The sequence below is a fragment of the Salvia hispanica genome, chromosome 6 (assembly GCF_023119035.1).
Source record: "Salvia hispanica cultivar TCC Black 2014 chromosome 6, UniMelb_Shisp_WGS_1.0, whole genome shotgun sequence".
NCBI lineage: Eukaryota > Viridiplantae > Streptophyta > Magnoliopsida > Lamiales > Lamiaceae > Salvia > Salvia hispanica.
The window spans coordinates 24,222,315-24,273,093 of record NC_062970.1 but is presented as its reverse complement, the minus strand read 5'-3'; the positions used below and the strand labels follow the sequence as shown (position 1 = coordinate 24,273,093).

Here is a 50,779-nt window from a genome sequence, read left to right as displayed (position 1 = left end):
GATTTGCCATTTTCAACATGGTATCAGAGCTTCAATGAATGTTTTGATACAACAAGGTTTTACCATAATATGCAGCAACAGCTCCAATTGGTTTGCAAATACTCAAGATGGATTTTCTCTTGACTTGAAGTCTCTGATTTCCTTGTTCGTTGCTTTGGCAAGATAGTTGCATTATAGATATTCTATGCTTCGACGTGGTGTTGTTCGCATTGATGTTTTGCGTATTGGTGTTGTGATTGTTTTTAGTCTCGATGCTCAAGATGAATTGCCTGCTAAGGGGGAGTTGAATCAAATTTATTTTTTCAACTAAGCTAAGGATGTGTATGCATCTGCCATTCTGTGGTGTATCTGCTTCAAGAAGTATTGGTATGTTTGCTTCAAGGGTTGCATTTGTAGCTGTTGCACAGCAAAGAACTTGGCTATGAGTTCCACCAAAGTGATGGTTTGTACTTGATCAAGATGGATGCTCAGTTCCAGCAGAAGATGCTTAGTTAGAATCTATTAGAATAAATCTTAGTTGCTTTAGTTCTCTTCTTAGTTTGATGCTTCATTTCCAAGATGGTAGCATTTGTTTTGCTTCCATCTTGAGGGGGAGTGTTGAAATTAGAAAAATCAAATAGATTTTTAGTTAGCATTTCATTAGTTAGTTAACTTTTTACTTAGCCTATATATAAGGCTCTTAATTGCAATTTGATGTAACTTTGGAAAAATGTAGTCATTAATGAAATTTCCACTTTCTTTCTCTCTTCCCATCGTCGACGGTTCCTCCGAATTTTCATAGCAGTTTCTTCTTCCTCCTTCAATGGAGTTTTCTCTTCAATTGGATTTGCCATTTTCTACAAGGTAAGTCCTCGCCCCGTCGCGAACCGCGGTCTTTCCCGGACGGAAAAGCGCGTAGTCGAGATCCACGTTGGCCGGTTCCCCCGCACATGCGAAGTAAGGGTACACATTCACAAGCATAGGGTACTTCTTCGACTGCAGGAATTTCGCGATCTGAGTCATTACCGGTTTCGCGGCGGCGGAGAAATTGCCGGCGGAGGGGGGGTAGGAGGTGGAGAGAGGCTGCATCGAGATCGTGGTGGAGACCGCGATGTTTACATTGGCGGCGGCGAGATTCTCCATCGCGGCGGGGATGTATTGCGCGAGATCGTCGGGGTAGACCTCGTTGCCGGCGGCGATGCAGGTGAATTTGACGGAGGATTGGTGGGGGAGGATGTTGGCCGCTACCCAGGCGGCGGCGGCAGATTTGTTGGAGGCGAGGGGTTGAAGGTCCCCGTTGAGGGTTCCGACGATCACTGAGATGCCGGAGCCGTGTAAGGCGGTGAGGACGGCGTTGTTGGGTTGGAAAACCCTAATTTTGGTGATTCCAATTTGTCGAAGGCGCGCTATGGCAGCAGGAGGCGGCGGAAGGTTGTTACCAAGGAGGCCGTAGTTGACACCAACGGCAGCCTCGCCTCCTATCGTTACAATTAATTGAATTTGGAAAAAATAAATACTTCGTCCATCCGATAATAAATGTTACTGTAGTACATTCTTTTGTCACACATTTTACTATTTTTTGTCTTAAACCTAATATACTTATAAAAAAATAGATTTATATTTCTCTAAATTATTTTACTCTTATATTATTATTATAAAATTAAAATATAATAGTGAGACTTATGTTTTATTAAATTTTTCTCACTTATATTCCTTCACATTTTTAAAAGTCTTGACGACTCGGAGTAGAACACATAATGTCGGAAGAATGAAGTAATAAATTAAAGAGCGAATTATAAAAAAGCTATGAACATTTGCATCTTTAAAAATTCTATCAAAATAACCATGACTTTTAAATTTGTTAGCTATTTTCCCATACGCTTTAATTTGAGTAGAAACATATACTTCCTTCATCCCACTAAAGATGACCCACTTTCTGTTTTGATTTGTCCCAACCAAGATGACTCATTACTAAAAGTGGAAACATCTTTTATCTCTATTTTTACCTTCTCTTTTACTTCACTCTCTCTACTCAATACATAAAATAAAGTTGCATAAAATCCCATGCCGCCCAAGGAATGGGTCATCTTCCTTGGGACGGAGGGAGTATCACGCAATGGTCAAAATTATGGTTTATATTTTTGTTCTAATCTTCATTAATTTTGTACACACTTAGTAATTACTCAGTCACGTCACTTATTTTAGAGGTGTACAACAATATATATACACATAAACAATTTGAATATTTGTTGTTGAATAATTGCAACTAATGTTAAATTTTAATTATACCCTAAAACATATGAAAATGATCAAACTTAATGAATTTTGAGAGTATTTTACTAAATTAAATGACACTGGATAGGAGTGGTTGCTTTCTCACCTGGATGATTATGCAGCATGACAGTGAAGAAAAGTGCCAAAGAAGAATAGAAAAGTAAACCCATCGTAAACCCATCGCAAACCCATCGTAATACGTTTGCTAGATAGGGATTTCAAAGGATGGGTAGTAGTGCTTGTTGTATGATGTATTTTCTCAATTTTATAGTGGAATATCATGATGATATTTTATCATGGATTGTAGCCTATTTGCTGAAGTAATTTTTTTTTGTTTGATGTATTTTCTCAATTTCATATTTTCATGATTAAAATTTATTATGGGATAGTAACCTATTTATTTTAGGGTGGGTTTAATTAAATTATGGAGTACTTCAGATTGGCATGCTTTATCCAGTTAAAGGGTTGTTTTTGTTTCTTATGGATTACAATATTGATTAGGAGTATTATGGATAGACTGTACAAATATAATTAGTCCAACTCTATAAATATACTACAGACTGTACAAATATAATTAGTCCAACTCTATAAATATACTACACCACGTTTTTGTGGGGACAACCGGACAAAATTATTCAGACAGTAGAATTGAAGAGACGTGTCTAGAATTCAATTAGAAATTATTATGGGATGATACTATAATTATGTTTGAGAACTCATTGAATTAATATGACTGGAATTGAATTAAAAATAATTGAACAATCAAATTGTAAATGTATTATTGAATTCAAGATATGACACTGGAATAGAATTAATTGATAACATTGTAAATATTTTATAGAACCATGAAATATAACTTCAATGGATTAAAAATAAGAGAAAAATGATAAAATTATAAATATCTTATAAAAGTTCTGAGATACTACTATGTTGGAATTGAATTAAAAATTACCGAGAACGGATGAAATCATAAATATGTTTGGTATTGAGGTCATGACTTAATTGAGGTCTGAAAAGACGATGAAGGGATGACAAGGAGCCAAATCGAAGTTGGGATATGATTCAAACAGTAATCAGCCTATCAAGATTGTTGGGTTTTTTTTTGAATAATTATGTGGTACAAAGATACAATAACCGAACATAATAAAATCCAATGAAGAATGAAGATAAAAGTACAATAAACTGAATTGAAATAACAAAAATAATAATCGAAACTATAACCGTAAAGATGTAAGTCGAGTCGAGTAGTCCTCTTTCCGCAAGACGAGATACGCCCCGGTAGTGCTCTCGGATTGGCGTGTCGTCCCCAAAGATAAAACGGCTTCGTCTTGTTCGTTGTAGCACCACAAACATAACAAGCTCCGACGAACTGGATGATGGCGAGGGCAGAGCTTCGACGGAAGACTATGCACAAAGAGTGAGAGAGCTATGCAATTGATATGCAATATGGTTGTGTCTAGTGTTGTGTAGAGAATGCAATGGATGCATGTCTATTTATAGGCCAAGTCCACTCATGGGCATTGATGGAGTCAACGGCCATTATGTGTGCCATGATGGCTTTGACTGTAACCGCCGGGGGTTACTAGCCGTTACGGGAGCTAGAGGAGACTGATGCATCTGGACACGCTACACGACGAGGTTCATCGTGAACCTTTTGGTCACACGATATGTCGGGGTCCATCGGGGACCTTTTGTCACCCGCTATGCGTTGCGGTCCGTCGTGGACCGCTTAGGACCCGCTATATGTCGGGGTCCACCGTGGACCTTTTAGCACCCGTTGTGCACTTGGGTCCACTATAATTATTACACGTAATAATTCATCTTATTAAATTAATGTTTAATAAGGTTCTCTCCACCAATATGAGATAATTAACCCTTTTAATTAATCCCTTAGTTTTATCTCATAGCTCCTTTATAGCTCACCACTGTGACAAACTTTAATTCATAATTTCTCATTCACCGGGAATCGGTTTAGAGAAAATGAATATACCACGGACATCTATTCCAAAAGTAGATCGTCGCTATTGCATTTAATTTTACAAAATTAAATGTCTCGTCACATTTATATTGGTCAAAGTCCATTGACCAAACACGATTCCAACAAAGATAATTTTCAATGTTCATCTATGACCACCATTATCTTCAATTTCGAAGAGCTTCGCGTAGGTATCTTGCACACCTCAATCAGAGCCCGGTTGAGAGAGTTGTGACAATTTTATGAAGAGTACGCAGAGCAATGCCGAACCATCCACTCGCTGGCAGAACTAACTCCAGATCGGTCCCAGCAACCAGTTGGCAAGTTCAGACACGATTTTGAAGTTTTTTCATTTTTTTAATTATTTGTAGCCTCTAGTATAAATACCTGGCTAGGGTTTGTGATGAGGTAGTTTTTTTCATTGTTTTTATTTACGACTCATTTTATGCACGTGTCTTCTTCTTTGAAGATTTATCCCCTCATGGTTGCATTCAATCTTTTGGTAGACTAAAATAAATGTTGAGGTATATTTCGCTTGTTTTTTTGCTACTAGTATAGTGGAGTCATTTAGGTTTGGTGAAAGTAACCTTTAAATTGTCTGTATTGTTTTGAAGAAGGTTCAAGTCCGAAACTATTAATCTAATTGACAAAAATCTTCTTCTCTATCTCTTTATCACAATTTTAATTGCTTCATTTCTTGTTAGTTATTGTTGAAATTATTGAATATTTGCAGCAATATTTATAGACTTGTGGGTGTTTTCCTTCATATGGTACTCCCCCCGTCCCAAGAAAGTTGAGTCGTATTCCTTTTTAGTCCATCCCAACAAAGTTGAGTTATTTCCTTTTTTAACAAAAAGACAAAACACTAATCACTCGTACTTTATTCCATCATTTACTTTATTCTCTCTTTACTTTCCTAATTTTTTCATATCTCCTACTTATTTAAAATAAATTCTTAACCTCCATGCCCAAGAGTTTTGTATCAACTTTTTGGGACGGAGGGAGTAGTATTTTTGGTTTAGAAAAGTAAGTCTCGGAGAAGCATGCTTTCATCGCCCGCTTTCAGCGGGTCACTGACTTCATCTTAGCAGATTGCTGAGAGTGTTCTGGAATCCTCAGACGGTCTCGGAGAAGAATAGGGATCGCTGAATTTCTCGTTGGTTGCTGACTCATGCTCGGCGGTCGATGGTCAAAAATTCGCTACAAGCACAATTTTCGAGATGGACTGGCGGACCGCTAGTCTGGTCCATGTTCTCCAGAATCGTTTTTGACATTTTTCTACTCTATTCTATGTCTATTTTGCACATTTCTCACAAAACATGTCAACACACCAAAATGCATAAAAAAATGCAATTAGAGGTTATAAATCCTTCTCTGGAGAGCCTTGGATATGGATAGAGCTGCCCTTTACCGAACCGACGGTTAAAATCGAAACCGTAATCGCCGGTTATGGTTATGAACCGAAACCGCGAGAAATTCAGAACTAAAACCGTGAATTTTAGAATCGCAGTTCGGTTCAGGTTCCAAATTTTTCGAACTGAAACCGTGACCGAACCGCTGGTTTCGGGCGGTTCTGAACTGCCAGTTAACCGTGGTTCATGGTTCTGAACTGCCAATTAACCATGGTTCACGGTTCCGAACCGCCAATGCAATGATAAATTTAAACATAGTTAATCCTTATATTACAACTATACTCCATTATGGTAATAACTTTATAATAACTTTTACGTATGGAGTCTATGGAGTATGGATCATTATTAATAAATATTTATCAACATTGTTTAATAAAACTTAGAAGAATTGATTACTTTAAATAAAGCATAATACTCTAATTAACATTGATTAATGAATCGGTGGTCTTCAAAATTGATTAGTTGAGTCTTCAAAATTAATTGGTTGGCGGTAGGTGATGGTTGCACTATTCAAAATTGATTGCACAAAACACCATTTCTTTTATTTGTATTTATTTATTTATTTTTAAATGATTTTAACTTCAAATTTGATCTCATTTCCCTATTTTTATCTATAAATACTCTCTTCTATCCTCACTTACACACACCCAATTCTTGAGTTAACAAGAATTTCTCTCTTCAATCTCTCAATTCTATCTCTTTGCCTCATATTTCTCATTTGTATATGTAAATTGTAAATTTGATATCATTTTCACCTTACCCATCTTAATTCAATTTAAACTATCCATTTTCTTGTTCCAATTTATTTTATAATTTCAAATTACATGGCAAAAAAAAATTGAGGAAAAAAACCGCAAAACCGAACCGGAACCACTACGAATCGTCCGAAAATCGGCGATTGGGAACCGAAACCTAAACTGTGAAACAGCCTCACGGTTCGGTTCCGGTTCCATATTTTCCAAAACCGTCGGTTCATGAACCGTGGGCAGGTCTAGATATGGAGAGCCTTTAATTGGTTTCTGGCCGTATTTTCGCCACGACCACACATCGGAAGATAGATTCTCGGCTGCCACGTGGCAAACCTTCTTGCTATAGCAGTTTCTGTAAAATACTCCCTTCGTCCCATAAAAATATGTGTACTTTCCATTTTCGTCGTCCCACAAAAATATATGCATTCCATTTTTGGAAAGTTATATCAATTTAATAATATAGGTCTCATTATTCACTAACACTACTTTAACTATCATTCTCATCCCCTCTCTTACTTTACCATACCATTCTCTTCGTCTCTCTTACTTTACCTATTTTGTCTTAATTCTCGTGTCATACTCATTGCCTATATTTTTATGGGACGGAAGGAGTATGCAGTAAGAAAACTGCAAAAAAATTGAAAAAAAAAAATCCAATCTTGTAATACAAATCCAGACTAAAATACCTTCTTTTGGACCTTGGGGTGGGAGTGTGAGATGCAGTAATTTTTGGGCCATTTGAAACAGAGAAAGGCTGTTGCGTTTGCGGCGATGGCGGATCTTGCGATACTAGACGGGTGGTCGAAATTGGCAAAGAAAAAGGGATTTCGGATTTGGGGAAAAAGGGTTTGTAGAGATTTTCTCGTACGACGTCGTTTCGTCTGGGCTCGAGCAGATCTTGGAAGGAAGAGACCGAGAAGTTGCAAGTGCCTTCTTATGAGTATGGAGAGATTCAAAGGATCCGGTGTTGTTCGCTGCTGCGGCGGGGGAGGGGGCGGTGAGGGCGGCGTAGCCTCTTACGATGGCGTGGAGATCTTATAAGGGTTTAACCCCTTATCAAGTAGGAAGATAGGAGAAAGTCGTGAGGGAACCGAGCTTCGTCGATCAATCTAGAAACTAGAGTTTGCAGAAAGAAAATAAACGATAAAATAAGTAGAGCAAAATATGTTATTTCATTGATTGATTCTCAAATATAACAATAGGCCTATTTATAATACTAAAACTAAATTAATGAATAAGAAAACTAATATATGAAAAATATATGCAATCTCTAATTTATCTAACTAAATAAGCAACTAAATAATAATCGTATCAACTCCCCATGGTTAAAATCCCCCTAGTCCTTAAGGTGGAAACCAAGAAATAAGGAGGCGTTCCAACTCGGAAACTTTGCTATCCAGAAACACTTCAAGAAGCTCTTGATGCGCATGTGTCTCCATCCCATGGCTTGAAAGTTGCCAATACAATTTCCCGACACATGCCAGCGCAATTACCAATCTCAGTTTACTAAAATTCATGTCGGCACCACTTATCATTGCCACTACCGTAGGACCCGTGAGACCATAGTACTTGCAATAGGCCTCAGCTCCAGCTAGGGAAAGTTTTAAAATACTCCTTATCTCTTCATACATATCCTCTCTTGGTGCACAAATAGCACTACGGCTAACAAGATCCATCCCATTATATTGCAGATGCAGTGTAACAATGAGCACTCCCACCAATTTAAAAATATTGTCAAAGAATTTTGAGTCTCTCCAACTTTGGAGTAGTAATCTTGCAAATCTGGGAACAGCACAAGCTGCTACATAAACATCAGCCCTATGGAGTTGTTGTTTAGTACCCTTGGGCATGGCAAGCTCATGCACATGTACACTTCCCCATCAGCAACTTAATCATAAGGGATTTGTCTGCATCCCCACCTCAAATGGAACCTGCCATTATTTTCCAAGATATAGTTTTTGATTTGACCACTCAAATAAACATCTGGAAAACCGATAAGCACGCGAAGTATGGAGACCTCAATTTGAGTAGCACAAGGGGAAAACTTAGTGAGCATACAACGTGCACTAATAGTATCACAGTCGATGAATCCCTGGGCATAAGCAACATGATCCTGCATAGCTTCCTCTAGATCGACCAGAGCCTTTACAACTCGACTAAGGGTGAGAGCCAATGCATTACCTGCTTTATCGAAAGGCTCCAGTTGCATTGTTATCAAGAATGTGCTCATCCCAAGTGGTTCTCCAATTGGAAAGCTGAAATCAAGTTCGCCAATTGTGTTGACAAAAGTGTGAGTATGATTCTTCACAAACAAAGTAGAACCGCACCGACACATCGAATATCCTTTAAGAGTTCTGACATATGTCTCAATTCTTCCGCGAAATCGTTTGCAGCTGCTACAGCTATATTTGCATGACTCCCAATCTGCCTCATCAGTCTTATAGCTCCATTTAACAAAAAAATCTTCACATGTTTTGTTCTTACAAAGTACTAGAACAGGAGGTGATGTCTTCTGAAAACATCTGAGAAGGTAAATGCTCGTTGCCTCTTGTTTGACACATTCAACTTCTTGAATCCCATTCAAATTTGCCGCACCATTTCGTCCTACATTTACCATGACAGGTTTTAAAATTGCACTTCTTGCAAAATTCTGAATCTCTTTGCACAAGGTGGTGTAAAACAAAAAACTCCGTCTGTGGCCCTTGAAGTGATAAAAAAACGTCTCTAAAACCATCTTCAATAACCAGATCCTCCAAAACGGCCAGGTCGAAAGCATTGCCCACAGAAACCACCTTTGCTAGCTGCGTGACTTCATCCAACACATGGAAATTCATACTTGGGAAAGGAAAGTCGAGAAACATCTAACTCTGGCGTGACAACCCCTGCTTTCAATCCAACATTAGTCACCTTTGACTTAGCAACGCTGTCTTTCTTCTCCTCGGAGATACATTTACATCTCATATCTAACTCCAATAACCTACCACCGTCATCCATAGCAGACTGTAAATAATGAACCCTATGAACCTCAAATTGGAGGTTGAATGGATCATTACGTGTGACTCTTGCGAGAGTGAATGGTGATATACGTCTATCCCAATCGTGCGTGTAATTATTCTGCACTAACACATGGGGATTGTCAACGCGTCCATGAATGCCTAAACGCGGCGTGTCATCACGCGGAGGGATGAACCGAGCATCAGCGTCCCGCACTGTTGAACGACGACTAATAATTGCAACATCACCACCCTTGGGGTTGACAAAATCACTAGGAACATCTTCACAATTATTTGTCTTGTCCGTGACGAAGTTCGTCTCAGCTGCTGCAACATTCTCACTAACCTTGCTCTGGTTGCCAATAGTGTCGGCATATTTCCACATCTTATCAGACCCATTCCTCGCAAAACCACTATCCCCCTCTTTCACAGTTAACTCAATGGAAGCCTCAACATTACTCAAGGTAAAGGAACCCTCAACTCTAGAATGAATAGCCTCTTTCACCTGTTCAATCACATCCGAGAATTCTTGATCTAATTGCATATCATTGGCTATGTACGAAACCTCCTCACCGTTTAACAATACATCTTCCTCCGCATTTTGATCTCGATTAAGTAATCGCTCAAATACAATATCATCTTAATGAATTTGAGGAGATTGAACTGATTCATCAATATCATCAATGAATAACTTGACTGAGCCATACCTGATATCGGGACTGCACGGTGGAGAGATCGCAGCTGATGGCGTTGTCGCCGAGCGGGAGCTCGGTGGATGCCAGTATGAGGGAAAGCGTTGCGGTGGCTGCTGCTGGTCGAGCACGGGCTCATGGAGTCATGGTATTGGTGCTGCTGCCAGTAAGCTTCCGCTGGTTGCACTGGCTGTTGGTATTGAAAGAGTTGATGGTACTCCTGCCCGTAGGTATGGTGCTGGTGCGGATCCATAGGTTGTTTGTTCGCAGCAATTGACAGCCTGATGGTGGTGATCCGTCGGATTCCAGCAGGAGAGAAAGGGTTTCCGCGGTGGTGACAGCCAGCCGGTTGGTGGTGGTGGTCGGTAGACGTGCTGATTTTGCTACCATGGTGATGCATATGTATGCGGCGAGCGCGCCTGCGTATATGGATCGGTGTAGGGCTGGGATAGTTGTTGGATGTAGTGGTCGGTGTAGGGTGGATATAGCGGCTGATTGTAGGTGTAGGTGTAGGTGTGTTTTTGCCAGTCCAGTTGTTCGGACGCCACGAGATTATGTGGGGGTGTGGGGGCTCTGGATCAGGCTGCGGGGGTGGTTGTATCTCTCCAATGCAGCGGTCGAACGTTTGGAAAGCCGAATCCCAGCGACTAGGCGGTTGCGGCTGTTCATATGGTGAGCACTCATGCCACTCCATGGAATCGGGTTGTCGCGACGCTTGGATTTCAGCAAGCCAGAGGGCGGACGCATCTAATCGTGATTCCAATTTCGTCATTGCCACTAAAATCTGTTCAAGCAGAAACGAGGGGACATCTGATCGTGACATGATGGCGGTAAATCGGAGGATGAGAACCGAATGCAAACACCAATTGTTAAGGGTTTAACCCCTTGTGAAGTAGGAAGATAGGAGAAAGTCGCGAGGAAATCGAGCCTCGCCGATTAATCTATAAAAACTAGAGGTTGCAGAAAAAAAATACTCCCTCCGTCCGCCATTAGGAGCCACATTCAATGGCGGCACGAGTTTTAAGAAATGTTAAGAAAAGTCGGTAGAAAAAAGTTAGTAGAATAAGGGTCTCATTTGTATATATTAGTTTTAAATGAAATGTGAGTAGAATGAGTTAGGCGGAGGTGAGACCCTAGCATCATTTATGGTAAAAGTATACTGGGACTCCTATTCGCGGACGGACTAAAATGGAAAAACGAAACTCCTATTCGCGGACGGAGGGAGTAAATGATAAAATAAGTAGAGCAGAATATGTTATTTCATTGATTGATTCTCAAAGATAACAATAGCCCTATTTATAATACTCCCTCCGTTCCATAGTAATGGAGGCATTTCTTTTCAGTACAGATATTAAGAAAAATTGTGTTAGATGAGTTAAGTAAACGGATAATAAAGTGGAAAAATGAAAAAAAGTAGAGAGATGAAGGAGAGAAAAAAGTAAGAGAGAGTAAAGTAGGTGTGGAAAATGTGTTAACTTTTACCAAAAAGAGAAATGACTCTATTACTATGGAACAGATAAATAAATAAGCAACTAAATAATAATCGTATCAAGATCCCATTCATCCTCCATTTCTTTGCTTCTGATTTAGAGCATCTCCAATGGTCGGCTAGCGACCGGCTAGCCGATTCGTCGCGCTGGCAGATCGGCTAGCCGAACCATTGGAGTCGGCGAGCGGACCGGCGTGGGCTGGCCGATCGGCTAGCCGCCATTGTGGCGGCCAGCGATCGGCCGGCGCCGATTTTTTGTTTTGTTTTTTTTAAAAAAAAAAAAACCTATATAAACGCGATTTTCGTTTCATCTTCATTTGCACCACTTGTTTTAACGAGTTTTCTCTCTCTCTAACTTTGTGTACAAGAGCATCATCGAGCGATGGATCACAACAACGAGTCCGAGTCCAGCGACGAGTGGATCTCGAGACTCCCACGGTACTGTGGGATGCGGATGAGACGAGATGGGCCCGGGGTTTAACATCCCTTGGAATCAGATGATGGGGATGATGGCCGGTGCGCAGGGGAGGGGAGATGCAGGGGGGGAACCCGGGGGGTATGCCGGGGGTTATGCCGTGGGGGATGCGGGGCAGGGGGCAGGTACGAGCGGCGGGCGGTCGCGCCGGTGGGGGGTATGCCCCGGATGCGGCAGCAAATGATCTTTGCGACGAGATGATGGGGATGATGTGGCGGGGGGGGATGCAGGGGTCACCGGGAGGGGACACGGTATATCGTCCCTCGCTTGATTTTTTGACGGCTTCGTCTCACACGTCGACCCCAGTGGAGACGCAGTTCACTGGCGATGACCTTCTGTCATTGCATGATATGGGGATCGATCTCGGGGATCCGGATACTCCCGTTCCAGCGAGGCGGGCCGCGCCGAAGAAGAAGACGAGGGGAAGGCCAAGGCGGTCGGCGAGTCATCGCAGCCCGCTGTTGACGACACCCCCGGCCGGAGGAAGTGGACGGAGGATGAGTACGCCGGGGTGGCCAGGGGGTGGTTGGAGGTGTGCGACGATCCGCTGGTTGCGAACAACCAGCGGGTCGTCAACATGTGGGCGAAGATCAGAGCTGCCTATAGGAGGCACCGCCCGCACGGGAAGGACTTCAGCGGGGAGGAGGTCCGGAAGGGGTGGGAGCGCATCAGGGCCGCGGTGGGCCGATTTGCGAATTTGTACGCCAACGCCCTCCGTCGGCTCAGTAGTGGGCAGAATGAGGACGACGCCCGGAGGATAGCCGAGAGTCAGTTCCCCTTGGCGGGGAAGTATAAGGAGTTCACCTTCTGGGAGTGCTTCTTGTTGCTAAAGGACTCCGAGAAGTTTCGGGCGGGGTGCGACGCTGGGTGGCCGAAGAAGCAGAGGCTCAACTATACCGGCGACTACAGCGGCAGCAGCGGCGGATCCCACGACCTCCCCCCGGATGCCGAGGAGTTTCCATCCCCTCCTTCATTTGCTGGTCGCCCCCGCCCGGTTGGACAGAAGCGGGCGCAACGGGCTGCGAGGGGCGGATCCCCCTATCGCCCCGCGAGGTCCAGTCCTCCGCCCTCCCACCCGCCCCACTCGAGTACACTCTCCATTCACGTAACCATACGCGGGATCAGATGTACAAGGTCTTCCAAGATTGGAGGACCGCCACTGACCCCACGGAGAAGATGTTTCTTCACTCGATGCTCGAGAGCATGCGGGTTGATTTGGAAATCGCGAGGGCACGACTAGCGGGTTCCGACGTGGGCTCAGATACCACGGGTGGCGGCAGCGGCAGTGGCGGCGGCGACGACGAGGACGGCGGTGAGGACGGCGGTGACGGCGACGACGATGAGGAGTAGAGAGTGGCGGGGCTCGTGTGTGGAAGTCTTTTTTTAAAAAAAAAAATCATGTACTTTTTTTTTTAGATCTTTGTACTTTTTTTTAATGGAATGTATAAATTTTCCCGTATATGTCTCGTAAATTTAATTCCGTATTTTAATCGTAATTTTAATTCCATAAATGTAGTATATTTTGAATTATTTTTATTGCGGCTGGCCTAAATCTGATGTGACAGGTAGATTTTTTAGTGTTGGCTGACGTGGCAGGGGAGAGAATGACTAGCCTATTGCTGGCCTATGTACCATTGGAGATGCTCTTATGATTGAGGGACAAAAGGAGGCGCTGACGTTTTAGAGAGAGAGAGGGGCGGTGGGTGAACTGATTGACCTGTGTCCTCTAGTGCATTGCAAGATGTGTTTATATGAAACTAATTAAGTCCTAAATAGTTACTTATGTAATTATCGAGATGATAAAATTACTATTACTATGTTCTGTCATTAGCTAGGAATTTTTTTCAGGTTGTGGCCATGTTAAAACTCTTCATTTCCAAACTGCATATTTGATTAACTTAGCGTACTTGTGTCTAAAACTGTGCAATGTCTATGAAGGAATAAATGCTGTTGCCACGCCTGATTCAGCTGCGTGTTGGATGAGATCCGACCCTATCTTATAGCGGATGGGGGCAATGTTGCATCGCATGAAATTGATGGAAATTACAAGGAGCATGTGGATCGTGTCTAAGTTCCGTTGGGCGTGTCTTATCGGAAAACTCCCTGAAGTTATACCAGATGAAGAAACAGGGCTAGAGCTGAATGAAGAGAACATAGAGAAGGTAGTATTGTTTTTAACATTTATTATACTTTTATCATTGAAAGTGATTGAATATTTGTATTTATGGCTTACGTAAGGAAATTCATGAAACATAAATAACAATAGTACAACATTTGATGAAAATGTGAAAGCATGAAATACAAGTAGTAGTATATGTTGAAAATGTAGAAGAAATTTGGATGAAGAAACCTCCATCAATGGACGATGAAGAAATTGTAAAATTGGGGAAAACTGTCGATAGAGAGAGTGAAGAAGGAAACGGGAAAATTTCACTATGGAGTACATTTTTATTAATTGGTGATTACAAAATACAATGAGATGCCTTATATAGGCTGAAAACTAAATGCTAAACAAACTAATTAATCCTAACTAACTCTACTAATCAACCTAACTAATTACATTTTATTTTCTATTTCAACAGTATATTAAGTAGAAGAAGATGGAGATGAATCAGGCAGTCCCATTTTTGGCATAGGTGGAAGCACAGCAGAAGACACAACCGGCGGCGTTCACGCAGCCGCAGCAGAAAAACATCTACATGTGAATAACATTACCCACAGGACCATGCTCCTTAAACACAGGCACAGGCACAGACACAGACACAGTGGAGGAATTCCCACCATTTTCAATTTGGTCACCATTCCAATCAGGAAAATTAGTATTACTGAGGCAGCACCATACTGCAAACCCCATTACAAATGCAAACAATATCCCTACCATTTTGCTAGACATATTTGCTACTAGTACTATTTTTCTTTCTCTACAAATTACAATAAATCATGCACTTTATATAGACTTTCTAATAAGCACAAACAAATGCATATCTGTCGTCATCTTATTTATTGCACATTTCTTGGGAGATAGTTTCAGCAATAAGATGCTGCGGTAACCGCCCGGCAGTAATTTTAATACTATGAGATACTTTCATTATAATACACCTTGAATCATTTTTAATTGCTCCTATTTTAAGGGAAAAAGAATGTCTAATTAGTATGGAAAATGACATAATTTGTTGCCGGCTATAATTGGTTGGAATCAAAAGTGCATGCTACCCAACACATCCTAGATTTAATTTTGCTTCTAATATCAATAAAACAGAAATGCTCTCTCATTTTTGCTATTCGATTTTTGTAGCAGACAATAATTTAATATTCTTATGTTAAGGCACGATCGATTACTCATGTGATAACGAGTGACCGATGAGAAATCATAATTAGGATTTTTATAAACTAGCTTACAGCTTACTTCAGAAAGGCAAATAATATTTCCAGTTTTTCTAGTCAGATTTGTTGTAGGAGTAACTTGTAATTCTAGAAATTGATGCAGTTTCCATGCGTTTCTAATTTTTTTCAATAATGATTTGAAACATGTTTTTTGATAGGGATATTCTCTAAAACAATAAACTTTGCCTAAAATTTGGTATTTCTCATGAACTTTAAAATTAGTCTATAATATCACAAACTTTGCACTTTGTTTGGTATTGACTCAAATAAGATATTTTCATCAAAATCTTATTTTACGTGGGCAACAGTGACACGTTTTATGCTATTTTAAACCTTTTTAAGTTCAGAACAAATAGGATAAAAAGTAATGTTGAAAACTACATTAATTTAATTGTGTCAAGTATGATAAAAAAAAACCTCGTAAATTAGTCAAATATAGTGATAGACATGCCGTGGGATATACCAAACAAAGTGCAAATTTTGTGATATTATAGGCCAATTTAAAGTTCATGGAAAATACCAAAATTTAGGCAAAGTTAATAGTTTTAGGGACCAATATCACTTTCTGATTTGTTGCATTTTTATTTTATAATAGAGTTACACGTAGTTATAAAAGTCTGCAAGAGAATAGAATACTATGATTCGCTATAATAGATGTCACACGTTCCTTTTTTGTTTGTCCCACAAAAGATGTCACATTTCCTTTTTTAAAAAAGGTTCATCTCACATTAATATAAATATACTCCCCCCGTCCCACAAAAGATGTCACACTTGTGGGACGGCACAAGATTTTAGGAAGTTTTATTTTGTGTGTTAGGTGGAGAGAGAAAATATAATATTTATATTGTTGTGAGAGAGAACTTTTTCTAAAAATGGAAATGTGACATCTTTAATGGGACAAACTAAAAAGAAAAGTGATACATCTTTTATGGGACGGAGGGAGTACTATTTTCTCTCACCACATAACACACAAAACAACATCTCATAAAATCTTGTGTCATTACTTAAATGTGTCATCTATTATGGGACGGAGGGAGTACTATGATTTGCTACCCAACACCAGCCTACACCTACTTCTGAATTCCCTATTTTGAAATACACCTCCACATTCCCATTCCCTGTGCATGTGCACACGTATCAATTATGTGTAACTACTCAATCACCATTTTCCTTTTAGCTTTCTCTCTCTAATTTTCCATGTTCATTATCTTCTTAAAGCATTCACTATGGTTGGCTGATGGAGAGGCCTTCCCGATCGGCCCCCATCGGCCAACCATTGCAACGGAGGGGCCGATGATCACCTTCCCCCTATATGGTCGATGTATCGGCTCTAGCCGAAGAGAAGGGACTTTTGATCGGCCCTCCATTGTGGAGAAAGGGCCGATCATTGGCCCTCTCATATATTTTTTTTTTGTTTTTTTCGAAAATTATTTTAATTTCTCTATATATACATCCACTTCCCATCATTTTCATTCATCCCTCCACTTCCCATCATCCATCTTCTCATTATACACTTCCTCTCTCACAAAATGGATTCCGACAACTCTCCGCAATTATCCGGCGATGGAAGGCCATAATCAGGCGGACCCCAAATTCCGCTCGACACCCAAACTACACCCACTCAGCAAAATCCCTACTTCAACCAACCTCCACCCAATCAGCAAAATCCCTACTTCAACCAAGTTCCTGGTGGAAACCTATTCGCCGGAGGATTCACTCCTTTCGTAGGCAATGCTGGGGCCCCTTACTTTATCGGGAACCAACACCCCAACTTCCCTTAATTCTCCAGCAACACCCTGCGGTCTACCGACCAGAAATGATGACCTCTACATCCGATACTCACGGATCCACAATTATTCCAGTCACATATCCGAGCTTCAGCATGGAAGAGTCGGCGCCTGGTCCGAAGGGTAGGAGGTCGCGAACACAATATTCAGCAGCTGAGACGCTTGCTCTGGCGAGGTGTTGGGTAGATATCGGCGAGGATCCGGTTGTAGGTAACAATCAACGGAAGATTAGTTTGTGGACCCACATACGCAAAAATACAATCAGGCTGGAGTGAAGCCTGATGGGGCACCAACTCACAAGGCGCCAGAGCTTCGCAAGCATTTTGAGCCAGTGGCGTATACAGGTTACCTACTTCGACAATAAATAATTAGTACTATATGACATGAAAAAAAAACTAATGCCTAAAGTAGTATATTTTGTAACGGTGTTTAGTTTTAAACACCGAAAATCTTATTTATTATTCATAGAGTAATTAAACTCCAACTAGCTAGGTTCCGAATAATAAAACCTTATTTCAAGCTTCTCTTGAGGATGTTATCAAACGAGACTCACCTCGCGCACGATTCAACATAATAGCAATCTTAGCACCGCTAGATATTAATCACCACTACCCAATATACCAGGCTTATTGGGTTGCGAAAAACCCGAACCATTTGGTAAGTCAAAGTAGTGCATGATCAATACCGTATGCTCAATGCTAACGTACATTGATTAAGAAATAACAATTTACAAGACCTCGTCTTTCAGTAGATAGCATAAAGACTATCTCGCTGTTAGATCCATTCAGTGCTATACCACACCAATGTCATCTTATTTCAGTAAGGCTTAGAAATAATCGGACTGACATTGCAACCTTTCATGATAGGTAGTCTAAGCCTATCTAGGTTGTGAAATTCTTCTTTTTCTTTGTTCAGAACTGACCGTGTTACCTTAAAGTGAACGACGCCCACAACCGGTCTACTAAAACAAAGACTTAGACTTTGTTAAGTTACTTATACATTTAAACATGTAATAAACATCCATTAGATGTAAAACATAACAACATTATGACAAAAATAACCTGTTTATTCCTTTGGAAAATAAAATAAGAGTTTTAACAGTATTCAATCACTCGAAAGGTGATTTCTAGTATACAAACTCTAACACAACGGTCCGGCGCCACCAAGTCAGTTGAGGTAGTTGAACCCACTGCTCGCCGCCCAACTGGAGTGAAAGCGGCGAAGGCAGCGGCGAAGGGCAAGGGGAAGGCGAATTCACAGAGGAACGCCTCTCAGTCGACCGATGGGGACGCGGAGGGTGATGTAAGAATTGTCGGCTACGCTCAGCTGCATAAGTTCAACAAGCTGTATCGAGATGAGCCGGATGATCCTGTCAAGACGGACATCTGGAAAACTATTAGCAGGATAAAGAAACAGTTGGGTCTGCATTCCGACGACGACGCTTGAGTCTTATTGGTGTTTTTTTTTATTATACTCTTCCTTTTTTATTATGTAGTACTATGTTTGAGAGTTAAATTTTCAGTATATGAACAATTACTAAATATATTCTTACATTTTTTACATTCATTTTTCTATTTTCTATTACATGTATTCTTATTTATTTCACTTTTTATTTTACATTTTATTTTGCTACAACCTAGAATTCAATTCAAATCTTTCTTTTCTTCAATAATTTATATTTATTTTTTAAACTCTCTTATTAAACAAGGTTTTTTCTTTTTTTTTTACATTTGCGTTGTATCTATCAATAATCACCTTAACACATGATTGTACTTAAAAAATAACTCAAATAAGATTTACAACATCATTCCAACCATATGCTGACATGTAGCACTTGTAAGCAACAAAACAACGTTATTAAGTAACAAAATTAGTGGATGACATTGATAGATTTTCGTGAATTGCATAAAAGACTATTAGTGCAAAATAAACTGCATTTAATACAACATAAATAGTCGTTTATGCAATTCGTAGAAATTCGTCAATGTCATTCATTAATTTTGTTGCTTAATAACGTTATTTTGTTGCTTATAAGTGCCACATGGCAACATATGGTTGAAAGGATGTTGTGATTCTAAGGGTAAAAAAACACTAGTGACATCTTTCCAACTTTTATAATTCATCTTCTAATTTGCCGGCGCTATCCACAATGGGGCGGAGGATGCGACGCCCTAAGCCCCGCCCTATGCACCCCCACATCAGCATTTTATCCTCCGCCCCTTCCACCTGCAATGGGGTGGACTATAGCCCGCCCTAAACATTTTTAAACACTACAAAAATTGGAAAAAACCACTTCATTTCAGTGAAAGTTCAAATTACAGTACGAAATAAAAAAACTACAAATTCTCAATGGTCGTGGCACTTCCAAACTTCTTCAATCATGTTGTTCATAAGCATCGCATGGTCATGTTGGCTGCGCATTGAGGTCTCTCTAGCTAGAACCTCACCGAAGTCCATCGGCAATCCCTAAGCGACAGTCGCGGTCGCCGTGCTGGAGCTAGATCCACCTTCATCATCTCCCCAATCGGTGACATGTCCAGCTTCTTGTTCGACTATCATGTTATGCAAGATGATGCACGCATACATGACATCAGCGATGACTTCCTTGAACCACAAACGTGCCGGACCTTTCACTATTTCCTACCGCGATTGGAGCACACCAAAAGCCCGCTCCACATCCTTCCGCGCAGCTTCCTGCTTTGCTGCAAATAACACTCTCTTGTCACCCATTGGGTAGCTGATCGTCTTCACAAACGCGCAGCCTCCTGCTTTGCTGCAAATAACACTCTCTTGTCACCCATTGGGTAGCTGATCGTCTTCACAAAAACAGGCCACCGTGGGTATATGCCATCGGCCAAGTAGTACCCCATATGATATTGGCGTCCGTTGGCAGTGACCTCGATGGTCGGACTAAAGGAACTGACAGCGGAAGCGCGTTCGGATTTCATAATTTAATAATTAATCGAACAAATAAATCACATAATAATCAGATCTATTTAGCAGATTATTTAGACAAAAATCTATTCGCGTAATTCTCACATGTATCATGCTCATAACTTGAATTAATCATGCTTTAAATATATTGTAACCTAAAACATGCTTTTCTACGGAGCAGAAATAATACCTTATTAATTCTCCAAAGAATTGACGATGGCTAGCGACTTCTCCACGTGACGCTTTGAATACTAGACCACGGATCTTCTCTCTGGTTCCCGAACTGTACTCCAATATCAGTGTGGGCTGATCTCACCGGAATACTAGCATATAAATAAAGAAGACAGAAATTCTACTCCACGGAGGAGAGGAAAAATTCTCCCAACTCCTATAAGGGGGTGAAGAAAATTTTGAAAAATAATAATGTGTTGTGTTATTTTCTGTCTCCTTTATTCTCCTATTTATATTAAGTTCCTTTTGGGCCCAGACAGGGATCTATGGAAGGTTTTGGATATGGGCTCATCCAATTTACTTTTACTAATTAAATTGAACCCACAATTTAATATAAGCTTTAATTGGAATATTACGAACAACCACTACAGAAGTAATATTGAACTCTCCCCGTCCAAATCCGAAATTATAAGTAATCCGGGTTTTCGTTTTAACTTTCATTTCCCGAGCTTAAGATAAAAATGTTCATTGATTAATTAATGTCTGCTATGGACTTAATTAATTGATTTCTTATTAATTCCAAGAGTGGATTTACCATGAAACGCTTATTTATTATTCATAGAGTGATCAAACTCCAACTAGCTAGCTTTCGAATAATAAAACCTTGTTTTGCGCTCCTCTTGAGGACATTATCAAACAAGACTCACCTCGTGCACGATTCAACATAATAGAAATCCTAGCACCGCTAGATATTAATCACCACCACCCAATATATTAGGATTATTGGGTTGCGAAAACCCGTACCATTTGATAAGTCAAAGTAGTGCATAATCAATACCCTATGCTCAATGCTAACGTATGTAGATTAAAAAATAGTTATTTATCAAGACCTAGTCTTTTAGTAGATAGCATAAAGACACGTCTTACTATTAGATCCGTTCAGTGCTTTACCACACCAATGTCATCTTATTCAGTAAGGCTTAGAAATATGCAGACTGACATTGCGACCTTTCACGATGAACAGTCTAATTCCATCTAGGTCGTGAAATTCTTCTTTTTATTTGTTTAGGACTGACCGTGTTACCTTAAAGTGGACGTCGCCCACAACCGGACTGCGACCCCTGCATTATTCGGTGAAGAGGGTGGACGAGTTGAGGACGTTGATGTCGTTGTTCGACTCGGCTACACCGAAGTATGCATGCCAGATCCAGAGCTGATGGTCAGCGACAGCTTCGAGGATCATCGTCGGATGGCTGCCCTTATAGCCACTAGTAAATTGGCCTCTCCACGCCGTCGGGCAATTCTTCCACGCCCAGTGCATACAATAGATGCTCCCTAGCATTCCAGGGAAGACGTGCACTGAAGGGACTGGCAGCGGAAGCGTGCGTGAAATTTCAATTCGCGCAATTATCACATGTATCATGCTCATAACTCAAATAAATCATGCTTTAAATTAATTAAAACCTAAAACATGATTTTCTACGGTTTAGCTATTTTACCTTGATGATTCTCCAAAGAATCGAAGATAGCTAGCGCCTTCTCCACGTGAATATCTTTAGTACTAAACCACGGATCTTCTGTCTGGTTCCCGAACTGTAAACTGATATCAGGGTGGGCTGATCTCACCAGTATACTAGGACTTAAATAAAGAAGACGGAAAACCTTTCCCACGAATGAGAGAAAATCGTCCCTCTTGTAGAGAGAGGGGGACGAAAATTTTGAGGAAAAATAAGTGTAACAATTGATTTTTATGTTTATTCTCCGTTTTATATTAAGTCACATATTAGGCCCAGACAAGGATCTATGGAAGGTTTTGGATATGGGCTCCTCCAATTAGCTTTTTACTAATTAAATTGAACCCCAATTTAATATAAGCTTTTAATTGGAATATTACAAGCAACCACTACAGACGTAATATTGCACTCCCCATCCAAACCCAAAATTATAAGTAATCCGGGTTTCCATTGCTTGATACTTATTTCCCGCGCTTAAGATAGAAACATCCATTAATTAGTTAATGTATGATATGGACCAATTAATTAATATCTTATTAATTCCAAGAGTGGAGTTAGCAAGAAATTCTTATTTATTATTCATAGAGTAATCAAACTCCAACTAGCTAGGTTCCGAATAATAAAATCTTATTTCAAGCTCCTCTTGAGAATGTTATCAAACGAGACTCACCTCGCGCACGATTTACACATAATAGCAATCCTAGCACCGCTATATATTAATCATCACTACCCAATATACCAGGCTTATTGGTTTGCGAAAAACCCGCACCATTTGGTAAGTCAAAGTAGTGCATAATCAATATCGTATGCTCAATGCTAACGTACATTGATTAAGAAATAATAATTTACAAGACCTCGTCTTTTAGTAGATAGCATAAAGACATGTCTCGCTGTTAGATCGAATTCAGTGTTATACCACACTAACGTCATCTATTTCAGTAAGGCTTAGAAATATGACATTGCAACCTTTCACGATAGGTAGTCTAAGCCTATCTAGGTTGTGAAATTCTTCATTTTCTTTGTTCAGAACTGACCGTGTTACCTTAAAGTGAACGTCGCCCACAACCGGTCTACTAAAACAAAGACTTAGACTTTGTTAAGTTACTTATACATTTAAACATGTAATAAACATCCATTAAATGTAAAACATAACAACATTATGACAAAAATAATATGTTTTATTCCTTGGAAAATAAAATAAGAGTTTTAACAGTATTCAATCACTCGAAAGGTGATTTCTAGTATACAAACTCTAACATGCACCGTCTCGTGAATCCTCATCAGGCCTAGCAATCCTCAACAGTCGGCCTTCGCAAATATGTGTCGCCAAAAGCCTCCACAGCTCCCCTACTAAAATTTTTTAGGCAATCGCAGCCAGTTGTATCCCCGACATGAAGGTACTCGTCGAACATATCCGCCGTGGTGCCGTAGGCCAACTGTCGGATCGCAACCGTGCACTTCCGCAACGGCGTAAGTCTAGGTCTGTCAATGCCGTCTTCCCAATACTGGAAGTATTCATCACGTCCCTTCAACGTCTGGACAATGCGGAGAAAAAGATCTCGCTGCATTCTAAAACGGCGGTGAAAATCCATCGGGCCCCACCGTGGTTGTGTTGGTTTTGCAGCGAAAATCTATTTAGTTTGATTGATGAATTCAAGTAATTAAATTCGAACTCCTTCTTCAATCGACCTCTACCACCGATCTTCTGATCTGTTTCCTTTAACTCGGAATTGACCTTTGTGTGGGCAAAGCTTGTCAAATCCTCAAAAGCCGGAGAAAAATTAAAGAAGAACCCTAAATACCGATTCTTCACTCTTGATTGCAGAGAACGAGAAAAATAATATCGGTAGAATTAATTCTGTCTTCTTTTCTTCTCCCTTTTATATTAAGTTAATTATTTTGGGCCAGACCAGGGATCTATGGAGGATTGGATTGGCTACAGTTCAGGCTTTTACTAATTAAATTAAAACTAATTTAATTCAAGCCCAAACTTAAATATTATTATCATCCACTATAGATATAATATTGACTGCCCGTCCAAACCGAAATTACGAGTATTCCGGGACTTCCTCTTTAATTAAATCATATCCCGTGTTAAAGATATAAATATCCATTAATTAATATCAAGTCTGCTATCTGACTTTTATTAATTAATTTCTTTTTCCAAGAGTGGTCTAGTTTAGAAACATTATTTATTATTCATGGAATAAATTCCAACTGGCCAGTTTTCTGAATAATAAAACCTTTTTCTAAACACCTCTTGAGGATATTATCAGACTGACCTCTCCCAGCACACGATTCATTGCAATAACAATACTAGCACCACTTGGACATTAATGATCACTACCCAATCTATCAGGATTCTTGGGCAACGAAATACCCTCACCATTTGATAAGTCAAAGTAGTTTTCAATTAATATCGCATGATCAATGTTATGTCAACAATGATTAAGAAATGACAATCACCGAGACCTCGTCTTTCAGTAAATAGCCAAGAAAGACTTATCTCACTGTTTGATCCTCAGTGTTATACCACACCGACGTCGTTCATTTCCTTAGGAAAGGAAACTTTCGGACTGACGTCGCAACCTTTCACGATAGGTACTCAAAGCCTATCTAGGTTGTGAAACAGTTTTCCTTCTGCAAGAACCAACAAGTTACCTACTGTGAACGCCGCTCGCAACTTGTCTACTATGCAGAAGACTTTGACTCATTTTGCTTAAACTATGTATTTAAATGGAAAATATATTTCAACATCTCATAAATACATAAGCAACCCATAAGCAAAACAAATTGTAACAAAATATTCTTTCTCATTAAATGGTAAAAATGGATAGAAGAGTTATTACATATACAAGCATTCGAAAGATGCTTTCAGTATACCAAACTCTAACAGGTTGCTCGGCAAAATAGTCTGCGAACAGACGTTGGTGAGCTACGTCGTGCTCGCAGGGGATAAATTTCCGACGTCGAATCAACCGAGGGATCCGCGTCGCCGCTCTCTCGGCCGCTGCACGCTCGCACTCCATTTCTGCCAAGCATTCCGCCCAAGTAATGCCTTCTGATGTACTCCATTCGTCGTCGTCGGGATTGATAAGTTCATGTTATAGTCGGTTTAATTAGTTTGTTGAGGTGCTTCCACTGCCAGTTCCTTCAATTGGTATCAGAGCCAGTCTTTGGCTCTGATTATTTGGATTTAAATTTCACGAAATTCATGTATGCATGTGTTATTTGATTACGAAGCATGTTCTTGTATTTTATTGTTTATATTTATGCATGATGAACTCAAGAACATTCGAATCAATAGAACTTGAATTTTCTAACGCACAATATGCGATCGGAAGAGGGATGTCGAATTGAGTGGGAGCTTGAGAGGAGATCAACCGGCGATGCGCAGACGAGCGTGGGCTCGTGCACGCCGCCGGTGAAGATCGCCGGTCCCGGAGCGGCCTCGCGAAACACGCTGATTAGTGGGAGCGAACGACGCAATCCAACGGCGACATGAATACGAGCATGGGCTCGTCCATGCCGCGGCAGAGACCGCGACAGGTTCTTGCTCAGCCACGCCGGTCGCCGACGCTGGTGTAAGGTAGCGGAGCTCGCTGCTAGTCCGAGAGCAGCGGTTGTCTTCTCCGCCGAAGACAACCCTGACCCTAACCCTAAAAACAAAACCCTAGTCGAACCCTCAGCCGCGCCACGCCGGACCGGAGCCGCACCGCCATGCGCGGGTGCTGCTAGTTCACGGCAGGTTGACGTCGGGAGGGAGATCAGCCGGAGAACGCGGCAACAGCCGCCGACTGGTTGGTCTCGGCGGAAGGGGATCGCGGCGTTTCCATGTCGAAAAGTGAAAAGGAAGCGGCGCGCCTTCGGGCATGGGCTGCCGGCGTTGTTGGACGGGAACTCGCCGTTTCGGCGAGCGTATCGCCGGTGAATCTTCGTCGAGTTGATCCGTGCTAACCTCAAACAACGAGATATCGACGAAAGATTATTTTAATGATTATTTATTTCCTAAATTAAAAGATATCATTAAAAATAATATTATTTAATGAAATAAAATATTTTGGGACGATTTCCCTAGATTTTAGGAATATTTTGATTATTTTCTATATCTATGGAATATTTAATATCCTAGATGATATAGATAAGAATAATTTAATAATTTCCTAAATATTATATATATCTAGAATCCTAATTAGGATAGATATGTAGGATTACATTAAATAATATAATTATTTTCTTCCTAATCTTGAACAAGGATATTATATGAATTTAATTTTTCATGTCTAATTAAGATTTAAATAATGTACTTTATTTTAGATATATCTTAAAGTATGACATGTATAAGAACTAAATTCTAGATTAATTAATTCCTAAACTAAGATACTAAAAATAATAAAAGCTTTAATTATCCAGTCAATTAAATACCAACAGAATTTAATTAGTCTTAATCTGCCTTAAGGCTAAAGGATAATTAATGTAAAACCATAACCCAAATATCTAAGCGATAATTATGAACTTAAAGTTTATATATGGTCTCCATCGGTTGGACTGCCAAATTTTGTGAAGTTAGTTTCTAATATTATTGCCACCCACTTTGTGGAGACAATAATCCTACGAAATAGTAAGTTCATAAGGGCGGACTTCTCATACAATAAATAGAATGAACTAGAAAGTGGTTCCCAATATTATCGCCACCCACCTTGTGGGGACGATAATCCTAAGGAACTACGAGTTTCAGGGTTCAATCAGAATTTATGAGATAGCTTGATTTTGTTATCAGCACATAAACATTGTCATGGGAGTGTGTTGTAGAAATAAAATTCTGTAATGCTAAATCTCATGGTCGTGCTTAGGCAACATTAGGCGGCCATGCCATGTTTTGTGGTCTCTGGACTATTCGTCGATGTTGTGACCAGTAATATTGTCAAAATTTTAATGCGTATTAACCTCATTTGGAGGGTACAATTTCTTAATTTTGCTGTTGTAAGATTTTGAAAAGTTTTATAGTTAATCTACTCAATTTCCTTACATAAGTTTATGACAAATAGTAAATTTTTCTGTTTGCAGTGCAATAAAATCCATCAAGATGTCTTTTAATCCTCTTTCTGCAATTCTCAAAGAAAACGAACTCGAGGGCCAAAATTACATAGAATGGAAATAAAATTTGGATATCGTTCTCACAGTAGAAGAATACAAATTTGTGCTCACTATTCCACAGCCTCCAGTTCCCGCTGCTAACGCATCGGTGGGAGTACAGAATGCGCATAAACGGTGGCATAAGGCGAATGAGATGGCTAAGTGCTATATGTTGGCATCTATGTCTTCAGTACTCAAGCATTAGCATTCTTCCATGGCGATTGCCGCTGATATTATGCAAAATCTTGCGAATCTTTTTGGTACTCAGAATCGAACGGCTAAGTCTCAAGCCTTTCGGAGTATCATGACGATGACTATGAAGGAAGGCACATCCGTGAGGAAACATGTCCTCAAGATGATGAGTCACCTCAACCAGATTGAGGTTTTGGGAGGGGCGATCGATCCCGAGTCCCAGATTACTATAATCCTTCAGAGCCTTCCCCCTAGCTTCCAGCACTTCAAGCTCAATTTCGAGATGAACAAGCGGGATTACACTTTGGCTGAGCTGCTGACTGAACTTCAGTCGACAGAGGACCTTATGGCTCAAGCTAAGGTAGCTATGCTGAGTTTGGCGCCTAATTCCTCTGGCTCCAAGCCTCGCGTAGGAAAGAAAAAGGCACCGAACCCAGTGGCAACTAAGAATGCTAAGGGAAAGAAGAAGAAGAAGGCCGATAAGAAGCCTACTGGAAAATGCTTCAAGTGTGGAGAGAAAGGTCATTGAAAGCCAGATTGTCCTAAAAAGGGCAAGGCTACAGGTATGCACCATGCTCTAGTAGTTGAGTCATGTTTAGCTTCGACATCTACTCATACGTGGGTTATTGATACTGCAGCAACTGATCATATATGTTTTGATCCTGACTTAATGCAGGTGACAAGATGGTAACATGATCGTGAGATCGAAGTCCAGCTGGGCGACGCCACTAAAGTGGCGGCCGTTGCAGTGGGAGACGTTTATTTGCATTTTTCTAGTGATAGATTTTTTATTTTAAAGAATGTTTTGTTGATACCTTCTTTTAGAAGAAATTTAATTTCAGTTTCTAAATTGTCTTTTGATGGATATTCGATTTCTTTTAATGACAATTGCGTTATTAAGAAAGATGGTTTTTATATTTGTCGTGGTATCATGGAATACAATCTGTACACAATCACTTCTACACAGTTTAATCAACATAAATCAGAACTCAATGCTACATCGAAAGATTCTAAGAAAAGAAAAGAACCTTCAATTTCAATGAACGAAACGTACTTGTGGCACCTTAGACTTGGTCATGCCAACGAGGGAAAGATTCATGCGATGGTTGATCAAGATCTTATTAAAGATCTTGAGAAGGAACCGTTTTCAAAGTGTGAATCCTGTTTGGAAGGCAAGATGACCAAGAGACCATTTAGGTCAAAGGGTAATAGGGCCAAGGAAGTACTTGAGCTCGTTCATACTGATGTGTGTGGACCAATGTCAACCGAGGCAAGGGGCGGTTTTCGATATTTCATCGCCTTCATTGATGACTTCTCGAAAATTGGATATGTCTATTTGATGCGCTACAAGTCTGAAACTTTTGACAAGTTCAAGGAGATTAAGGCTCAAGTAGAGACGCGTCATAGTAAGAGTATCAAATGCTTGCGATCTGATCGCGAAGGCGAGTACCTAAGTGCCGAGTTTTTGGACTACTTATCAGCGTCGGGAATTCAATCCCAACTGACTGCGCCGGGCACACCCCAGCAGAATGGCGTAGCTGAAAGAAGGAATAGGACTTTGTTAAACATGGTCCAATCGATGATGAGTTATGCACGGTTACCAACTTCGTTTTGGGGGCATGCCTTGTTATCAGCAAGCTATATATTAGACAACTTACCTTCTAAATCAGTTCCTACTACCCCATATGAGTTGTGGACTGGGCGAAAGCCCAATCTAGAACATCTCAGAGTGTGGGGGTGTCCGGCTCATGTATTGGAAAAGGATCCAACTAAGTTGGAACCTAGGACGGAGGTATGTGTGTTTATAGGTTATCCTAGAGGATCGAAAGCTTATGAATTCTATAGTCTCCGAGATAGGAAAGTCATTGTGAGCACACTTGCCACATTCTTGGAGGAAGACTTTGTAATGAATCATAAGTTCAGCAGTGAGATAGCTCTAGAAGAGCTAACTTCAGTCACAAGTTCCATTAACCAAGAACAATTACCTTGTGTAACAACAATTCCAGAAACTTCAACTACTACTCCAAATATTGTAGTGCCGCGTCGCAGTAGGAGGGTCTTTCATGAGCCCGAAAGATACATTGGTTTGGGTGAGTGCATGGATCACTCCTCGGACAACAATGTACTTGATCCCTGAAATCTAGCAGAGGCGCAGGCAGATGTCTATCATTGCGAATGGGTGAAAGCAATGGATTCGGAACTACAATCAATGGTAGACAAAGACGTCTATGATTTGTCTATCCTACCCAAAGGCTATACTGCCATTGGGAGCAAGTGGATATACAAACATAAACATGGACCCGATGGACGAGTTAAAGTCTTTAAGGCAAGACTAGTGGCTAAGGGGTATACCCAAAGGGAAGGCATTGATTACGATGAGACCTTCTTCCCAGTAGTCATGCTCAAATCGATCCGTATTCTTTTGTCTATAGCAGCTTACATGGATTGGGAAGTATGGCAGATGGACGTTAAGACTGCGTTTTTAAACGGGAGTCTTGAGGAGACCATCTACATGGAAAAACCCGAAGGCTATGTGGTAAAGGGCAAGGAACATATGGTTTGGAAGCTTAAGAAGGCCATTTATGGCCTCAAGCAAGCATCTAGATCATGGAACCAGTGTTTTGATCAAACTGTTCAAAAGTTTGGATTCGAAAAGTGCCCTAATGAAAGCTGCGTGTATAAGAAGGTTGAAAAAGGAAATGTTGTGTTCTTAGTTTTATATGTAGATGACATTCTTCTAATTGGAAACAATAAAAAGATGTTGTCATTAGTACGAACTTGGTTGTCCAGCAAGTTCGAGATGAAAGATATGGGTGATGCGGGACACATTCTCTGTATCAAGGTTCTTCGCAACCGTGCAAAGAGAAAGTTGTGCCTATCCCAAGAATCTTGCATCGATACGGTACTTAGACGCTTTTGCATGCAAGATGCCAAGAAAGGTTTCTTACCTTTTAGACATGGCATCCATCTATCTCAAGAGATGTGTCCAAAGACATGATCTAAGATAGCAGAGATGAGAAGGATACCATATGCCTCGGCTGTTGGTAGTCTCATATATGCTATGCTTTGTATTAGACCTGATATCTATATCTGCTTTGCTGTTGACATGGTAGCAAGATATCAATGAAATCCGGGCCAAGGACATTGGACTGCCGTAAAGAACATACTCAAGTACCTTAATCAGACTAAGGACTATGTTCTAGTTTATAATGCAGCCGAGCTCTGTCCTTTAGATATACAAATTCAGACTTTCAAGCTAATGTAGATTCAAGAAGATCAACTTTTGGATATGTGTTTACCTTAGGAGGTGGAGCTGTAATTTGGAAGAGTGTAAAGCAGAAATGCATTGCAGACTCTACCATGGAAGCCGAATATGTGGCCGCTTCGGAGGCTGCAAAAGAGGTTGTATGGCTTAAGAACTTCCTTCTGGACTTAGGTGTGGTTACGAACTTTCCCAAGATCATCACCATTTATTGTGACAATTCTGGTGCTGTGGCAAATTCGAGGGAACCACGGGCTCATAAAGCGAGCAAGCACATAGAGAGGAAGTATCATATCATTCGAGATATAGTGCAGAGAGGAGAGATACAAGTGGTCAAGATTGAGTTAGAAAACAAACTGCCAGATCCTTTCACGTCGGCATTAGCGGTCAAACCGTTTGAGAGCCATGTTGAAGGAATGAGAGTTCGGCTAATACAAGACCTCAATCCGCTTTTAGTATGAGTGGGAGAATTAGACGTTAGCACATTTTTTTTGTATAGTCGAAAGTGGTTTGATTATAAGTGGGAGATTGTTAGAGTTTGTGTACTAGAAATTACGTTTCGAGTGACTGAATACCATAAAACTCTTATTTTATTTTCCAAGGAATAAAACAGATTATTTTTGTCATAATGTTGTTATGTTTTACATTTAATGGATGTTAATGCATGTTTAAATGTATAAATTAACTTAACAAAGTCTAAGTCTTTGTTTTAGTAGACCGGTTGTGGGTGGCGTCCACTTTAAGGTAACACGGTCAGTCCTAAACAAAGAAAAAGAAGAATTTCATGACCTAGATGGAATTAAACTATCCATCGTGAAAGGTTGCAATGACAGAAAAACACAACACAACACATTATTTTTCTCTTGAAAAATTTCGCCCCCCCCCACCAAATAGCAGTTGGGCGATTTTTCCTTCTCCTCCGTGGAGTAGAATTTCTGTCTTCTTTATTTAAGTCCTAGTATTCCGGTGAGATCAGCCCACACTGATATTAGAGTACCGTTCGGGAACCAGAGAGAAGATCCGTGGTCTAGTATTCAAAGCGTCACGTGGAGAAGTCGCTAGCCATCGTCAATTCTTTGGAGAATTAATAAGGTATTATTTCTGCTCCGTAGGAAAGCATGTTTCAGGTTTTAAATATTTAAAATATGATTAATTCAAGTTATGAGCATGATACATTTGAGAATTACGCGAATAGATTTTGTCTAAATAATCTGCTAAATAGATCTGATTATTATGTGATTTATTTGTTCGATTAATTATTAAATTATGAAATCCGAACGCGCTTCCACTGTCAGTTCCTTCAGTCCGACCATCGAGGTCACTGCCAACGGACGCCAATATCATATGGGGTACTACTTGGCCGATGGCATATACCCACGGTGGCCTGTTTTTGTGAAGACGATCAGCTACCCACTGGGTGACAAGAGAGTGTTATTTGTGGCAAAACAGGAGGCTGCGCGGAAGGATGTGGAGCGGGCTTTTGGTGTGCTCCAATCGTGGTGGGCAATAGTGAAAGGTCCGACACGTTTGTGGTTCAAGGAAGTCATCGCCGATGTCATGTATGCGTGCATCATCTTGCATAACATGATAGTCGAACAAGAAGCTGGACATGTCACCGATTGGGGCGATGATGAAAGTGGATCTAGGTCCAGCACAGCGAGCGCGACTGTTGCTTACGGATTACCGATGGACTTCAGTGAGGTTCTAGCTAGAGAGACCTCAATGCGCAGCCAACAAGACCATGCGACGCTTATGAACGACATGATTGAAGAAGTTTGGAAGCGCCACGACCATTGAGAATTTGTAGTTTTTTTATTTCGTACTGTAATTTAAACTTTCACTGAAATGAAGTGATTTTTTCCTATTTTTTTAGTGTTTAAATATTCAAAAAATAAATAAAATGTTTAGGGCGGGCTATAGTCCACCCCATTGCAGGTGGAAGGGGCGGAGGATAAAATGCTGATGTGGGGGTGCATAGGGCGGGGCTTAGGGCGTCGCATCCTCCGCCCCATTGTGGATAGCGCCGACAAATTAGAAGATGAATTATAAAAGTTGGAAATATGTTAAGGGGGGGGTTCACTAGTGTTCTTTTACCCTTAGAATCACAACATCCTTTCAACCATGTGTTGCCATGTGGCACTTATAAGTAACAAAATAACGTTATTAAGCAACAAAATTAATGAATGACATTGACGGATTTCCGCGAATTTCATAAACGACTATTTATGTTGCATTAAATGAAGTTTATTTTGCACTAATAGTCTTTTATGCAATTCACGAAAATCTATCAATGTCATCCACTAATTTTGTTACTTAATAACGTTGTTTTGTTACTTAATTTAGTGGCGTGTGCAGCAGGAAACAAGGGAGTACAATTGTATCCCAATTTTTTTTTGTTTTTTAATATTATTATACATATCCTTTATTACTGTTAATTATATTTTGATATTGTACTCCTAAATATTTGGGAAAAAATTTATTAATCTACAATTAATCTTTAAGATAGATACAGAAGGAAAAAAACATGACACACAGGTACAAAAGAGATCAAAATCGAAAGATATTTGGATCCAATTTCAATTTGTAGAAGGAAATAAATACATAAGGTAAAAAAATTGAAATTAAAAAATCAAACCCTATTAATTTCGCCCAAATAAATACCTCCATACTCGAATCAAGAGGCAAGAGTTTTTGCCTCCGAGTCGCCGCTTTGACTGGTCCGTTGTCTCGTCTCCCTTCAATCGCCCAGTCACCAAATTCAATTGAGAATTTGAACTCTTATCGCCTTGTCGGTTCTCCTAACGCGGAGAGATAATACCATAAATTTATCTACTTTGAAAAGGTTAGTAAATTAATGGGTGTTAAAATGGGTGAATTTATATATTTGTATGATAAATTTATCTATCATAAATCCAAAACCTTCCATAGATCCCTGTGTAGGCCCAAAAGGAACTTAATATAAATAGGAGAATAAAGGAGACAGAAATCATAATTTTTACTACTAAAATTTCCGTCCCCCTCTAGTAAGAGGAGTTCGAAATTTTCCTCTAATTTGAAAATGATTTCTTCTGCCTTCTTTATTTAAGTGGTAAGATCAGCCCACACTGATATTGGAGTACAGTTCGGGAACCAGAGAGAAGATCCGTGGTCTAGTATTTAAAGCGTCACGTGGAGAAGTCGCTAGTCATCATCAATTCTTTGGAGAATTAATTAGGTATTATTTCTGCTCCGTAGAAAAGCATGTTTTAGGTTTCAATATTCTTAAAGCATGATCAATTCAAGTTATGAGCATGATACATGTGAAAATTACGCGAATAGGTTTTGTCTAAATAATCTGCTAAATAGATCTGATTATTATGTGATTTATTTGTGCGATTAATAATTATTAGATTATGATAATCCGACGCACGCTTCCGCTGCCAGTTCCTTCACCTTTCTGGTTCACGAGGAACCCTCCCACTACGGCGAGGCTCTACAATTTGTGGTACGGAAGTTGATATCTCAGGTATAGATTGTACTTGTGTTATTGGTTATTTGCTTGTGGAAACTAAAGTATCTCTTAGTTCCTCAAGAGCTACTTCACTTCTGGGCTTATGATTCATCACATAGTCTTGTTCTAAGAACTTAGCATTTGTGCTAACAAATACCTTCTCATCTCGTAGACTATAGAATTCATAGCCTTTCGTTCCACTGGGATACCCTACAAACAAACATACCTCAGTACGAGACTCCAACTTCTTTGGATCTTTCTCCAACATGTGTGCTGGACAACCCCACACTCTGAGATGTCTTAGACTAGATTTTCGTCCAGTCATGTGGTGTTGTAGGTACTGATTTGGATGGTAAGTTGTTCAAGGTATAGCTTGTTGTGAGCAACGCGTGTCCCCAGAACGAAATAGGTAATTCAGCATAACTCATTATCGATCGAACCATTTCTAAGAGGGTTCTATTCCTCCGTTCAGCTACGCCGTTCTGTTGGGGTGTGCCAGGCGCAGTCAATTGAGATTCAATTCCCGCCTCCGATAAGTAGTCCAAGAACTCACTACTGAGGTACTCGCCTCCACGGTCAGACCGTAGAGACTTGATTGTCTTACCATGTCGCGTCTCCACAAGTGCTCAGAATTCTTTGAACTTTTAAAAAGATTCTGACTTATGACGCATCAAATAGACATATCCAACTTTCGAGTAGTCAGTCATCAATGAAGGTGATGAAATACTGAAAGCCGCCTCTAGCTTGAGTAGTCATTGGTCCACACACATCAGAGTAAAGGAGCTCAAGTACTTCCTTGGCCCTATTACCCTTGACCTTAAATGGTCTCTTAGTCATCTTGCCTTCCAAACATGATTCACAAGTTGTATAAGGTTCTATTTCTAGATCCTTAAGTAGACCTTGGTCTATCAACGCTTAAATCCTAGTAGGGTTAGCATGACCAAGTCTAAGGTTCCATAAGTATGTTTCGTTCATTGAAACTGAAGGAGATTTTCTTTTTCGAGAAACTTTCGATGTTGAGTTAGATTCTATTTTATGTTGCATATACTGTGTAGACATTATAGTATAAAGATTGTTTTCCATGATACCACGACAGATATAAGAACTACATTTCTTGATAATGCATGAATCATCAAATGAAATCGAATATCCATCAGAAACAAGTTTAGAAACTGAAATTAAATTTCTTCTAAACGAAGGTATCAACAAAACATTGTTCAACACTAAAATTCTATCACTAGAAAAACATAACTAAACGTCTTCCACTGCAACAGCTGCCACTCTCGTAGCATCGCCTAGCTGGATTTTGATCTCTGCTTCATTCAACTCCTTGTTACCTGCATAATATCAGGATCAAAGCAAACATGATAAGTAGCTCCAGTATCAACCACCCATTGCTGAGTAGATACAACTGCTAAACATGATTCTACAACGAAAGCTTGGTGCATACCTGAGCCATTGCCCTTTTTAGGACAATCCGGCTTTCAATGCCCTTTTTCGCCGCATTTGAAGCACTTGCCGCCTTGCTTCTTGTTCGTGTTCACCCGTTTCTTTTTGTCCTTAGCTATCTAAGGTGCTACAACATTTTGTGCTTTCTTCTTCCCCTTACCTGGCTTAGAGCCTGAGGAAGACGGCCTAGAACTCATCATAGCAGCCTTTGTCTTGATCATAAGATCCTCCGCTGACTGCAACTCAGTCAACAGTTCATCTAGGGTGTAAGCCCTCTTGTTCATCTCGAAATTGAGCTTGAACTGCTGATAGCTAGCTGGAAAACTCTGAAGGATTATAGTTACTTGGGACTCGGGATCAATGGTCCTTCCCAAAACCTAAATTTGATTGAGGTGGCTCATCATCTCGAGGACATGGTCCCTCACAGGTGTGCCCTCCTTCATAACCTTAGTCATGATGCTTCGAAAGGCTAAAGACTTAGCCGCTCAATTCTAAGTACCAAAAAGGTTATTAAGATTGTTCACAATCTCAGTAGCAGTGTTCATGCCTTGATGTTGATGTTGAAGTACTGTTGACATAGAAGCCAACATATAGCACTTCGCCATCTCATTGGCTTTACATCACTTCCTGTATGTTTCTTTCACTGCTGTTGAAGCATTTGCAGCAGGTACGGGTGGACATTCAGTAGTGAGCACATATTTGTACTCTTCGGCAGTGAGAACGATATCCAAGTTTTGTTTCCATGAAATATAGTTATGACCTTCGAGTTTGTGTTCTTTAAGAATAGCAGAAAGAGGATTGAACGACAACTTGTTTGGATTTAGCTGCGAAAAAGAATAGCTTATGTTACAAACTATGTAAGATTCTAAAGAGTAAAAACCATTAAAACAGTTTAGATTCTCACAACAGTCAAATAGAATTAAGTACGCCTCTAGGGAGGTCAAGTAAAAAATTCATATTTAACTAAATTCTGGTCACAACATCAACGAATAGTCCAGAGACCACTAAGGTGGCATGGCCGCCAAACATTGCCTAAGCTTGTACCATTGAATATTCACCCCAAGAATTTCGTTTTCGTATTGATACTCCTTCTAGGGAGAATCGCACGCCACGAACAAAATTCTACAGTTATCTCATAAGTCAATTTAATATTCTGAACTTTGCAATTTCTTAGGATTAAAGCTCCCACTAAGGTGGGTCGCGATAATATTGGAAATCACATCTAGATAAAATTGAACTTAAAACTGAGAAGTCTAACCAATGAACTTGCTGTTTCTTAGGATTAAGGCTCCCACTAAGGTGAGTCGCGTTAATATTGGAAACTGCTTCATAATAAACAGTGATGCTCTTGGGCATACTCGGAATCACATTCAAATCACTAAGAAATTTCTGAACCATACTGCTTCCTTTGCGGCTTCTGATGCTGCCACATATTCAGCTTACATGGTAGAGTCTGCGATGCATTTCTGCTTCACTTTTTTCCAAATTACGGCTCCACCTCCTAAAGTAAACACATATTCATAGGTTGATTTCCTCAAATCCCGATCAGACTGAAAGTCTGAATCAGTGTAACCCAAAGGATACATCTCGGATGCTTGGTAAACTATAGAATACTCCTTAGTTATTTTAAGATATGGTTTTTCTTTGGAGACTAATTCTTTGGAGACCATATCGCTTAGTTATTTTAAGATATTGGTTTTCTTTTAATTATCACTTAAGTGAATTAGGCAGAAATTTCACTTATATTAATTTCAAATTAATAGATAGTTCTATTAAATCCATGAAATTAAACTAAGATAATTAAATAATTTGATTAATTAATAATTAATAATAATTATAAATAATTAATCACATATTTTCTTTAATTTATATTAATCAATTATTATTAAATAATATTAATAATATTAATTATAATATTTATCCTTTTCCATTAGGTTTAGGAAATCTAGATATAATAGGATTTAGTTGGAAAATACTTATCCAAATCTTCTTAAGATATATTCTAGATAAATAAAATTTATCAATATCTTATAGATAAGGATTATAATTCAAACCTAACCATATCATAATAAGTATATATTATGGAAATAATCTACATTAAATTCCAGTTTATTTATTCCATAAAATTGGAATCCTAGATTTATAGGATTTATTTGAACAACAAAATCTAATCTATCTAGGATATATCTAGATAGAAATCTATCAAAATCCCTAAGATATAGATTAAAGTTATGTAAAATCATAATAAATTAATTTAATAATATTCCATATAAAATTAATTTTGATTTTAGTTACATAGCATTTGACCGATTACAATATTTGAAACCAATGCTAACTAAAATTGCCAAAACTAGTTTCCTACTACCACCAAGACATGGAGTTCTCAATAGTTTAGTGATATTCACGTGAGCATATATTTGTTCACAAATTGAAAAACATGGACTCATATTATTCAAAACAATCATGCCACACTTCACGTAATTATACCAACTAATAGTCAGTTTCAAAATTCACGCAGTTTATGAATAAAAGCAATTCAGTTCAGAAAAACACGCATTAGCACAACACACGTAATCAGTTCACCAAAACGTGATTTGTTCACAAATTCTGCTGGAAATTTCGGCAACAGAGCAGCTGACTTCGTCGCTTGCTGCAACTGCTCGACGGTCAGCCGTTAGGCGCTGCTCTCAGCCGTGTAAACACGTCCAGCAGCTGCCTGGTTCTGACCTCGAAATTGATAGCTGATCAGGCAGACCTGGTGCTGCTCTCGCCCGAGTAGACTCGGTCAGCAGCCTCCATCTACCTGACGACTCCGTTGTATGCCGCATCAAGCTGCTCTTGGTCAGAAAACATTCAACCAGCAGCTGTCTCCGTCAGATTCAGATCATGGGAATCGCCGGCGCTGCTCTCGGCATTAAGAACAGCCAGCAACGCCCCTCGTCTCCCACTGATCTCTCCTCCTCATCGACCAGCAAGCCCCGTACCATGATCGAAAATTTATCGACCATCAGTGCCTGCTTCCTGTCGACAAATGGCGTGTGATCCGGAGCTGCCCTCGGCTTTCAACCGGCAGCTCCCACTGAATTTTCATGATATCGTGTCTGCTCTCAACCATTAAAGGCTAGCGTCACCATTTTATTCAAAGTGTGCGTGATTAATTGATCATCTAGGTAATGGAAAGCAAGTCACGACCTTGATCAATGCGATAACCGATCGTCTCGCCCTAGGGCACGATCAAATCGACTTCTTTTCGAAAGTTCTAGATTCAACAAATACTTAATTGAAGACTAAAACATGCATCGAAAACTATAAACATGCTATTCATACAATCAAAGCACGTAGTAAATCAAACAATCAGAGCCTAAAAACAGGCTCTGATACCAATTGTTGGTTTTGCAGCGGAAATCTATTTAGTTTGATTGAAAGATTTACATCTAAACATGCTTTTATCAGATTGTAAACTAGAAATATGTTCATAAGCATATAATCACAGATCGTACTGAATATATGCAATTAAAATCATAAGATTTACCGTATGAATTCAAGTAATTGAATTCGAACACCTTCTTCATCGACCTCTACCACGGATCTTCTGATTTTTTCCCTTTAACTCGGAATTGACCTTTGTGTGGGCAAAGCTTGTCAAATCCTCAAAAGCTTAAATATTATCATCATCCACTATAGATATAATATTGACTGCCCGTCCAAACCGAAATTACGAGTATTCCGGGACATCCTCTTTAATTAAATCATTTCCCGTGTTAAAGATATAAATATTCATTAATTAATATCAAATGACTTTTATTACTTAATTTTTTTTTTCCAGGAGTGGTCTAGTTTAGAAACATTATTTATTATTCATGGAATAAATTCTAACTGGCCAGTTTTCTGAATAATAAAACCTTTTTCTAAACACCTCTTGAGGATATTATCAGACTGGTCTCTCCCAGTACACGATTCATTGCAATAATAATACTAGCACCACTTAGACATTAATGATCACTACCCAATCTATCAGGATTCTTGGGCAACGAAATACCCTCACCATTTGATAAGTCAAAGTAGTTTTCAACTAATATCGCATGCTCAATGTTATGTCAACAATGATTAAGAAATGACAATCACCGAGACCTCGTCTTTCAGTAAATAGCCAAGAAAGACTTATCTCACTGTTTGATCCTTTCAGTGTTATACCACACCGACGTCGTTCATTTCCTTAGGTAAGGAAACTTTCGGACTGATGTCGCAACCTTTGACGATAGGTACTCAAAGCCTATGTAGGTTGTGAAACAGTTTTCCTTCGGCAAGAACCGACAAGTTACCTACTGTGAACGCCGCTCACAACTTGTCAACTATGCAGAAGACTTTGACTCATTTTGCTTAAACTATGTGTCACACCTCTACCCTTATGACGTATACACTTATATTAAAAATAAATTCAAAATTTTAAATGAAATAATCCACACTTCAAATACAAAAATACATATATTTTATAATTTCAAAACTAACATTTATAAGGTACATATCTCAAAACATTCTAATCAGCAGTGGGACCCTCTCACCACTCTATATGCTACACATTTATCTACATGCAAAAATGATGAGGAGGAGAAGGTTGTCAAAATGCGTCAGCCGCCGACCCTGATAACATGTAGAGTTTGTATAACTCACATTAACCAAAACATCACTGATATCTTATTCCTGAAAAATATTAGTGGTTTATATGAGCCACAACTCAGTGCATATAAATTTTCACCTTTAATTTCACACACAAATATCAAACACATTCTTTCACCAACATATATCACCAAAAGTAATAAATATCATAAACAATTTAATATTCATATGCATATGCCTCTCCGTTCTTTTTATTATTCTGTGACAGATCAAGCCTGGTATCTGCCCGTGATTTCCATTGTATACGACCCTTAGGTCCCTTATATTTATTTGACCTTTCCACGAAGGCCCCTCTTTGATTTGACCTTTCCACCAAGGCCCCTCTTTGCATATTTTGACCTTTCCACGAAGGCCCCTATTTGATTGAACCTTTCCACGAAGGCCCCTCTTTGCATATTTTGACCTTTCCACGAAGGCCCCTCTTTGATTGGACCTTTCCAAGAAGGTCCCTCTTTGCTCTTTGTATTGACCCGTAGGTCTATTATCATGGTATATGACCCATAGGTCTATTTTCATTTCCATTGATATCAGACCCAGGACAAGATTGTCACATATCCTCTTTAATCCAATGATACAAATAATTCTAATGCTATATAAAAATATATCCATAGCATCACTCACATATTCAATATTCCACCATCAATATCAAATAACACATAAATATTCACTCCAATTTAACACATAGCAATCAATCACATAAAATATGTAAAATTAAAAGTGTGATTTATACACACTTGATTACTGTAGATACTCTAATTGAGCCGTTGATTCTACTTAGCACTGTGTATCATTTCTTCACCAAATTGGCTTGATTTAGTTTGCTATTCTACCTTTTCAAAATATTAGCTGAACATTGTTTCTTCAATTCTGTAATTAGGAGCTCACGTTTTGAGTCGACCACTTTCTCGTAGACTTCCTCTAAAATAATTTCCCCTTCTAACTCTAGTACTCATATAGATATAAATATATATTAAAGAGTCGGTGTAAAATATGACTAGCTTTTCAACTATCATACGTGTTTACCTACTATCTAAATTACTCACACGTATAACTCTTGTAGGCGGTATAACTCTTGTAGGCACATATGTCATGCAACCTATTTATATTATATTAATTATGAAACTATTAATCACCATGCATTAAGGGCATATTTCATGCACACACACGTTACATATATATGCACACATATATACACTTCCCCATGCATACTTGTTAACCATTAATATATTTTTCATACACCTATACCATCTTTATACATATATATATAATTAGTTTAATGATTTCACTATTCCTGTACATTTATACACTATATTTCCATAACACATATTCACATTATTACATGATAAGGCTAATTTCATACATCGGTTATGTGGTGAAAAATCACTTTTTTACTGGGTCTAACACAAGTTTTAAGCCAGGTGTGTGAAGGAAATCGCTAGGTCCAGGAAGAGCTGGAGGCAGTGGATCGGCAAAGGAAAGCGAAGGGAAGTGAGCAGAATTGAAGAGAAAAAAAGGGCTAGACGAAGGAAGTCCAAAGCCGAGGGTAACGAAGACTATTCACACCTTGCTGGACCCACTCCTACGCCTACATAAAGAGGAGCATGCAGCACACGAAACATACATGATTTTTGCTCTCAGCTCACACACTCACACACACTTGGGAAAAGGGGGATTCTGGGGTAATTAGGGGTTTCATCTTCGGAGAAAGTTAGTGGTAACACTGTGCTCACGAAGGGCGAAGATACAATCAGTTTACATTCAGTTTTTGCACTGTTATTCCGTCGAACTTCAACGTTTCCGAAGTCGATTGGTTGTTTGCTACTTATCGTTATTCTATGTATTTAGTTTACGTCACGATGGTGTTTATTTTGTGTTGATTTATGTTGATTCTGTGTTTTGAGGTTTATTTAAGAAGTTAAATGTTATTCTCTGGGAAATAGGTTGTGGATTGTGCTGTTGTTGTTGATCTGTGGTGAATCGGCGAATCTGTAGTTATGGATATAATTTTGGAAGGAGTTTGTTTTGGATGCTTGGATCCAGAGTGGATTTAGCATCCGGAGTGTGGATCTGAGCAGGGGAAACCAAGTTTTGCATGGATTTTGAACTTTCTACTTTCTTTTTACTTTACTTCGTCTAGTAGCCGTAGATCTGCTTTAGTTTTAATTGTTCTCCGATTTTGTCGCTTGAATTTCTGTTGCTTCGTTTCAATTACGTTCTCACTCTTTTTTTTACTGGAAGTTTCATGCCATTTGTTGGAGAAGATGATGTTGTTGTTAGTTAGTACTTTAGTTAGTTGTTTTCCAGCTTTTCATCCGTATTTTACCTTTTCAGTAAATGGTCCCCACCGTCGGTTGTTTTCTCAGGTCTAGGCAAATTTAGGAAGTAGTTCTTTCGATCCAGTTGTTAGAATAGCATATCTCAATTACCAAGTCTAGTTAAATTCCTCAACCCAAATTGCGTGGCAGCAGCCAACCCAAAAATAGTCCCGAGTCTTTGAACATGTTTACTTGCGCATTCATCTCTGTGGGATCGATCCCTACTTCCCTGTGCTAATTTTAGTATATGTGGTTGAGGGTTTTGAAGAGGTATTCTGTGTGTCCGACGACCGAGATCTTCCAACGTTCCGTGAGTTCCTAGACCCCGTGATCTAGTGGATTCGCTGGACCTAGGGAGCTTGATATTTCTTACTGTGCACACAGTCTAATCCAGCACACTTCAAATGGCGCCGTTGTCGGGGATGGATGGCGTAAATTGTTTATGTGTTTGAGGATTTGGTGTAAATAGTATAATTTCTATTATTTTGTTTTTCTTGACAGTTTATGAACACGGGCTTCCATTTCGGAAGTTGGGCTAGTTCATCTGGGTCAGGAAACACCCGATACAAGTGGCAAGTCAAGGAGTCTACGTCCATTGTCACTACCAGATCAGGGTTAAGGACAGTAGACCCATTCCCATTCGAGTCAGAAAGTGAGAAGGAGTGAAACTCGTCAGGAGAAAAGGACCGAAAGTCGTCCACAGAAACAAAGCATTCCGAGACTGAGGAAGAGGAAGACGTGAATATGGCACACTTAGTGGATCCCGATCCGGAGATAAGTTCACTCACCGCGCATCTGGACGGTGAACCCGCCCATGCCATAGTTTCAAACCCGTGCCGAAGGTCCATCGATATCAAGACAAATGTGCTCGGGGTTTTGCCCACATTCTCTGGACGAAGGAATGAATGACCTTACGAATTTTTTAACGAGTTTAGTAAGCTGTGCAGCATCCAGAAGCGACCAACGAGGCGACGAGGAGGACTACCGTTTGCATGCAGTCCCGTTTGCCCTTAAGGGGGAGGCTAATGCTTGGCTGCTGAGGCTCCCACCAGACTTGATCAGCATATGGAAGGATTTCAAGCTGGAGTTCTTGGATTATTTTTTACCTTCCAACAAGACGAACGCTTTGAAGAAAGAGATCCAGGAGTGCAAGCAAGAATATGATGAGTCTCTGAGCTCTTATTGGTCCCGTTTCAAGGGACTGTTGGATGCTTGTCCGAACCACGGGATGATCGAGGCAGAAACTTACTATTTGTTTTACGAAGGTGCAAACCCTGAATCAAAGGATTTGATGAATTCCTCGAGCGGGAGAAATTTTACCAAGCATAGAGCAAGTGAAGCCAGAGAAACTTTGGGAAAATTGATCGAGGCAAAAAAGGCCTATGATAACCCGCAGAGCATTTTGAGAAGGGGATCGACCAATGCAGTAACAGAACAAGATGACAAGAAAGTGGAGAACAGGATAGATAAATTGGAGAAAGCACTATTGAATGCAATTGAGAAGTACAACCCTCATGCTCCACCGGAAAATGAGAAACCCCCTGATCAAGAGGAAAGGCAACTTCAACCTTATTTCGGTCAACCTTGTGAAGGGGAGTGCCAAGCCCAGGCGAATTCGATGGGGAGCTGGAATCCGGATGGAAGTTGAAACCAAGGAAGGGAAAGGGAGGCCCCATGGAGGACTCACCCCAATTTTAGATGGACTGACAATGATCAAAGTCAGCCGCCCCCACTGCAGATCACAAATTATGCACACCCACCAGAGAGGCAGTCCAACTGGTCAGGGATGAATCAAGAGGGGCAACTGCAATTGGGATACAGGAATCAGGACCATACTAATTGGGGAAGCAAAAATTAGAACAATCCAGGGTGCTCCAATGTGCCACCTCACCAAAGGAATAACCAAGGAAACTATCAGAATTCCCAACCAAATCACCAAAGAAATCAAGGGTCTAGCAACCAGTACAATAACCACCAAGGGAATCAAGGGAACTATTGGCAAAACCAAGGACAAAACCAAGGTCAAGGATCAAATTCAAATCAATTCAACTCCAGGCCACCAAGGAGTTTGGATGACATGGTCCACGACCTAGTGAATTCGCAGCAGTTCATGCAGAATAATCTGCATTCCAACAATGACGTGGTGCATAAACTGCAAGACGCCCAGTTGGAGCACAAAGCAGCCATGGACATGATGGCAAAGCAACTGTCTCAGATTGCAGTTTCATTGAATGAGATGCGGGGGAATGAAGGAAAACTCCCTGCCACAGTCAAGCCACCTGATCGAGCAAACATTAGTCAGATCACCTTGAGATCAGGGCGGGGCTATGAAGGCCCGACGCTGGAGATTGACGAAGAAGTACCCGCACAGGCAAGTAAGGGGAAGGAAAGTCAAGAGTTTCAAGGGGATAGCCCTAGACCCAGAGAAGTTCATGCTCAGGATGACCTCCAGAAGGGAGATTTAGAGGGATCTTTACCTCGAGCAGCTGATCCATTTTTCCTAGATCCAGAGCCTGAGTCAGTAAGTAAGGAAGGAAGTAGGCAAGCTGGCGAAACCCCGGCTGTGAGTTCCACAAATGCGGTAAAGCGAGCAAAGCCGTTTCCATACCGAGGGGAAGCCAAGAAGAAGAAGGATGATACAGAGGACCTCATGGAAATTTTTAGCAAGCTGGAAATTAACCTGCCCTTCTTGCAATCCCTGAAGATGCCTGTCTTTAGCAAGTTCATCAAGGAATTCATAGCTGGGAGGACCAAGCCAGACGGAAAGATTGTGATCGGGGAGAACGTGTCTGCTGTGATACAAAAGAGAAGGATGCCTTCGAAATGCACAGACCCAGGTATGTTCAAATTACCCATTTCTCTAGGGGATATCAGAGTCGAGCATGCTATGTGTGATCTAGGGGCGTTTATAAATGTTTTACCGCTCTCGATCTACAAGAAACTGACAGGGGTGAGGATGGACGCCACCAAGGTGGTAATCCAGTTAGCAGATAGAACTTGTATCTGTCCTAAAGGTGTGTTAGAGAATGTCATAGTTAAGGTGCATGATTTTCTATATCCTGCTGATTTTTATGTTATCAAAATGAATGATAATGAGTCTGCTGAGTCTAGTGGCGTGCTTTTAGGGAGACCATTCTTACGCACTGCTAAGACCATTATCGATGTCTTCGATGGAACGATTTGCTTGGACTATAATGGGGAAAAATATACATTTAGCATAGATGAAGGAATGAAAAGGCCATTAGATAATGAGAATTTGTATGCTATAGATGTCATTAACCCCCTGGTCCAAGAATATCTTGAGACAGAATTCATACAGGAACAAATTGACAACCCGGAGTTGAGCCATTTGATCGACCGAGAAGTTGTAAAGTGGTGTGCATCAATGAATACAACGGAATTGACAGATGAGGAACTAGCAGAAGCCATCATGGAGTTTTGCAAAAATCCCTAGTTAGCTAGATCAAGGGGATCAACCCATGTGGCTAGTCTGGAGAATTCTCTTGGGTCTGGGAAGGAGACATTACCTGATAGTGCAGAAAAAAATCCCTTGCCCCAGGAGACGAACAACACCAAGAAGGAACTGAAGACACTCCCACCAGGTCTCAAGTATGCTTACTTGGAAGAGAATGAGGCTTTCCCAGTAATAGTCAACAGTAACTTGACCGAGGAGCAGGAGAAGGAATTATTGGGAGTGATCAGGTGGAACAAAAAAGCAATAGGGTGGACCCTCTCTGATTTAGTAGGAATCAGCCCTGATCTCTGTATGCACCACATCCGTTTAGAAGAGGGTGTGAAGGCTCACCGAGATGCACAATGGAAACTGAATCCGAACATGCGAGAGGAAGTTCTGAAGAAGGTGTTGAAATTGCTCTCTCTAGGGATCATTTACTCCATTCCGGACAGTGAGTGGGCCATTCTTATCCATATGGTGCCCAAAAAGTCTGGAATACAGGTTGTCAAGAATGAAAAGAACGAGTTGGTGCCCACTAGGCTGGTGACGGGATGGAGGATGTGCATCGACTACAGGAAGCTGAATGAGGCCACGAAGAAGGATCACTTTCCCCTACCTTTCATTGATCAGATGTTAGAAAGGTTGGCTGGAAAACAGTATTTTAGCTTCCTTGATGGATACAGTGGCTATTTCCAGATCTACGTTAACCCTGAAGATCAAGGGAAGACTATATTCATGTGCCCTTTTGGTACGTATGCATACCGAAGAATGCCGTTTGGGTTGTGTAACGCACCAGGAACTTTCCAGTGGTGTATGATGAGTATTTTTTCGGATTTGCTTGAAGTATGCATACCGAAGAATGCCGTTTGGGTTATATCTAAAAACTTCTCACACTTAGACTATGCAATTGGCTAAGTGGGAGAGCTTCAGATATATACATAGATTTACAAAACAGAGCAGAATATTTACAAAACATGATATAAAAACATATAAACTCCTCACACTTAGACTACGCAGTAGGCTAAGTGTGAGTTAACCTGCTAATGACAGAACACATGCACCGAAGTAGCAAACCCTTTACTTCTCAATCTTAGACTATTGAATAGGCAAAGTGTTATGAATGGGGTTTGCTCACATTTAATACACATAATTCTACCTATTTAACAAAAGTAAAAAAAAGAGAAATAAAAGAAAACTAAAAATTAAAAAGAAAACTAACTGGTCAGTTTGGGGGGGTCGATCAGACGTTCCTCCTGCTTCTCCTTGGCGCAGGGGTCTGTGCAGGTGGTTCCTTTGGTTCCTCTTCAGTGGATTCCGGTTGGTTGTCATCTGCCTCCTCTTGTTCATCACCTTCTTCTTCCTCAGGTCCGGTGGTTTCCTCGTTCTGTCCTCCATGTCCACTTGTTCCAGCTCTAGTGCTTTCCTTTCCTCTCGTCAATTCCTTTAGGATACTCTCCATTAGGGTTGTCAGCTTTGTCATCTCTGCCCGTGATTGTCTATTCTCATCCGCTAGCTCAATGACTGTCTTCTCCAGATTTTCTTGCCTCAGCCTTTGCGCTTGGTCGATTTGCCCAGCTTGCCCCTCTTGGCCCTGTTGTGCCCTTCCACCAGGGGCTTCTCCCATCGGGTAGAATTGGGACACTCCTTATCTGTAGTATACCAAGGTTGTGCGGACGAAGAAAGGTATATCGAACAGGCCAGGAGCGTCGACCATGTACATCGGAGATAGGTCTTCTGCCTCTGTTATGATGATGTTGTTGCGCACGAAGTCTCCTAGTATGTGGCAGAGGGATAAGTTCCTAGCTGGGTGGGTGGCTATCAGGTGGCATTGGTAGGCTGTCCAAAATCCCAAATGCAGCCTCCTACCGCGATTAGCGCACCACACCATGTACAATTCAGTCATAGATGTTCTGGCAGCCGAATTACTCTGTCCCAGTAAGTTGTAGCCCAAGTAGAGTTGCACTAGTCTCAGCATGGAATTGTTGAAATGTGTGGATCTGGATGTAGTGGAGGCGAACTGACCAGCATCAGGGTGGGTTAGCTCCTCCCAGGCTTCCTGGGGCTCAAAGTCTATGTGTCTCCTCGGTACCCCCCTCTCTCGACTTCTCCATTCTGGTCCTATAGCCTCCGCCAGGCTACACATTCCCAGTCGCACGGTCCACTCGATCAGACTCATGGACAGCTCTCCACCGAATATCCCGAAGGAAATTGACACCTCGTCTAGGTCCGTTGTGACTTGGAACCTAAACGTGGTGAAGAACTCCTTCGCTAATCTCACAGATATCTCCGGGTCCCTATTCTCTAACAGCCACTCAAAACCCAATGCTTCCATACTGGCCAGGAAGGAATCACGAACAGATAACTCATCCAAAGAGGGTATGTGGAGTACCTTTCCGCATTTGACCTGCTTGCTGCTATCTTCCTTGTCGTCAAATGCGTCCTGAAGCTTTTTGGTGTTGTAGTGCTTCATGTCCTCCATAAGCTCATCAGTGAGCTCTACCCTCCACCGTCGGTACACGATCCTCTCGGAGGGTGGACTAGTTCTTGGTGGTTGTCGGGGAGCTGCTGCTCATGGTACTCTTCCCCCTCTAGAGAGATATCACTCTCTGAGTCAGACTCTTCACTGGACGTGTAGTCGCTGTCACTTAACCTCCTTCTTTCTTCCCGCTCTCTGATCACTATGCTGGCATTGGCAGTGCGCTGTTTCTTTACAACTTGTTTCTTCTTGGCAGGGGCTTTCCCCTTTCTCTTTCTTTCTTGGATGTACTTGGCTTCTTCGATTTCCATTGCCTCTGCTTCTTCGTCTGCTTGTGTTGAAACGTCCTCCTGGGTGGTAGGCTCGGTCACCACACGGGTACTAGTATCACTTCTTGTCGCCTCCTCCCGACCTACTGACTCTGATGCGAGGTCCAGACCCTCAGCCACCTTGTCAGCATTCTCCTTCTGGTCAGTCGGCGTTGATGATACTGTCCCTGTTGCCATTTGGGTGTCCTTCTGGCTAGCTTTCGAGGGCTCCTCCCCAGGTTTTGTAGGAGTAGTCTTCTCGTCTTCGCTAGAGACCTCCACTGCATCTGCTGCTGTGTTTGCTCCTGCCTTGTTGGACTTCCACTTTCCTAAGCATCTCTGTGACACTCGTTGGGGTTTCTGCCTTTCTGCCTTGGGGTCGTTCTTCAACACTAGCCTCCTCTTTACTGGCTCTGGTTTAGTTACCACTGAGGCTTCCTCTTGATGTGTTTCTGGTTCTTGCCTCTCCTCCTTCCTTCTCCTTCTCTGCTTCGTCCTTCTCGCCCTCGCTTGCTCTCCCTCCGCTCTCCTTTTCCTCTGTTTCTCCCCAGTTGGGATCTTGATAGGCGGAAAGAGGGCTAACGTCGAGCGGCTCTGTTTGTTGGTGTATGGGAGAAAGGTGAGAGGGTTCTGATTGTGCAGTTACTGTTGGGGAGGTCTTTTCGGATGTCGGATTTGAGGTTTTTGGGGTGGTGGTGGGTGGGTTTACTGTGGTTGCAGTTTGGGTAGGGTTTGGTGTCGCCGGCATTTCTCCGGTCAGGCTAAATCCGGCCAGAGTCGCTGTCCAATCTTTGTTCGGGTCTTGTTGCCTTAGATACGCTGCCAGTGCGTCTAAAGGAACCATTGCCGGAATTTGTGTCGTCGGCGTTGGCTGTGATCGTTGCGGACTCGAAGGCCGCGATTCGGTTGTTGCTCGGACTACTGGGGGGTCTTCGCCGGTGGTAGATGCTGGGTTATCGGTTGCTTTTCTCTTCGCCATGGTCTGTATCGGTGGTGGTTCTCTTTTTCAGTTAGTGGTTCACGGTGGTTTTTGGATTTGGGTGGTAGTTTTCAGAGTGGGTTGGTGGTTGTGGGTGAGAGAATGCAGGTAAGGGTTTGTAAAGTGAAGGGGAGTAGGCGGTGGGGTATTTTATAGTGGGGTGGGCAGTTGAGGGTTTTGACCGGTTGCAGGCGGTTGCCAGGTTGCGACGCTTCGGGTGGGAGGCAGTTGAGCATTCTCGCAGCTGATTGGACGTCTCCTGTCACGTCTCTGCTCCACGCGCCCTCCCAGTCTCTGTACTCGCCTGCAAAGCTGCAACACGCACCAAAATTCAAATTTCACTCTATACCTCCCTCTCAACTAGCTGGAAATAGAAATAAAGCAAATAAATGGCTCTTAATATAATTCAGAGTTTCACCCAAGTGGTATCCTCGTGGTCAGTACGGACTCCAAATTAATATTTAAGATCCGAAAATCTTTTTGGTGTTTTTCCTACTTAACTTAAGTTAAATTACTAAATATTCACAATATTACATCATTACTAAGGGTATTTAAAGTTTTACCTGGTCAATAAGCACAAATCATATTACGTTGACCAGGTGGAACTCCAAACCCCTTTTCTACTGGTCATTTAGACGTTATTGAGATGTAGTGGAATTTCTTCCACTACACACACCTCTTCATTTTCCCTATATATTTTTAATCTATGCCCATTAACTACAAAAGGTTCAGAGTTAGGGACACTCCCTGAAATCTCGACCGCTCCATTAGCACGTAGTGCAGTGATAATGTAAGGTCCTGCCCATTTTGACTTGAGTTTCCCAGGCATTAGCTTCAATCTTGACTGGAAGAGTAGTACTTTCTGACCAACTTGGAGATCCTTGGTTCTCAGATTTTTGTCATGCCACATCTTTGTTTTCTCCTTGTACCACATGGCTGAGTCAAACGACTCCAATCTGAGTTCTTCCAGCTCTTGTAGTTGCAGCTTCCTTTCCTCTTCACAGGCCTTAGCATCCACGTTAACCTGCTGAACTGCCCAGTACGCTCGGCGCTCAATTCCTACTGGCAAGTGGCACATCTTCCCAAAGACGATGCGATATGGGGACATCCCGATAGGAGTTTTGTAGGCTGTCCGATATGCCCACAGAGCATCCTCCAACCTTGTGCTCCAATCTTTTCTGGAGGGGTTGACTGTCTTCTCTAAGATGCTCTT

The 50,779-nt window shown here is 40.8% G+C and overlaps 3 protein-coding genes across 3 annotated transcripts; 2 read left to right on the top strand and 1 right to left on the bottom strand.

Annotated features, from left to right (window-relative positions):
• Positions 1 to 816: 816 nt before the first annotated feature.
• On the bottom strand, positions 817 to 2,423 carry LOC125194983 (glucan endo-1,3-beta-glucosidase-like). The gene is made up of 2 exons (XM_048093192.1): positions 2,360 to 2,423; positions 817 to 1,457 (listed from the first exon to the last, which is right to left on the bottom strand). The coding sequence occupies exons 1-2, from the start codon at positions 2,421 to 2,423 to the stop codon at positions 817 to 819; spliced, it is 705 nt and encodes a 234-aa protein (XP_047949149.1).
• Positions 2,424 to 27,274: 24,851 nt separating this feature from the next.
• Positions 27,275 to 27,685, top strand: LOC125194982. Its single transcript, XM_048093191.1, has one exon. The coding sequence runs from the start codon at positions 27,275 to 27,277 to the stop codon at positions 27,683 to 27,685; it is 411 nt and encodes a 136-aa protein (XP_047949148.1).
• Positions 27,686 to 31,762: 4,077 nt separating this feature from the next.
• On the top strand, positions 31,763 to 32,215 carry LOC125194981. Its single transcript, XM_048093190.1, has one exon. The coding sequence runs from the start codon at positions 31,763 to 31,765 to the stop codon at positions 32,213 to 32,215; it is 453 nt and encodes a 150-aa protein (XP_047949147.1).
• The last annotated feature ends 18,564 nt before the right edge of the window (positions 32,216 to 50,779 follow it).

Bases quoted from the DNA above. Each gene is read 5' to 3' on its own strand.
- LOC125194983 (XM_048093192.1), bottom strand. From the start codon at position 2,423: ATGGGTTTACTTTTCTATTCTTCTTTGGCACTTTTCTTCACTGTCATG. The intron at 1,458-2,359 runs GTGAGAAAGCAA...TTGTAACGATAG, and splicing joins CATGCTGCATAATCATCCAG to GAGGCGAGGCTGCCGTTGGT.
- LOC125194982 (XM_048093191.1), top strand. From the start codon at position 27,275: ATGACTATGAAGGAAGGCACATCCGTGAGGAAACATGTCCTCAAGATG.
- LOC125194981 (XM_048093190.1), top strand. From the start codon at position 31,763: ATGGGGTACTACTTGGCCGATGGCATATACCCACGGTGGCCTGTTTTT.